This window comes from Rhizophagus irregularis, chromosome 17 (genome assembly GCF_026210795.1).
Source record: "Rhizophagus irregularis chromosome 17, complete sequence".
Classification (NCBI taxonomy): domain Eukaryota; kingdom Fungi; phylum Glomeromycota; class Glomeromycetes; order Glomerales; family Glomeraceae; genus Rhizophagus; species Rhizophagus irregularis.
The window spans coordinates 1,174,076-1,229,057 of record NC_089445.1 but is presented as its reverse complement, the minus strand read 5'-3'; the positions used below and the strand labels follow the sequence as shown (position 1 = coordinate 1,229,057).

The 54,982-nt window shown below is 26.6% G+C and overlaps 16 protein-coding genes across 19 annotated transcripts; 6 read left to right on the top strand and 10 right to left on the bottom strand.

The window, feature by feature from the left end:
* Positions 1 to 1,267: 1,267 nt before the first annotated feature.
* OCT59_009003 (uncharacterized protein) lies at positions 1,268 to 2,894 on the top strand. Its single transcript, XM_025316960.2, has 6 exons — positions 1,268 to 1,823; positions 1,930 to 1,961; positions 2,044 to 2,121; positions 2,198 to 2,333; positions 2,409 to 2,524; positions 2,630 to 2,894. The coding sequence occupies exons 1-6, from the start codon at positions 1,727 to 1,729 to the stop codon at positions 2,867 to 2,869; spliced, it is 699 nt and encodes a 232-aa protein (XP_025179331.1). The 5' UTR covers positions 1,268 to 1,726; the 3' UTR covers positions 2,870 to 2,894.
* Position 2,895: 1 nt separating this feature from the next.
* Positions 2,896 to 5,654, top strand: OCT59_009002 (uncharacterized protein). The gene has a single exon (XM_025323487.2). The coding sequence runs from the start codon at positions 3,178 to 3,180 to the stop codon at positions 5,569 to 5,571; it is 2,394 nt and encodes a 797-aa protein (XP_025179332.2). The 5' UTR covers positions 2,896 to 3,177; the 3' UTR covers positions 5,572 to 5,654.
* OCT59_009001 (uncharacterized protein) lies at positions 5,590 to 7,619 on the bottom strand. Of its 2 annotated transcripts, XM_066133256.1 has the most exons (11): positions 7,462 to 7,619; positions 7,339 to 7,383; positions 7,224 to 7,258; positions 7,055 to 7,126; positions 6,864 to 6,994; positions 6,607 to 6,769; positions 6,453 to 6,527; positions 6,233 to 6,379; positions 6,072 to 6,158; positions 5,829 to 5,998; positions 5,590 to 5,741 (listed from the first exon to the last, which is right to left on the bottom strand). In XM_066133256.1, the coding sequence occupies exons 1-11, from the start codon at positions 7,562 to 7,564 to the stop codon at positions 5,714 to 5,716; spliced, it is 1,056 nt and encodes a 351-aa protein (XP_065999713.1). In that variant the 5' UTR covers positions 7,565 to 7,619; the 3' UTR covers positions 5,590 to 5,713. The 2 variants fall into 2 exon arrangements, with proteins under 2 accessions (XP_065999713.1, XP_025179333.1); XM_025316961.2 differs by having other exon boundaries at positions 5,590 to 5,998.
* A 1,137-nt stretch (positions 7,620 to 8,756) lies between these two features.
* OCT59_009000 (uncharacterized protein) lies at positions 8,757 to 9,420 on the bottom strand. The gene has a single exon (XM_025316962.2). The coding sequence runs from the start codon at positions 9,308 to 9,310 to the stop codon at positions 8,831 to 8,833; it is 480 nt and encodes a 159-aa protein (XP_025179334.2). The 5' UTR covers positions 9,311 to 9,420; the 3' UTR covers positions 8,757 to 8,830.
* Positions 9,421 to 12,166: 2,746 nt separating this feature from the next.
* OCT59_008999 (uncharacterized protein) lies at positions 12,167 to 14,281 on the top strand (the record flags this gene model as incomplete). The annotated part of the gene is made up of 2 exons (XM_066133253.1): positions 12,167 to 12,363; positions 12,460 to 14,281. 2 exons carry the CDS (start codon positions 12,167 to 12,169, stop codon positions 14,279 to 14,281), a joined length of 2,019 nt encoding a protein of 672 aa, XP_065999712.1.
* A 1,582-nt stretch (positions 14,282 to 15,863) lies between these two features.
* On the bottom strand, positions 15,864 to 16,806 carry OCT59_008998 (uncharacterized protein; the record flags this gene model as incomplete). The annotated part of the gene is made up of 5 exons (XM_025316964.2): positions 15,864 to 15,925; positions 15,994 to 16,262; positions 16,342 to 16,459; positions 16,555 to 16,636; positions 16,693 to 16,806. The coding sequence occupies 5 exons, from the start codon at positions 16,804 to 16,806 to the stop codon at positions 15,864 to 15,866; spliced, it is 645 nt and encodes a 214-aa protein (XP_025179336.1).
* A 1,618-nt stretch (positions 16,807 to 18,424) lies between these two features.
* OCT59_008997 (uncharacterized protein) lies at positions 18,425 to 18,905 on the bottom strand (the record flags this gene model as incomplete). The annotated part of the gene is made up of 2 exons (XM_066133252.1): positions 18,425 to 18,759; positions 18,842 to 18,905. 2 exons carry the CDS (start codon positions 18,903 to 18,905, stop codon positions 18,425 to 18,427), a joined length of 399 nt encoding a protein of 132 aa, XP_065999711.1.
* A 1,187-nt stretch (positions 18,906 to 20,092) lies between these two features.
* On the bottom strand, positions 20,093 to 22,500 carry OCT59_008996 (uncharacterized protein; the record flags this gene model as incomplete). The annotated part of the gene is made up of 5 exons (XM_066133251.1): positions 20,093 to 20,143; positions 20,218 to 20,334; positions 20,418 to 21,159; positions 21,242 to 22,331; positions 22,410 to 22,500. The coding sequence occupies 5 exons, from the start codon at positions 22,498 to 22,500 to the stop codon at positions 20,093 to 20,095; spliced, it is 2,091 nt and encodes a 696-aa protein (XP_065999710.1).
* Positions 22,501 to 28,869: 6,369 nt separating this feature from the next.
* On the bottom strand, positions 28,870 to 29,471 carry OCT59_008995 (uncharacterized protein; the record flags this gene model as incomplete). Its single annotated transcript, XM_066133250.1, has 3 exons — positions 28,870 to 28,937; positions 29,012 to 29,377; positions 29,459 to 29,471. 3 exons carry the CDS (start codon positions 29,469 to 29,471, stop codon positions 28,870 to 28,872), a joined length of 447 nt encoding a protein of 148 aa, XP_065999709.1.
* Positions 29,472 to 30,460: 989 nt separating this feature from the next.
* On the bottom strand, positions 30,461 to 30,700 carry OCT59_008994 (uncharacterized protein; the record flags this gene model as incomplete). The annotated part of the gene is made up of 1 exon (XM_066133249.1): positions 30,461 to 30,700. The coding sequence occupies one exon, from the start codon at positions 30,698 to 30,700 to the stop codon at positions 30,461 to 30,463; it is 240 nt and encodes a 79-aa protein (XP_065999708.1).
* Positions 30,701 to 32,056: 1,356 nt separating this feature from the next.
* On the bottom strand, positions 32,057 to 33,215 carry OCT59_008993 (uncharacterized protein). 2 transcript variants are annotated; one of them, XM_066133248.1, is made up of 3 exons: positions 32,952 to 33,215; positions 32,611 to 32,863; positions 32,057 to 32,586 (listed from the first exon to the last, which is right to left on the bottom strand). In XM_066133248.1, the coding sequence occupies exons 1-3, from the start codon at positions 33,093 to 33,095 to the stop codon at positions 32,438 to 32,440; spliced, it is 546 nt and encodes a 181-aa protein (XP_065999707.1). In that variant the 5' UTR covers positions 33,096 to 33,215; the 3' UTR covers positions 32,057 to 32,437. The 2 variants fall into 2 exon arrangements, with proteins under 2 accessions (XP_065999707.1, XP_065999706.1); XM_066133247.1 differs by having other exon boundaries at positions 32,057 to 32,863.
* A 746-nt stretch (positions 33,216 to 33,961) lies between these two features.
* OCT59_008992 (uncharacterized protein) lies at positions 33,962 to 35,230 on the bottom strand. Its single transcript, XM_025316968.2, has 4 exons — positions 35,225 to 35,230; positions 34,695 to 34,909; positions 34,531 to 34,618; positions 33,962 to 34,445 (listed from the first exon to the last, which is right to left on the bottom strand). The coding sequence occupies exons 2-4, from the start codon at positions 34,836 to 34,838 to the stop codon at positions 34,222 to 34,224; spliced, it is 456 nt and encodes a 151-aa protein (XP_025179341.1). The 5' UTR covers positions 34,839 to 34,909; positions 35,225 to 35,230; the 3' UTR covers positions 33,962 to 34,221.
* Positions 35,231 to 36,519: 1,289 nt separating this feature from the next.
* Positions 36,520 to 37,535, top strand: OCT59_008991 (uncharacterized protein). Of its 2 annotated transcripts, XM_066133246.1 has the most exons (4): positions 36,520 to 36,660; positions 36,755 to 36,793; positions 36,886 to 36,960; positions 37,032 to 37,535. In XM_066133246.1, the coding sequence occupies exons 2-4, from the start codon at positions 36,765 to 36,767 to the stop codon at positions 37,384 to 37,386; spliced, it is 459 nt and encodes a 152-aa protein (XP_065999705.1). In that variant the 5' UTR covers positions 36,520 to 36,660; positions 36,755 to 36,764; the 3' UTR covers positions 37,387 to 37,535. The 2 variants fall into 2 exon arrangements, with proteins under 2 accessions (XP_065999705.1, XP_025179342.1); XM_025316969.2 differs by having other exon boundaries at positions 36,755 to 36,960; positions 37,032 to 37,529.
* Positions 37,536 to 40,838: 3,303 nt separating this feature from the next.
* On the top strand, positions 40,839 to 41,851 carry OCT59_008990 (uncharacterized protein; the record flags this gene model as incomplete). The annotated part of the gene is made up of 8 exons (XM_066133244.1): positions 40,839 to 40,841; positions 41,064 to 41,097; positions 41,174 to 41,206; positions 41,283 to 41,317; positions 41,419 to 41,437; positions 41,514 to 41,547; positions 41,611 to 41,644; positions 41,786 to 41,851. 8 exons carry the CDS (start codon positions 40,839 to 40,841, stop codon positions 41,849 to 41,851), a joined length of 258 nt encoding a protein of 85 aa, XP_065999704.1.
* A 3,488-nt stretch (positions 41,852 to 45,339) lies between these two features.
* Positions 45,340 to 46,268, bottom strand: OCT59_008989 (uncharacterized protein; the record flags this gene model as incomplete). Its single annotated transcript, XM_066133243.1, has 2 exons — positions 45,340 to 45,611; positions 45,686 to 46,268. 2 exons carry the CDS (start codon positions 46,266 to 46,268, stop codon positions 45,340 to 45,342), a joined length of 855 nt encoding a protein of 284 aa, XP_065999703.1.
* A 299-nt stretch (positions 46,269 to 46,567) lies between these two features.
* On the top strand, positions 46,568 to 48,716 carry OCT59_008988 (uncharacterized protein; the record flags this gene model as incomplete). Its single annotated transcript, XM_066133242.1, has 8 exons — positions 46,568 to 46,704; positions 46,783 to 46,940; positions 47,046 to 47,289; positions 47,374 to 47,485; positions 47,571 to 47,784; positions 47,984 to 48,120; positions 48,187 to 48,387; positions 48,474 to 48,716. 8 exons carry the CDS (start codon positions 46,568 to 46,570, stop codon positions 48,714 to 48,716), a joined length of 1,446 nt encoding a protein of 481 aa, XP_065999702.1.
* Positions 48,717 to 54,982: the final 6,266 nt, after the last annotated feature.

The following is a 54,982-nucleotide window of genomic DNA, read 5'->3' as shown; positions in this document are numbered from 1 at the left end:
TAAATGGATAATGATAGTTGTAGTGATCTATTTCAAAAGAAGCAAAACCCTGAAAATATATTTGTTATAAGTCTTGCATGCATTTGCATGATTAAATTAATAATCTGAGCGATTGTTAATATTAATGAAATTACAAACAGGAATGTTAGCCTTCACAATTTCACATGCTTTGATGATAAACAAATTATTACGAAAGAAAACTAGGGAAAATATTTTAGATCAAATAATGATGTGATAAATGAATTGATTTTTGTAATAAAAATAATTAGAAAGGATCCATTATATGTACTAAAATTTTTGGCGTCAGTATTACATTTTGATTGGATTTGATTTATTGGTATATATGGAATAATCATCGTTGTTAATCTTTTGACAGCAAATTAATACAGTGGACATCTTCACGTTGGATATTTTTAAGTTGAAAAGCATTACTTCAAAAGAATAACATTCCTGATGTCAAATGTCAATGTGAAACTGATGCAGAGCATCAATTCTTTGGGATTACAAATCCTTAAATATTACGAAACTCTTGATTACTTTTTTAACGAAACGAGATAAATATTGAATTTATTTTTAACTTTAGTTATTATTTTAAAAAGTAAAATCTTGAAACAGCCCATCACAAACATCTAAAACAAATTCATCATGATCAGAAGAAAAAAAAAATACGGGATGTATTAATTTGTCATAATGCAATAATTAACAAAAACATATTAAATTAGCTACAAATACACCTTACTAAAAAGTATATGTCAGTATACCTGATGGAATTAAAGAAAATTCTAGACATTTTGAACGTAAAAAATGGGAAATAGAATAAAAAGTTATTGGAAATTTTTGAATGAAAATTGGAAAAAAAAATTATAATATCTGGAACAAAGAATATTAGATGTAAAAGAATATGTTCTCTGTCATGTTTGGAACTCTCAATATTCTAATATAACTAATACTGGAAAAGAGGTTACGATATGGCGTAATGTAAGTAATGTTAGATTTACTCATCGCATGATTATGTTACATGTAATATATCATATTGTTGATCAATAGTTAGTATAATATTGTAAGTTGATATCAAAAGTTGTACAAATGTCGGCAATTTTTCTGTTTTTAAGTTTTATGTGTTCATATGACCGATATGACCGAAATTTTTATACTAGAATCTTAGATTATTCCGTTCTTGTCAAACAAAAATAAAAAAAGTTTTTTCCAGTCTGATTTGTGCATTCAAAAAATATTATATAAAGTTTGTTATTTTATGCTAGTAGGCGGAGGAACTTAAAAATTAGAGGTGCTGAAACTAAAAGTATGTAAGCAAACGCATTATCACAGAACCACTTATAGTTATCATTTCACATGACTACATGAAATAGGTTTCATTTAAAGCATTTAATTTCTGATTAACACTTCTTCTAAAAGAAAAAATTCTTAATTAAAAAAAAAAAAAATTTTTATACGTAGTTTTGCATTGAATTAACTCAGTTTAATAATTATACAATTGAAATACTGTCTACGCGCGCTTACTTTGCATTACTTCTTTTTGATCATTGTTCTCCTTCAGCCTGGGTCTTTTTCATTTTTTCTATAAATATTCACAAATTAACAGAATAGTAAATATCTTTTCTCTTTTTTACAAATATAATTTTTTTTCAATTTCAAAATTTTTTTTATTTCAAAAAAAAAAAAAAAAATATTTTTTTTTCAAAAAACTATAAAAAAGTTATTAAGGATGGCTGTTGTGTGTAAAATATTAAATAGTAGTATAACTGCTGGTTCTTCTGTAAAATATTTAATTACAAACGGAACATGGGATACTTTATCACAAAGTATGTATTTTTTTTTACTTCTTTCAACGCGATTCATTGTTTATAAATTGAATTTTTTATAAATTTGATAAATTTTTTATAATTTGATAATTTTTTTTTATAATAGAACCCATCGTATATGTAAATCCTAGTTGTAAGGTAATTTTATCAAAATGAATTGTTAAAATTAATATTTTTTTCTTTATATATATATATATATAAAATAATTGTGTTTTATTAGGTGCATATTCCAGGTTGGACTACTAGAATAGAATTATTTGGATTAGGTCAATATGTTTCATATCAAATAGTTTGTAGGGTGAGTAAAAAAAAAAAAAATCCGATAATCAGTATCGAGTAAAACTGATTCTGATTATCTATAAATTTTTTTTTAGTTTTGGACAGATGATGGGAATGTAAATAAAATTATTATTTATAAAAGGTATACAGATTTCTATAAATTACATCAAAAACTTGTAGGAAAATATGGTAGTGAAGTTATACCTCCATTACCTCCAAAACAATCTAAAGGTAAGTACATAATAATATTAAAATGATTTTTAACATTATCTTTCAGATTTTTATAAATAATAAATAAATTATCAGGAAGATTTGAAGAAGATTTTATTGAATTAAGAAGGGTACGATTAGAAATATATCTTGCATGTTTAGCAAAATTTTATTATCCTGAATTAATGGCATTTGTAGATGGTGATAAAAAAGTAAGTTTATTATTTATTATCAAATTTCTTTCTTTCTTTCTATATATATATATATATATATATATTACCTTTTATTAATTTATTTTTTTTTATTTTTTTTTATAGGGAACAAAAGTTCAAACAGATGAAGACCGTAATTTAATTCAAGATAGATTTGCTACGGCATTTAAAAGATATAATAATGAAAAATTATTAAAAAGTTGTTTAACGAGTAGTTCTAGACGGTATAAAAGATTTCAAGTACATTTTTCAACTGATGTTGTAGATAATGAAAAAGCTTCAAAAAATCCAAGTAGTTTACAATTTATGAACCAAAATCCTGATATTACTGTTTATTACATGTAAAATAAAAAAATGTTTATTTTTTTTTTCATTACAATTCCTTTCATATTATTTTTTTATATCATTTACTTAATAATCGTGTCATTATATATTCAGATTATACGAGAAAAAAACTATATTTGTCTTGAATATGCTGTTAGGCTGTTACATTCATCATGTTACAGTAGTTACAGTATACCGTTACCCGTTACGTAGGATGATAATGTAATGTGTGATTTTTGTGTGACATTTTATTCAATGATTATCTTATATATAAATTGTAAAAAAAAAAAAAATTTTCTTTTTAACCGATCTCTTTCTTGAAATAAAACATGATCACGACTAGATTACAAACGATAATAACATCATCAATAATGAATAAATACGTGATAAATAATACAACAAAATTAATTCAAAGAAAAGAAATCAAATGTTTTTTATGTAAAAAACAAAAAAAAAGAAATTTTTTTATTATGAATAATAATAATAATAATGAAAAAAATTTTTATTTTAATAAAAAATATTTTTCATCATCATCATTTATTTCAACATCATCATCATTTATATCAACAACAGCAACTTCAGCAACTTCAATATCATCATCATCAACAACAACATCATCATCATCAATGATTTCAACGAATACTCCTATAATGACGACAACAACTACAACAACTATTTCACCAGAAATTACATCATCATCATCATCATCATCATCTACATCCACAGATAATAATAATAAACAAATTGAAATAACTTTTAAATTATTTAAACAATTAGTTGAAACAAAAATTGATGAATTAAATAATATAGAAAATTTTCCTGAATTTACAAATCTTTTAATTAAAGAATTAATAGGTTCAGGTATTGATAATGAAATGAAATCTATTATGTGGATTTATGATAAATTTGAAGATAATAATAATTTATTAACTTTTGAAACAAAACATTTAATAATTTTAGAATTATTAAAATATAAACAAAAGAAAAAAGCAATAATTATAATGGAAAAATTATTATTTGATAATAATTATTTACCAAATTCCTCAATAATTTATGAAATGTTTGAAAATTTTAAAAATTATGATTATAATAATAATTTAATTATGATTAATTTGATTAGAAATCTTTTTAATATAATAATAAAAAAAGATATACAACAATTAGAATATCATAAATTATATACAAAGATGATTGAATTAGAATGTTCAAATTTTAATATAGATAAAGCTATAATATATTTTAAAGAAATGAAAGAAATAAGAGGAATTGAACCTGATCATATTTGTTATCTTTCTTTAATTAATGGATTCGCTAAAATGGATATGATGGATAAAGCAGAGGAATATTTTAATTTGATGATTCAAGAAAAAATATCACCAACAATTGAAATATTTACAACTTTAATTAATCATCATTTGAGATTATTAAATATTGAAAAATGTGAACAATTATTTCAAATAATGAAATCTTATAATATTAAACCAAATATTATAACTTATAATGTAATAATACATAATTCAGTTATTAAATTAGATATGGAAACGGCAATCAAATTCTTTAATGAAATAATTGAATCAGGAATTAAACCAGATATTGTGACATTTTCAACATTATTAAAAGGATATCTTAATGTAGGAGATACTTTAAAAGCTTTGGAAATTAATAGAATGTTACATGAATTTAAACATTTTGAAATACAACCAAATCGTGCTTATAATGTACTTTTAATGAAGGCTTATATTCAAAACAAGGATTTTTTAAATGCTGAAAAAGTATTTCAATCAATAATCAATTCTAATATTAAAAGTTTAACATTATATTTGAAAATTTTATTACAAAAATCAAAAGATAAAAATTCAATTTATAGTTTATATAAGAATTTCTTACAAGATTTTGATAATTATAAGTTCAAATTCCCTCCTGATAATTATTTTTTTACTATATTTATTTCTTCTTTTGCTCAAAGATTTCAAGATATGAATTTGGCTATTGAATTATTTGAAGAAATGAAAAAACGTGAAATTAATCCTTCAATTGTTACTTATAGTATATTAATTGATGGTTTTGCTTTAAAAGGTCAAGTTGATAAAGCTGTAGAATATTTTGAAAATTTGAAAAAAGATTCTATTGAACCTAATGTTTATACTTATACGAGTTTAATTAAAGCTTGGGTTCAAGTAAATAATAAGGATAATGCGAAAAAGGTTTATGATGAAATGATTAATAAAAATATTCAACCTGTTAGTGCCACTTTAAGAGCTTTACAAAATCTTTCTCCCAATACAAAACAAAGAAATTTAATCAAACGACCTTCAGAATCACAGAGAGAAGCATTTTATTGGGCTGGTAAATTATGGAAATCAAAAGATATTGAAACAGTTGATGGATTATTTCAAAGTTTCAAATCATCCATTTTAAATTCTTCAGATGTTGATGATGAACCAAATGTTAAAACTTTTCGTTATTTTATTACTTGTTATTTATTTAAACATAGAGATTTAGCTCGTGCTTTAGAAGTTTTTAGAGAAATGTTAAAATTAAATATTAAACCTGATTATTTATTATATTGTGATTTTATTAAAGGTTGTTGTATGTTAGGTCAATTTGAAAAATCTATTCAATTTATAGAAATGATGAAAAATCAAAATTTTGTACCAAATGATTATATTTATTTTAATCTAACAAAAGGTTGGAAAAAATTAAGAAATTTAAAGAGAAAGTAAAAAATAGAAATAAAAATATTAAATTGGACAATATCAAATATTTATTTAATGTTATAATAAATAAATATACGACATAAATTAATTACCCATCCTATATATATAAAACAAATACCCATTCTATATATATATAAAACAAATTTTATTACGTCATTGGTTGAATTCGTAAGTATCTGGATTTAATGATTTAATGTTTTAATTTTTTTTTAAAAAAAAAATTTGAATAATTAAAAACAAGGAAAGAAGTTCAAGAAACATACGTTGCATCTAATTGACTTATTTGAGGTAAAAGCGTTTTAACTTTTAATCTATAAATTGCTTGATTTTCTGTTTGCATCGGATTTCCTTCTAGATAGATCGTATTCAATTTTTTAAGATGCCCCATTTGTACAGGTAATTCTTCAAAATCTGAAAATTGATTATTATTTGCCTAACAAAAGGAAACATTTTGGTCAATAAATATTTATTTCCATTTTCCAATGATAGATTAAAAAATAATTTACCCAAAATTCTTCTAATTCTGTCAAATGAGAAATATTCTCAATTTTTGTTAAAAGATTATTGCTGACATCGATTACTCTTAATTTTAACTAAAAAATCCAAAATAATGTTAACTCAAATTCTTATAATATGAAAAAAAGAATTACATATAAAAAGTACAAACATTGTTTTCAAATCCTTCAATCTTTTGAATACCATTATGACTCATATAAATTTCCTCTAAGTTAACCAAACCTTCTAAACCTTTTATTTGAGTCAAGCGGTTACTTTGTATACTAAGAATTTTAAGATTCCTCAAGTTCTCCAAATTCTAGGTAGACATGTAAAAGCTAAATAAATATTATTATTACTTTTTTGAGCTTTACTAAAAAAAAGGTTCATACTTGAAATTCGGTGATCTTATTTTTTCCAAGCCACAATTGTTCCAAATTCACAAGTTTATCTAAATTTTCAATTACCTATTAAAAAAAAAATTAAATTCTAAAAAATTTAACACTATAAATTAATTAAGATTTAAAATATAATTATAATACATACTCTAATTTTATTTGCTCCCAATTCCAAATTGGTTACATTTATCAAATTATCCAAATTTTGAATCTTTGATATTCTATTTTGAACAAAATAAAGATTTACTAATTTTGTTAAATGTTCTAAATTTTCAATAACTCGAATTTTATTAAAGGATAAATCTAAAAATCTATTTAATCGTTAGAAGAAAAAAAATTAGTGAATAATATTAAATAGAATACATCCGAAACAAAGGATATTTATATATCAGATTGAATACTAACTTTAATTCAGGAAAATTGTTCAAGTTTTCAATATATGATATTCGATTATCATAAAGATCAAGTTCTTCAAGGTCCTTTAGACTTTCAATACCATCAATTTTTGTAACAAGATTTTGTCGAACACATAAAGACTTTAAGGTAAAAATAGGAAATTAATATCTTATAAATCGATCCAAAAACGATATTATTACCTTTATTTTTGGAAATCGGTCAAGCATCAAACTTGTGATATCAGTCAAACGTATATTTAACAGTTCGATTTCCTAAAATTAATGAAAATAAAAATGGAACTTTAACGTGTAATTCACGATGAATATCAAAGATCAAATGTTGATCAAAAATATGATAAATCAAATTGACCTCAGTATCTTCTTCAAAATCTTCAAGAAAATCAACTTCATTGATAAATATTATCGTTAATAACTTGATAATTAAATGGAATAATATTATGATCTTTTAATAATTTACACAACACCTTCTTCCTCATTATCCTCATTGATTCTGTCATAATATTTTTTATCTTTTTTTGGTAAATATTATCGTTAATAACTTGATAACCAAACAAAGGAACATAAAGATTTATGATTTTACACAACACCTCTTCCTTGAGTCTCAAATACATCTTCGTTATCATCAATATTTCTTATTTCTTCTATTTCGGGATCAGAAGTATAAGTTTCGGTTTGAATATTTTCTGACATTTTAATAGATTTTTATTACAATTTTTTACTTGAAGCGAGAAAGAAAAATAATCACCTTATATCATCGGAATCGGAATGTTTATCGCGTACCAAATTCGGAAGTTAGTATTAAAATGAACTTGGTTAGTGCGGAAATTCTATTTGTCATATGTTCAAGTTGTCAACAGAACATATCACGTGATTGAAACGTCAAACCCACGAGGATCGACATTTTTTCTATTAGAGTTTGAATATCAGGAATATCATAAATGGTCTCGATCATTTTCAAAATAAGCTATTTATCCACCCATACCAGTAATATAACTGGATAATCACAATTAATTATGGGTTTAATGTTTAACTCCAAATCAAGAAACTTTGAAGATAATCTCTCTAAATTAAAGTTTCTATGATATTATTCTAAAATGAAAGTGTACAAAATGTACAGCAAAATATCTGATTGGATAGTAAAATACTCTTAGTTATTAATCTAAAAGATGCATTGATTTTATTAACGTTTAATTTTGATATAGTTAACATATGCAGCATAAATGTTGTTAATAATCGTAATTGTTTTGATTTGATTTTTTTTTGTTATATTTTATATATGTTGTATAACAATATTGCATTTTAAAAACATGTAAATGATGTAATATTTAATTATAATTTTAAACACCATACGTTATAGCTAAATCCTAAAGTCACGGGACACCTGCCAAAAATTCGTCGGTCTGTCGGGTTGTCGGCTTGTCGGTAGGACATTACATTGAAATAATCAGCATACTCAAAACTTACTTTTGGCTAGAATTACAGCATCAAACTTATCGGTCAATTATTCGCGAATGCTTATTATATTTGATAACGTTATTTCGCAGAATCCCAGTTGTACGTAAAAATAAATATACAGTATCAGAAGCATCACGAGTACCACATAAATCCTACTATTGCAATGCGACAGGCCGACAGAATTTTTGGCAGGTGTCCCGTGACTTTAGGATTTAGCTATAATACTACAAAACTAAATAGCTCGGAGTTACCGGCATCACTGAATAAACGCCTAGTTAAACGCCTACTAGACGTGAGAGGTTGATGGAATATATTTTCACCAATTTAAATTCTCGTTCTCTTAGTGATGAGATATCATATAAACAGGTACTGTTACATCTTTGATAAAACTGTTAAAATAATATAATTATGCCATCATTCATTAGATGTGTGATCATCAGCCTAAGCTGATAAGATGTTACTCGTCTGCGATTGTAAAAAATTTACATCAGAGTAATTATTTTATTCATTATCATCCATTATCCAAAACACTAAATTAGCTCCGATCTCTTTAATACTATCCCTCCCATCTAAAACTATATAATCATTTTTTTCTTCATAAAAATGAATTAAATTATCATAAAAACTTTCTCTTCCGTACCTTCCATCACATCCAATTAAATAAACGTATTTCAATTTAGGATAATAAGCATTTCCATCTATTAAACTCTTAAAAAACATTCGAACAGTATTTGATAATTCAAAATCGATAATGAATAGGGTTTCAATATCCTGTGTATATGTAAATAAGATATTTTCTTCATAATACCATTTATTATTAGATGACATATCTTCTAAGCATAAACCATTAACTTTTAAACGATTTTCAATATCAAACGAAACCAAAATTGAATTTTTTATCGGATCAGTCGAAAAGTTCCGAATAGAAAAATACATTAAAGATTCTCCAACACAATAAGTAACTTCAAAATCCTTCATCATAATGATAACGATGATTATCCGTAATCTATACGTAACTTGTTTTTGAAAATTCACGTTAAAGGTTCAAGGTTGAAAAAAAGAAAAAAGCGCGTGTAAGTTGTTTAAACTATAACAGATAATAAAGGTTAAAAAGCGCGTTCATTTATTACGAAATTTCCTCATCAGAAATCAGGTGACATTAAACACATCACACATCATACACAATATTACACATCACACACATCACACACACCACACATCACACACATCATACATCATAAATTCATACATCATATAATTCAAATTCTCCGAAATGTCAAAAAATGATTAAGTGAGAGACAATGGTATATCAACTTAACCATTATTATCTTATTATCTTTCAAAATCATAAAAAAGAATAATATTATAGAAATTTCTTAGAAATTTATTATAATCAACTTAATACTTATTAATGATCGGATTGTTATTACCGTAATGCAAAAAAATTTATAACATTACCAGTAAATTACCATTGTTTAAAATATATTAAAATTTTTTAAAAAAAAATTACTTAAACTAGTTAAATTAAATATTTAACATAATTAACATTAGTAATATTTATCATTAATCTCTAATACATATTTGTTTAATAGGGTTCTAATTTGGTAATTTATAAAAATTTGTTAGTACTGTTTAATTTTAACTTGCTTACGTTCACTATGATTGGTTGATAATATTAAATATTAATATTAATTATCCATTCGTTCTGGATCTTTTTTTTTTTTTTTTTTTTTTGTGTAATTAAAAAAGAGAAAAATTCGATAAAAAGAAAATTTAAGTTTTCGTAATCGCTATAGTGAATATTTTATATTAAGTAATATTTAATATATAAAAATTAATTTCCGGATACTATATTTATTAATCATTTTTTTTTTTAAAAAAAAAAAATGATCACAAAATAAATTATTTCTAAGTTCAAGAATTAACAATAGAACGAATAACATTTTTCTAGATAATAACTGCAAATGTATTCATTAGTGAAACATTTAACTACAGATATGTGGAACAGTTTCAAATGCAAAGCACGAAATCATACATATGGTCGATAAATATGGATATCAATCGTACATACACAAAGGTCATTGTGATCAAAAAACATGTTAATCTTGATTGGAGTTCCTATTTAATATCAAAGACTTCAATTTTATGGATATTCATAATACATGTGATATACTTATTGCTGCGGTAATAATCCCACGCGTTAAACACAACATTCCATCTTCATATAATAATACACGAATAAATTACATTACAGTTTAGTGCAAGATACAAGAAATTTGCTAATTAATTAATTATACCTAATTAAAAAAAAAATAAAATAAATAAAAAAGAAATATTAAAAGGAAAACATTTAAATTCGGTCTTCTAAAATAATTTAAAAGTTTAATTATAAAAATCATGCAACGGTTTATATGCTCATATGATATGATTCTCAATACATTCTTTAAGGGTCTATAACAATCTTAAATCATTAAGCATTATGTTATCCTTTGATATCTATTTATAGATACAATGTTTGATCGACCTACATAGTACATAAGTCCCTAGTCATCCTAAATTGGCTTAAAAAATATCTCCCACATTGTTAAACTTTTTAATTGAAAGACGAAACGATTTTTGAATGAAAATTTCTCCTCATTGAACTTTCTTTGGTAAAACCTCTATTATTTTTTTGTCAAAAAAAAGAGAACATGAATGATAATTTATAATAACAAATTCAATTTTAATGTAACTTTGAAAATGCACCTAATTAAATCTAAAACTATGTGTAACGTCATTATGTAATGTTTGCTAGTATTTTTATACCGTATGTATGTTGAAGGAATAAAAAAAGTAATTACCTAAAATTTTCTTAAAAATATCTTTTTTTTTTAATTTTAAACGGTATTTGTTTATTGAAAAAAAAAACATAAACCTTTATGTAACACAATCGGTAACAATTTATAAACTCTTAGTAAATTTAATTCATTGGTCTGATAATACGTTATGACCCATACAAGTAATATAACCATGCAAATCCAGTTATTTCGCAATTATTTTAATTTAAATAAAAGAAAATTTTCTGCAATGATATTCATGCTTGTTACTTTTATGATAAACTTCAATAATTTTTGTGCAACTAATCGAAGATTTTATTTATTAAAAGCAAAAAAAAAACAAAAAATTTTTTTTTTTTCTTCTTTGCCCAATTCAACGCGCCAGGTTTCATTTGATGATACTCACGAGGTAAATAAAAAAAAAATATATTAATATATTTCTATGATATTTTTTTTTCTTAAGCCTTACCAAAAAAATTAAATAAATAAAAATTTTTTTTTTTTTCTTCTTCTTTTTCTTATGTAGAAATTCCTCCATCAAATTCCTTGGTAAGACCTTTTAATCCATCCTAATCTCCATCTACTTCTTTTTTGACGTCTTTTTGGCTGGCTCCGTATCCTTTGTTAACCTTAAATAAAATAAAAAAAAAATCATTTATTTCATTTCACGATTTATTTGAAATAAATTTTTTTTTTTTAAATATTTCTTAATTTTTAAAAATAAAGTCGATATTTTTAATATCCTTAACCTGATCTTTTTAATTTTTATAGCAGAAAGATTATCTTACCATAATCCAGGGAGTTTGACAAAAAAATAAAACGTCAAATAACAGCTCCAACTGCTGAAATAAAAGATTCGCATTCCTTTCAAATTCCTGGGTATGTATTACTGAATTTTTTTTTTTTTTTTTTAATGTCTCATTGCATAGCATACATCTTACATCCTTTAACTAAATTACGGTTTATTTATTATCTTTTTTTAGCTTATAGCATTTAAAATTAAAAAATTATTTTATTTGAAATGACACCATCAATAATAAATGAAATACATAAAGAACCTGATCGTATGTCTAGCACAAGGTCCTCTTCATTACCAGAAAATATGCTTAATATAAGGTCATCTTCATTACCAAAAAATTTACCAAACACAATGTCATTACCAGCAAATTTACTTAACACAAATTCAACTCCATTACCGACAAATTTCCCTAATAAAAGGTCTGCTTCTTTACCATCGATTTTACCTAATTCTTCATCTTTATCATCTTTCATTAATAATGAAAGAAGTAATAATAATGATGAAATTATAATTAGTTCTATAAAAGAAAAAAATTCTCGTAGATATGCTACATACGATCTTAATTGGATTAATACGGATGATCATATTGACCTCGAAAATTCTGTAAATCCTATAATAATACCTACTTCATCTACTTCTTTAATACAAGAAGATTTTTTCCCTTCCTCTCCGCCAATAATATCATCACCAATATCACCGATTGTTGAAATAAATAATGATTATGACTATTCTGATAATGAAGAAAAATATTCATTTCCTGGAGGAATTACTGTAACAACTGTTAAAGTGGTTCAAATTGATGAACGTACTTCATTAAATCGTTCTTCTAAAATTCCTTTGCCCAAAAATAAAATTATTTATAAGAATGAAATAAATAATACTTATAATATATTTAAAAATCAAATAACTATAAAAAAACAAAAAAAATCGACAACTGATAATAATAATAATAATAATAATAATATATTATCACAAACTATAAAAGAAAGAAGAAAAACTAGAATATATAATAATGTTGAACAGGATAATATTGCTCAATTTAAGATTTTAAATAATCATAATGAACGAAAATTTAATAATGTAGTAAGAAGATCATCTTCAAGACGTAAATTAGGTGTTCAATATAAGAAATCATATAAAAAACGTCAATTTCAATCACAAGAAAGAATGATACCTGCTCCTACTTCAAATCCTTTCTATACAAATGATCCAACAGATATGGAAGGTGATGACGTTATACTAAGTCCAACAACAAAAGGATTTCCATGGTTACCAGTTCCTAATGGTCCACCAAAATTACTTCATGCGTCACTTGTTCCTTTAAGTCAATTTATTAAAAATATAGAAACTACTACTACATCTGATGTTCCACATTCTAAATCGAAACGAAAGTCTGTTGAATCAATGTCAGCTCCTAAACCTAAAAGACCATCACAATTATTTAGACAAAACTTATTAGAACAAAGTATTGCTTTATCATTTAATGAAATGGCGATGAGAAGTTTTGCTTCTCAACCTACTCAAATTACTCAAATTGCAAAGTCTACTCAATCTGTACAATCTTTACATAAGTCAAAACGAAAGACAGTAGAATCAATTTCAGCTCCTAAACCTAAAAGACCATCACAATTATTTAGAGAAAATTTATTAGAACAAAGTGTTGCCATGTCATTTAATGAAAAAGCAATGGGTAGAAATGTTTTAACTTCTCGATCTACGCAATCTACACAATCTACGCGATCTACACGAAAATTAGACGTAGAACAAATAGAATCAATTTCAGAACCTCAACCTAAAAGACCATCACAATTATTTAGAGAAAATTTATTAGAACAAAGTGTCGCTATGTCACTTGATGAAGTAATAATGGGAAGAAATGTTTTTGCTACAAATAGACAATCTCTTAACTCTAAAATACCCAGACGTAGATTTTCGAGGAGAGGAAGTAATGCTAAATTTAGAAATGAAAAATCTGAGAAAAATAAAAAAGGGAAAAATAAAAAAGATGATGGCAGTAATCAAAGAGAACAGATAAAACAAGAAACGATAAATCCGATGGTGATTTCAAATATATTAGAAGCTGATGAGTTGAAAACAAAGGTTGAAGAGCAACTTCGTAAAAGAGCGGTTCTACAATCTCCTCAACCACCTCCAAGACGTCTTACACCATCAACGTCAACGACTGATTCACGAAGAGAAGTAATTGTACGGAGACGATCAAAAAGTACGAAACTTGAAAAACGTTTAATTAAACCTGAACCATCATCATATAGGGATAGTGTTCAACCATTCCCAAACCATTTAGCTAAACGTAATAAATCTATGCGATGGCATTAACACTTTTTTTATCAAAATAATTCATAAAAAAAGAACAATTGGACAATTAATATATTGTAAATTCTTGTTTATATTATATGTTTTTGTAGTAGTTTTTATTATTTCATTATATTTTATTTCATTTCATAATTTTATCTCTAATATTGAACAATTTTTTTTTTATAAATATTTTCTTTTCTTCCCTATCCTATTTTTTTTCCTTCTTTTTTTAGTTAATATTTTTGGGTATTATTTGTTTCATGTCTTTTTCTGGATGTATATTTTTCGCGTTACTTTCTTTTTTTTGGCCGAATTTCTGTAGAAAAAATTACATGACCTGACGCAGAAGTGAACGATAATGGCTAATAATGCCACCAAAAAAAAAACAATGAAAAAAAAAATCAATTTTATATAAAGTAATATTGCTAAAATGCTTTTATTGATCTTGTCATACTTATTGATTAATTATAATGACTTGCATTTATTTATTCATCCTGACATCTTTTGGATTCATCAGAAACTCGTAATTTAAATAACCTTTTGATTACTAATTTACAGTAAACCAGTAGACCGAAGTCACAGGTTAGGACAAAATTTAAGATTCTTAACCGACATACAATTTATACTTGAGACTAGGGCGAATTATAATTAGGTCATGTCGAAATATTACGCATTAGTATTTACTATTTAGTATGGTGTCACCATTTTAATTTAAATATTTAAATTAAAATCTGTTATTAATATAATATATTTCATCCGGCTACCTACATATACCCGAATTTCGAACGATTTTAACATATCATGTAACTATGCGGGTATGTTAACGAAATTTCAAATGATAAATACACAGTAAAATTCGATATACTGGACTCATCCTTTCCAATAATAAAATTTTTCAAAAATCCGGTATATTGAAAAGTCCAGTATATCGAGAACAAATTTATTATAGATTATAATAATCCGTTCCGTACCTTAATTCCGAAATTTTACTTATGATTCGGTTTATCGAAAATCCGGTTTATCGAATTTCACCGTATAAAATAATGTATGTTTATCGTGACTTTTGATAAACAAATATGAACGAACGAATCAAAAATAATTCTGCAGTTTTTAATTTGTGCAAAAAAAAAAATATATATAATTTTTTTTTGTGAGAAAAACACACTATTTAAAAAATATATAGGGTTATCTCTTTTTATAATTTATTTATTTATTATATGGATTTACAATGTTATGATACTACTATAATTAATATGTTCATAAATTTTTATAATATCGTTGACTTTTCAGTCATTTGTAGGAAATTGTTTTTTTTTGTAATAGGGGAATTAATTAATAAAGCCTTAAGTATTATAAAATAAGCAATGAAATAAAAAAAAATTATATATATAACAAATCTGATTGGTTACATAATTAAGATTTTCCGATTTAGAGAATCAGGAGTTTTCAATAATATTTTGATCATAATTTTTAAAAGGGAAAAAGTAGATTCAAAAAAGGGGGAAAATAAAAAATTTAAATAATAACAACTCCGCAGAGAAATGATCATCATTTCTTTTTTAAAAAAAATCTAATTAAATAAAATACAAAAATGGCTTACCAATTATAATGCTTTATCTTTTTTGATAAGTGTTGGTTTGTTAAATATTGTATGAATAAATGCGCCTAAAATTTTATTATATCTTCGAATTAATAAAAATATTCTTCGCGTCTTAAATAATTTTAAAACTTACCTATATGATAAATTCCTGTACATAAAGCAAAACAAGTGAAATAAAAACCAATACGTTGTTGAGTTTCCAATTTAGATAAAATCGGATAAGGCCAAGTACCATAATTAACAAAATAAAATTGTATCCAAACAGCATAAGAGAAAGCAAATAAAAGTAAATAAAATATATGTGAATGAGATTTTCTAAATTCCTTTGCGAAAAATAAAAAATCTGTCCACAAGCAGACTGCTGGAATTAAATGAAATCCCAAATCAATTAATATTGGTAATCTACATCATCAAGAAAAAAGGAAGAAAAATGGATTAGAAAAAAAAATGATTATAAAGAAAGGTGTAAATATATTAATACCTTGGTTTATCCAATAATAACGTTTCATCGTAAATTATCAAACCCCAATATAAAATAGAAATCAATCCTTCCAATGGTACGGTAACAACCATAAACCAAGTCTTCAAGAAAGATATCACTAAATAATAAATATTTGTATGTATGTATGTGTTTGTATTTTACCTTTAATTGTTTTCTATAAAGACAGTTGCGATAGTTATGATATGTATTTACCTTTAACAGTAGAGAATAGATCATATAGTAGCGCAAAAACAAAAGCAACCAAGGAAAAAAGTAATCCAACTATCGTCAAGTGCTAAAAAAAATATATTGTTAATGTGCGAATAATTCAAGGTTTAATAAAATACATACTGTAAATTGAAAAATCATATTCTCGTATCTGTTTAAGGAGGGTAATATAGCAAAAGAATAAGTGAAAGAAGCGATTCCAAGTGCGTGAAGGATAAGTTGATATATTTTACTCATTTTTTTTTTTTGATGAAAAAAAATAAGTAAGTAAAAAAGTTTCAAAGAAAGGATAAAGGGAAAAACAAGACAAAAGAAATAATCTAGAAGGAAAAATGCAAAATATCATTGTTTAAATAAGGCTCATGATAATTGGCTAATCGCGTGATAAAGCACCAAATATAGATATATAAACATAATCAAATAGATCATGTGTTATCGTAAATCTTTGACAAATTTATTACTTATTGTTAAGCTTACTAAAAATAATAATTACATAGGTCATAAGGGAATTAGGAGAACCATCTTATGTAAAGTTTTGAAAGGGGGATTCGCTATCAAAAATTGGAGAAGGTTTGTCGGTATCTCAGTTTTAAATATATCCTTCAGGATCATTGCAATGATGACATACTCGTTTAGCAGTAAAGATCATACAGCCATACAAGCTATACACAGCTGGTGAAGCTGAAAGGAAATGACCTTTCACGTGTGAATTAACCATCACGTGTAAGTCATTTGATTGCCAAAAATAGATATACTGTAGATTATACATCGATTCTCTATTATAGGCTGTATAATAGATTTGTAGTATTCAATGCCATTATCCTTATCCTACTAATTACCTATCACCTAATCTTTCATCGACACGGAATAAATAATAAAGAACAATAAGTGAGAAATTGATCTAGTTATTTTAGTACCATTATAAAATTGTAAATCAATTTCCAACCAATCATGCTTTGTAATTCTACTAATAAATTTGACCATTGGTTTTACTAAATAAAATTCATTATAATTATATTTAAGGTTTAAAATGTAATCCAATGAAATTTACTTGGGAATAATCAGAAACCATTTTGAGCAAAAAACGTTGCAGGTCCACATATAACGTCAAGAATCGTAGTATTGTTGTTCAATTGAAAACGGGTATTTACAATTTTCTACATTAATACTTCTATGTTGAGTCCTGTCGGTCTGATGATAGCAATATGAAGGAAATTCCTTGCATCACCTTTTATGATACCTACAAGAACTGGTGCTTAGAAAATGGCGAACCTAAAACACTCAGTAAGAACAAGTTTGGCATGAAGATTAAGCAATTCTTCTCCAAAACCCGTGTAAGACGTTCGGGTGCTTTAATATAATTATTATATTTGTACGATAAATTATAAGCGGAGTGTATATGTTAATTATATAACGAAATTGATTTAGTAATAATATGATCTGCGAAACTTTGTTACATTTAAAGTTAGAATCTAGACCCTAAAATCTTAAAATATTGATTTTTGACAAGTTAAAAAAAAAACATTTATCTCATATTGACGTTATACATCTTGATTTTCAAAAAGATCATATATAACTATTTTACGATAATATATTTTAATTACGGTTATACTTTTCCCATTTAGTTTAGCTCAAAAATTAAATTAACCAAAAGTAATTACGTGTTATTTTAAGAGTCGTACTAAGTTTCGCGGAAGATGATCCGATATGAACTTTAAATTTGTAACTCATTAAAATGAGATTTTATACGAAAAAAAAAAAATATGGCTGAAATAAAGCGCCGATCAACAATATCAACTTCAACAAACTATACTTTTCTATAATAATTTCATAAAATCTCTTTTCCTTCTTATATTCATTCCTTTGTATATCCCAACTCTTTTAAAAATCCATCAACTTTCTCAGCAGGGCGAGCAATGATAGCTTTACCTTTGTCCCAATCAACTAAAATAGGTCTTTGCAATCTAATAGGTTGTTCTTTAATGATATTAGTTAACTCTTGAATGGATTTAGGTTGTTCTATTTTAGTTGTTGCATCTCCTTCTTTCACCGTTCCATCTTCATTTCGTAAAATCTTGCTTAAATCATTTTCAATATTAAGGTATTGAACGATATTTCGTAATTGGTCTCGAGTAAGCGGAGTTTTTTGGTAATCCAATAAGTCCAAATTAAATATACCCGGTTGTTGTTCTAATGTTTTATGAAGAATTGATAGTGCTTTATTACATTTATTACATGCTGGATTATAGATCAAGGTTAAAATTGGTTGTACCATATTTAGTCGAAATGACATTTTTGATTAAGAAAAAAAAAAGTACGTGTAAAGAGAGTAACATGAAAATATCTGTCAGAAACCCATTTTATATTATTAATTATTACACAAGAAATAGTGTATAAATTACAACGAATGAGAGTTCATCATTAACTGTATAACGAACGCTAACCAATTTTTTTTAAGAGATAATTCACGTGATTATTTATTGATTATTTAAATTAAATAAAATTCTATTGAAACAACAAAACCTGCTCCCGTAGCAAAGTGGCAATGCGTCGTGCTTATAGGGTAGTAACCTATACTTGAGCAACGCGAAGGTCGCGAGTTCGATCCTCGCCGGGAGCATTTCATTTTTTCATTTTTTTAAATATGGTCAGGATCCACTTTATTGCAGATCTGTGACAGGTTAACACGTCACTTTTCTTAGCCGAGAGGTTGCTTTTTAGCATACATAATCTTTATTATATTTTTTTTACTGATGTAGGTGAAAGAAAACCAGAATTAGTATATATATGTATGTAAATTTATTTTTAACGCGACCTAATATTTGCCTGATATACAACCATTCCGTAAAAAATATTTATGATTTTACCGTTAAAGATGCGTATTTGCAGTAAAAGAGACGTCATTTGTTAAAAATAATTCTACAATAGTTGATTCCAAGCCATTATCAAAGAGAAAGAAGAGAAATTTCTCTTAAAATTTTTTGTTCTACAATAGTTGATTCCAAGCCAAAAATCAAAGAGAAAGAAGAGAAATTTCTAGACTTCTTAATACTTAAAAATTTTAAATTTTAAATGAAACGATAAGAATCTAACATGGCTTTTAATTATAATAAATTTATTACCATTATTGTTTCTGATTATTGCATTCTTGATTACCGTATATGCTAATTGACGTATTCTTGATTGATCTATTCTGGTATTCTAATTTAATTACTGTTGTTCTGTTCCCAATTCTATATTAAAATTTGATTAATTACCATACTAAGTCACTAGCGTATTATTAAACGATAGAAAAGGTTGACAACTCTTAAAGAAAACTAAATATTATTAAATTATCGGGTAGTTTATTATAATTTTAGATTAATAAATTACAAAAAAAAAAAATTCAAGAATCTTTTAATTCTAGGTATGAATACTCATTCTTCTTTTAAATCACATGAAAATCCGAATAATAATAAAAAATAATAATTAAATCTATAAAAGATTCTATTTGATTTTATAAGAATACTTATTACATAATAGATTATCCTAATGACCATTCACTAGATAACTTACTAAATGTAACAAATGCATCCTAAATAAAAAATAAAATAATTTATTTAATTTACAAACATTATACATCGTCCAATAAATATATTAATTCTTTACCTCTTTCGTACAATCTGGAATTTGTTTATCAAAAACAGGATAATCCATTGAAACTGTAGTATGTAATTGTTTAGAATGGAAGGCCGCCAATTTTCCATAACCTCCAGGAGAAATTATCTATAAAAATTAAAAAACAATAAATTAAAAAAAAATTTCAATAATAATAAATCAATGGAATAAATGCAATAATAATTTTATACCCGATAATCTGTTTTGCTTAAAATCCAATTTTCTATTATAGCATTATTTACATCATCTGCGTGATCGTGATGACTATGATTAGATTGAATTGGTAAACCGGAGATAATAACATGTTCCAATTTTTGTACAGCCTCATTTCTTAAAGCTTCCGAGTCAGTAATAAGGAAATAAATGACTTTGTGATCCGGTACGGCATAAGTTTGTGTAAGTTGATCAGCACAATGAAAAAAATGTTTATAATCTTGCAATGCATTCGTATCACCCCTTATTCTAATTTGAATTCCCACCGAAAATATATTATTAAGTGAAAATAATGATGTATACTTTGATATAAATGACATTGTTGAAGTACTTGGACGGAATAGATAATCAAAAATACATCCAAATGCTGTGTGTGGTCTTAATCCAATCTCTTTTAAAGGTTGTGCGTAATATTTTGAATCAAAGGTTCTAATAATCATTCCTCGATTTGTATGAAATTTGATAAAAGGATCCGGATATTTTGTTGACCAATTAGAAAGTAAAAATTGATTGTCTATTTGTTGAGCATCAAAATCAATAACATTAATTTCACTACTTTGCAAATCTTTGATGGTCGGTTCCGGATCTAAAGAATCATAACTCCAATCAATATTAGGAGAATCAAAAATTGCATCAAGAGGAAGAGGAGCTTGCCAATCTGAAAGAAAAGCTCGATTTGTAAGCAAAGAAAATAAAAATGTCGAGGTCATGCCAAGTATGCTTTTAATAAAAAAATCATGTTAATATTTTAATTATAAAATAAAAAGAATCATTACAACAACGAAAATTTCTTGTAACGTACCGGTCACCCAGGTTACCACAATTTGAATTTGCTTCACAAACATAAGCAACATATTTTTGTTCCGTTCTTCCAGTCAAAATGTCTTCGTGTAATTTAGCATAATTTTTTTGCCATGTTCCACATGAAGAATCAAGACTTTCATCCGTATTCATTTCAATTAATTGTATTATAGCGGTTTCATTTCGTTCTTCTTCGGTAAGTGATCCAATAACATCTTCATATGTAAAATGTGGGTTTGGAGCTTGATAAGTATACTTTGCATAATTAACTATATCCTCATTATTATCACTTAATCCCGATGCATCCAACTTGTAATGTCTAAGTTTTTTTTTATCAAGCTTGTTAGGTAAGCCTATTAAATTTGATTTTTCTTCAGTTTCATTACTTTCTAGAATATTTTTATTACTTGTTTCTTCCAACTGATCTTTTATATCACCATTATTAAGAAGAATTTCATCAGAATGTCCAAAATTTGTATTTTTGATTTCATTTTCATCCACATTATTAGTAAGATTAGGTTCAATTTTAATATCTTCAAGAATACTTTCTTCCTGATTTTGTTGCTTTGTTTCATCAGGTAATTCTGGTATAACATCACTTGTGTTATTATCGGACGAATGCTCTTCAGTACTAATTTCTTGCGGTTTAAGTTCATCATCTTCATAAATAACTTCTCCATCTTCAAATATAGTATCATTATAAATTGCATTAATGTGATCATCATCAATTTTATCTTCTATCGGATTTTCTACAAAAGGGTTGAGAACTTCATGAATTTCATTTTCTTCATCATCAGAAAATTTATCAGGATCCTGCACAAAATTAATTGGTTCTTCCACATTGATCGGTTCTTTTTTAATTGCATATTCTAAATCATCAAATGGAGGACCTAATCCGCTTAAACTTCCCAAAAAGAATACAAGAGCACAAAAAAATACTAACATTGATAATATATTTTTTAATTCAAAATTTGAGGAAGTATCAGCTTGCATTTGTTTCTCAAAAGATTTATGTTTTGATGGAGTATGAGGTGGATTTTGTAATGAACTTTTATTACTATTCTCACTTATAGAAGTAAGAAATGATTTCCCTGATTTTTGTGATTCAAGGTAATTATTTTGATTAGAATTATATGTATTATTAAAATTACTTGTATTATTGACTATACGTTGATTCGGTATCGAAAGAAGATTTTCCGAAGAATCATTGCTTCCCGCACTGATACTCATAGTACGACGATGTGGTCTTGAAGAAGACATGACTTTTTTCTTTAAAAAAATATAATTGAAGAAATTTCGTTTATAATGAATAAATTACATTAAAATAAAAATGATTTTATACTTTAAAAAAAAAATTCAATCAATTTTAAAGTTTTTAAATAGATTTATTAACAGAAAAAATCCGTTAACTTTTCAAAGGGGTGGAAATTTTTATATAAAGGAAAGAAATTAAATTTGAAAAAAAAAAAAATTCATGGTTAATATACATTAATGTACTTAATTGGAAATGATCGTTACTAAATAATAATAATTGATTTGTGTAGAAAATTCTATGCACTTGCCTTGTGTTTCATAAATTGACCAAAAAATCATATTCCCTATATGATCGTTGAAATAAACACATTGTGCCAAGATCTGTCGATCCACATTGTATGACGCAGTTTAGCACGAGTCAAAATGTCCACGTGATATTAACTCTAGATTATATATATAGTGATATGTCGTGTTTCATAATGTTTGAAATGTCTAGTTGAGGAATGATTTATATCAAAAATATAGATGATTGTCTCAAAGAAATAGACTATAAACTTAGCCTTAAACCTGAAGACAAACAAGATTTTCTAAATTCTGCAGATAACATTTGTTCTCTAACTCTAATGAATTCTATTAGCTTTCACCTATAAGATAAAGCAACATATGAACTTGATAATTTTCTCATATGTAGAGTATGTCTTAAAGTGTTTTAGTATTTTAACATGAAGTTTTGGATAAGGAAAAAAGATAAAAAGATAAAAAAATATGAATCTTTACCAAATTAGCATTTGAAAGAAAAAAGAACTATGCTGCTGCTAAAGTATATGAAGAGCATCTAGTATATAACATTTTAAGTTGATTTGTACCTGTAAAATACAAAAAATCAGAACAATCCAGAGAATATTTAGCCGTTATTCCTGTAAATAGAAAATTCATTTGCACTTATTACCTCTACATGATCAACTATCCTTTCCTAAAGAACCTTTACACAATCAACCCTCCCAAAAAAAAATCTCAGGAAAAAGAAAATGGAATTCACATATCTAAGACAGGTGAAATTTCTTTTTTAGCATTTCAAACAACTTTATCAATGGATAATTATAATAGTGAAACCAGATCATGCTAGATGTTGGATTTTCCTTCCAATACCTTTTCCTTTTTTATTACATCACCACTTACCTTGATAGCTTAATTCAACAGTAATAAATTCATAGTTCAATACTTGATGCAAGCTGTACAATTTTTGACAATTAGTGCAAACTGTGACTCTTAGTCTATAGAAATAAGCTTTCAACAGCAGTAACCCTGTAAAAAATCTGATCCGTGTTTTATCTTTCCATTTTTTTTCTGTGAATGTATCATTTTCATGGAATTAATAGCCTTAAATCATGGAAATTTTCATCTCGCTAACACGGATATCCGTGAATGTATCATTTTCACGGAATTTTTACAGAAGTCACGGAGAAATAATGGAAATATTTGGATAAAAATTTTTTATAGGGTAATAATGAACTCTTAGTTTGACATTTAGCACAATCTATTTAGATTGGTTTAATTTGTATAATATTAATATACCTTTTCTCTTGCCAAGTAGAACAGATGTTTCAAAAGTATTAGAAGAATACATGGAAACAATTCCAAAAAAAAGAAAAATATTTAAGATTAGTTATTCAAATGATATTTCATGAGAGCAATAACCATTATGATAATTCTGAAATTTTTGTACTTGTTATTCTGTTTATTGTAAAATCCTAGATTTTACTGGTGATAATTTAGAAACTATGTTTATTTTCTTCAGAATACTACTAATCTGTTATGGTTGATAACTTTGAACAAGAAGTGAGACTATCACAAGCAATTACTGTATATCAAGTTGTATATTGTTTCTTTGATAAATTACATGAGTATTTGAAAATAAATTGTAATGTTGCATTTAATGAAAGGAGACTTACTTATTTTATTGCATATGTTATAATAGAAAATCAATAAGCTGTTTCCAAAAGATTGAAAAACAATGCTCAGCATAGAAGAAAAGCATGCTATTTTTGTCTTGAAGTATAGTGAAGAATAGTAAATTATATTCACTTTGATTGATTTTCTTATATTATTTGATGTTAACTAATATCAGTACATGACAATATACTGTTACTACAATTATAAATAAAAGATATAAATTTCAGAGTCATAATTTGCTAGTTCTTTTCCAATATGCTCATGAAAAGGCTTCTTGATCTAAAGAAAGTAAAGAAAGTGAAATTTAACATATAAGTTAGAATATTAAATACATTTGTATAGTTGTATTTTTATACTTTTTTTTCTTCTACAAACCGCATACAATGCAGCTCTAACAAAAAAATTTTTTAAGTGCCCAAATTTTTTATATTATGTAATACTTAACCTTATAATTTTATTGGTCAGATTTATTTAATTTAAGTTATAATTCTTAATTCTAGCCAGAATTATATATAATTTTAGTAAATTTGACCAGATTTACATGTAATTCTGGTCAGAATAAAATGGCCAAATATTTAATTCAATAGTAAAATATTTTGAATTGCTACTACTTTATTAAAAAATACTTTACAGGAAATGTTTTATTAAGCTTAATCTGGTTTATTATTGTACATTTATACTTTATGTTTATCTTTTTTTTTGAATGAATAGTAGTGATTTAAATTTCATCAAATTTAATTGCTGAGACTAAGTTGTACGTACTGTATAACTTTAAGTTTAAGAAAAAAATCTCTTATTTAATGTCAGAAGCCATTCAGGTTAAAGATATGAATTTAATGAAATACTCAAACAAAGTTAGTGTTCTGCACAAATCGATTAATGACATGGTGTGACCTGATTGCTTCTGAATAATAAAAACGTATTTTGCGTATAACTTTTGATCTAGCAGTCTGATTTCGACGATCTATTTTTTATTTTGATCAGGGTAATGAGACCTATCGATTAAAAAAAGATCATTGAAATTGGATCACTAGATCCTGAGGTAATAATTTTTGGAGGTCAAATCGAGTTCGAATTGAGTCTGAATTGAGTTCAAATCGAATCAAATTTTAGAGGAAAAATTTGATTTGTGTGGAACACTAAACAAAGTGTTGGTAATTTTAAGACTATAAATGTGATAAAAATGCAGTACAGTAAAATAATTAGTCTTAGAAATAATATACTTCTAAATGCTTATTAGTAAAAAATTTTAAGGATCATTTTGATTTAGCTGTAGCTATTTGTGAAAACTTAGATGCACTTTTCAAGTTATCTTTGGATAATATTTTACTAATAAAGCTCTAATCAGTCTGGCTTAATCTGGCAATTCAGATTGAAATTAGAATTGGTCCAATTAAGTAAAATTTTTAGGTACAGATAAAAATAGACAAATGGGTAGCATGTAAAAATTATGCTTCTCAATTTGAAATCCAAGAATTTTATGGGCATGTAGAATATTGTTTCAGCCTGGACTGAAATATTCAGTCTGGTTCAGTTCAGTCCTGAATTATAAATTTAACCTGAACTGCTAAATTAAACAAGTTGGAATCAGACTGGATTAAGTAATTGTTTTCACAATAATTTTATATTAAAACTATTGCAATTGTTTAATTATTAAATAAAAAAATATTGCAAAATATTTTTTTTAATATATAATTAATTTAATAATAAAATATTGCAAAATATTTTTTCAAAATAATTTTAATTAAAACATATTTGCCAATCTGTGAATTAACAAAATTCATCTAAATTAAGGAATTTGAAAAATTAAGTAAATTAAGTTTCATAAAAATGATCACACTTGTATTACATGATCATATGACAGATATAAAGAAATTATTTTAACAAAAAGTAGTGTTAAAAAATTTTTTTCTTTCATAAACTTCCTATTAAACTCCCCATCAACTTCTCCATCAACTTTTCAACCAGTTTTTACATCAAGTAAATTGAAAATTTTTGCAAGTATATTAGTAGTAATTATTTTTATATTAGATACAATTCAAAGCTGTTTTTTTATTTTTTTTTTATAGTTTATAGAAAAAATTTATTTAGAAAGTAAAAAAAATCTTTCAATAAATAAATAATTTTAAATATTAATAATGATTATATTTTAGCGAATTTAGATTATATATTAATTAGTTGTTTAATTAAAATCTATTTGATATTTATTATTAATTATTTTTCAGTTACTTTTTTTTTATTAAATCATTAAATATTCTGGATTTTGTAAAGTTTTTTTTCTTTTTTTTTTAATAAACTAACTTTATAATACTTTTTTCCTTTTTTTTTCTAGAAATTCCTTCTACTTGTTTTGAGTTAAAGAGGTAAATATTTTGGAAGGTTTTAAAGTTTTTTTATATATTTTTTAACATTTTTTCTCATGTAGAAACGGGGTTTGATCAATTTTAATCAGTATTGCACCACATAACTAATAATAAGGTTGCTTGTCTAAACCTCTTCAAAATTCTACGATTAGTTTCGTCAAAATTTTACTATAGATTTATTATAGTTTTGGCAGAGTTTCGGCAGTTTCAGCATTTATAATAAGTTTCGGCAGTTTCGCCTTTCTCCAAAGTTTCGCCAGTTTTTTAATATAACTTTAATATAGTTTCAGCAGAATTTTGCTTTTCGGTGAAACGCCATCTTGCCTAAACCCCTAGGTTTCGGCAAGTAACTTTAACTAATAATTAGCAAATTCTGCAAATTGGCAGATATAAAATATTTTTGCAATATTATTTTAATTAATTTAACAAAAAAATGTTGTGAAACATTTTTCAAAGTAATTATAATTAAAAAATATTTTTGCAACATTTTTTATTATAGGATTAGACTGAACTGAATTAAATAACTAGTCTAATCTGATCTGGTTCTAGATTATCTTTTAATATGATTCAAATTAGACTGAAATGAAGTAATTTTTTTGGTTTGATTCTGAATTACTCTTCAACCCAGACTAATCTGAACTATTTAAAGCTTTATATTAGTAGGCAACACACTTATAAGAGTGTTGTTTACTTATATTACAGTATTGCCTATTTATAATTATAGTGTTACCTACTTATGTATATGTTACCTACTTATTCGTTTTTATTATTCTGTTTTCTTGCTATTATTTTCCTGTGTTATTTATTTTTTTTGGTATTTTGCGCTGTATTTATTTTAGGCTTGTTAGTTATTATAATTGCTTTATTAGTCATTTTCATTCTTAGGCTTATTTGATTATTTTATTCATTTCTACTATATTGCAAATTGTCATTATATTACTTGAGGTTTATAGTTGATCAGATGGGTTATGTTTATTCTTGCTATTCTTAAGAGTTTACAGGCTCTTTATATATATTGGATTATTTTTTGTATAGTGGATGATGCTTTAGCTCTTTTTTAATGATATTTTTTTTATGTTTTTTTCAGTATACTTTATGTCTTTGTGAGGCTATTTAGAGCCTGATTTAGCATCTAAGGTAAGGTACATAATGCTGAATTGGTGTTGTTCCTGTTATCACCTTTCTGGGCTGAATTCATTATATCTAACTGGTGTCGCTTCGTTCTATATCTGGCTTTGTAGACCAATTTGAAGGCTGAGGGTAAGACATGTAGTACTAAATTTGGATGTCTGTTTGGTAGTTGACTTGGTATTGTCCTTCTTGATTGCTGATGCTAGGTTAGTCAATGGAGTACCAAAGTCATTTTCTTACTTATTCTTTATATAATTCTACCTTAGCATCCCATCTTTTTTTTCCATTTAATAGTTAAATACCTGAAGTAAATAAAATTTTTGAGACTGCCAGTCTCTGAAAAATGTGAAAAAAATATTAGATATGAGTGTTCTGAAAATATAGAGGTAGGAGCTAGAATGGTAGGATGCCAAAGTAAAATTTCTTATTTCTTTCCTTAATATAATTCTGCCTTAGCATCTTACTCTAGACTAGTTTGTCCAAGCTCGTTAAAGTTGTGCAGATGAAATGACACAGTACCTTTGGGATAATCTAACCGATTATTTTCTGTGATATTTGGCAAAAAGTACAAATTATACTCATTTAAAAAATAAAGCCCAATATAGGCAGATATACATGCTTTAAAATTCATGTGCAAGAAAAACTATTATTTTTTTTGATGGTAGAGTCTTGTCCAGGCTTATCAAAATTGCGCAGAAGAAATGGCACAGTACTCATCAATCAAAGAGTAATCATTTGATAGTGATTGTTAAAAATAAAACCCGATATGTACAAATGTAAAAAAACATGCTAATAGATACTTTATTAATTTTGCTCATCACTGGTAGGTTTCTTTGCTGATAGTGGTTTAATTGATAAAAAAGGCTAAACTATGAGATCACTTACACAAACACCATATGATTATGTAATACTTTGGTTACTAATAGGATTATTTCTTTCTTTTTGGCTTTGAAGTTGATGCTTGAGTAGTATGTACTTTTGGATTTGGATCATTTTCTATTTGTACCATATTGTCAGATGTATATTCAAAGTTGAAAACATTTAAGATAAAATGGACAAAAGTAACTTACTAGCAGAATAAGCAGAATTTTTTTTAATAGATTCTCTGGTAGCTTGTTGACAATTGGCGGTCAGAAGATTATATGCTTTTTTGTCAAATGCATCATTTTTGACCTGGCCAAGCGTAACATCTTTGGGATAATAAAATTCCTTAAGTTTCCATTCTCCATTCTTATTTGAATAATTCGAAATTACCGTGGATTTAGGATCTTTAGGATCTTTATCTGATGTACGTTCAATTAAATATTGACCACCTTTCTCTGTTTTCACTTGGATTGCATGATGTTTGGTAACCTTTCCTAATAAGCGAAGATTCTTTTGGCCACCATGTTCAATTTTACGGGAGAGTTTTGACATATACAAAACCTTATCATTTTCTGGAGAAGTTATTAAAATAAAGGTATTTGTTTCAAAAATTTGGCTGTTATACCCCCTCATGAATTAGTTATAATGCTCACCATCGTATGACATATCTATTATACGAAAGAGATGTTTTTTAAGAAAAATTATTTTGGCTATCGAGTTTGTTAAATATATAAATATACAGTATGTAGGTAGATCTCTCGTCTGTTTGATGCATGATAATGTAATAATGTTTTTTTTTTGATGCGATAAAGATTTCCTTATCGTATACTCGTGATAAACATATAGCCTTATTACATAACGATAATTCCGATTTTGGTCGTTGAAACTTCTCGCTAGATATGGGGCAAATTATTTTTCGTTATATTTGAGAACGTACATACGTTAAGCCTGCCGAGCCCTACCATCTAAGTTATCATTAAGTTTGCTATCTACTTAATAAATTCTGTCTTAGATACAGTGTTGGAGATGAAGGTATAAAACGGGAATCATTTAGTTGATAGATTGTTTACGCTTCATGCATTTCTCTCAAATGAAAGTATAGATCGGGATTCATTTATTTTACTATCATGAGAGTAATAATCACCTGAATAACATGTGTAGATTTATATTTACATTTGCAAAACGCACACATTTTAAAAATCAATCAAACCATTCTTTATTGCAAAATAATACGTGAGAAAGGGCCGATCGGCTAAGTAAAAATGAAGCTAATAAAAGATATTGGAGTAGATCACGTTTAAAGGGAGGAATAAAGCACGAAATGAAATAATAACATGCTTTCCGCCTGCCCCTAGACCGTAAAAGGCGGTTCCTTCTCACTACCCCATATTATTTTCGTTATTATTATTTGCGCTACTCGCATTATTATTATTTAAACTATTAGTAATTTCCTTATCATCTACCATCTCATAATTGAAATTACTGTATTAAATTTTGGGTCCCCTTCACCATAATAAAAACTTTTCACAGTACCCTTCCCAATCTTTTCCCCAGTAAGTTCACGAATTTCACGTCTAACAGTTTCAAACGCATAATCCATAGTATCCCCCACTTTGTTCGAATTAAAAACTCGCTTAAAACGGCTCCTATTTTCTTCAATCAGATAATTGACTAGAAGAACTTTCACTACTAGAGGAATGATGAAGCCTTTGGGTAATTGCATAACGTTGGATCATTTCATTTCGGAGAGACGAAGTGAATTCAGATGAAATGTTGCCAAAATCATTACGGCAAGCTTCAATATTATTGAGTCTTGTGGTCACATTATCGACCAAGGAAAATGGTATATTAATAATTTTAGTAAATTCAAACTGATTTTTGTTTTCTTTGATCATTATATTCTATGTTTTCTTGATTATCTATGTGCTCATCAATCGCGAATAATAATTCATTCGTGAAAATTTTATTAGCTGTCCTTCTTCAAAAGGTTGATTTTCTAAACTTTACTTTTGTGCAAATTATTCCTTGAACGACACATATTGCAAGTGGATCGAATATTCTCTCCAACAATGAATTCTGTTTCATCAATGGTTTTCTTACAACCCGAACATCTTTTCGTTACTGGAATATTTTTGATAAATTGCAATAATATTATCATCATTAATTGTCTGAAAAGCTTCTGTTAAAGGATCCATCTAAATAACCATTAATTTAATATCAATTAGTAAATATAATACTATGCTAAAAAAAATCAAAATAATACAATAAAAAATAATAAACAATACTAGAAAAATTATATTTACGCGTAAAATAAGTATTTTCTTTAAATTTACAATAAGTAGATTAAGTCAAATATAACGTTTTGTGTCGTTAGTGTCGTTATTTGCAAAGTCTCTGTCGTTATTTTTTTTCGCGGTATGTATAAAGTGATCAGTATTACATTTCGGCCAATCATATTTTGTTTATCTTGTGATCACATCAGCCACCAGCCACTTTCGTGACTTTTTTTTTCAGGTTACGCTGGGCCGGCTGGGGAAATCGTATTACAAAGGGAATAAAGGCCATGAAAACAGAGAATAACTTTCATGAACAAATAAAAAATTTCATGATTGAAGCATGAAAATAAGGACATAAATAGAGGGCAACTTTATGTGAGTGATAAACTTTGATTTTAATAAATCCATGGTTTACTATCATACATTATCATTACGGATTTATCCGTATAAGATGCATTATGGCGTATTTATATATCTTATTAAAGAAAATAAGTAAAACTATTTGAAACTATTGATTTTTTTTTTTTCACACGAAATTTTCTTGGCAATTGTTTTTAAGATACATACTTAAAAAATGAATTTACCAAAAGGGATTAATATTGATTATTTTAAGGTAATAAAATTCTAAAAATTCCCAAAAGTGGTTAAGTAAAATTAACAAAAAAAGAATAATGTAATAATAACTAAACCCCCCCTTTTTTTTTCATGATGATAACATACAGTATTTTTGTGATCGGGTTTTAAACATGTTTTTTTTTTGTTTATTTGTAATTTTATTATGCATGCTTTTGCATTAAAAACTCCCCCACGTTTCAGTCGTTTCACTGTATTTTATTGAAATGTCAAGATAATTGATAAACTGCATAAAAAAAATAAAATGGTAAAATGGCTTTCATTTTTTGCTATTGGATGAAAAAAAATTCGCTCAAATATTAGAGTATAATTTTTTGTATTTTGTATTTTGTATTTCGTTTTTTTTTATTAAAAAAAAAATATTACACAGTTTATTTTTTAAGGCAAACACACACATTTAATAAATTTAATTTATTCAAAAAGAATAAAAAAAAAAAGACCAAATAAATTTTTTTTGAGCTAAAAAAAGCTCGAGATATATTTTTTTATTATGATAATTCAATTATCATCTTTATAAAAATACAAAGAAAATATATGAAATATAAAATATCGTGATTTATAATTATCCAATCACGTAATAAAAAAAACCATTGTATCTACATTACTCCATCTAATTTTTTTTTATATATTAATTTATATGATGCAAAAAAGATTATAAATTTGATGAACGTGATAATTAAATTTGTAAGGTATTATAAAGTAAATAATTTATTTTTGTTATGTTTATAAGACATAAGCGGCAGCCATGCACATGCTTGAAAGAACAACTCCGGCAGCGATGGATTGATAGTTTCGGACAGCAGAGCTCTTGGCAGCACCATCAGATGGGGTTGGTGGCATGTTAGCAGTTCCGTTGGCTGGAGCAGCACCACCTCCTGGAGCTGGAGCAGCACCACCAGCATCACCACCACCAATGAGAAGAGTACCAGCCATACCACCAGTTCCGGGAGTACAATGGCCTGGAACTCCACAGTAGAACCATGTTTTTGTATTAGGAGTAGCATCTTTTGGAACGGGCCAGCTCCATGTTTTTGGTGCTAAGAATGCTCCATCGGAACTGGCAGCATTGGGTTTTGCAGATTTGGCACAGGCAACTAATGAATCAGTTTCGATAACACTGTGTTTACCACTAACCCAAGTAAAGACGACCTATGAAAATTTTATAAAATTAATAAATTTAGTTTTCTATTTTTTTTTTTTAACAAAAACCGATTAATTAAATTGCAAAAATACATACATTGTCACCAGGCATGGCCATAACCTTTGCTGGTTCGAAGACATTTTCTCCTTTGGCATTACCAACGTTAACCATAACATCAGCTGCTTGAGCGAAAGAAGCAAGACTAGCGACGAAAAAGATAGCAGCGAAAGAAGTTTTCATTTTGATTGATTAATTTGTTTTTTTAAAAAAAAAGGTGAAAAGAAAAATTTTTTATCAAAAAAAATTTATTTTTATGTATTTATTATATATATGTAAAGAACTTTTTTTTTTTGAATTTTTGAGAGGATGCAGAAGCCTGTATTTATAAGTAAAATTTTCAATAAAATAATTTAAATTTTCTTTGGTTAAAAAATCCTTTGTTTCATACTATATTGTAAAATGCTTAGGACGAAAAGTATATTCTTTGACTGTTGTGGAAATGTAAGAAATGCATAAAGTGAAACAAATATTAATTTCATTTGTACTATATTCCTTAAACGGTATGTTTGCGTTATTAAATTTAAATTACGTATACAAAAAAAAAATAATAATTTGTTTCAAATGGCCGAACACAAAACAATATTTAAAATGAACACAACAGGATTAATTATTATTGTGTAAAAAAAAAAATATTTATTATATTATATTATATATTTTATTATTATTTATTTATTTTCAATTTTTTTTTTAATTTAATTATATATAAATAAAATATAAATAATTATATAAATAAAATTTATTTTATTTTATTTTATTTTCTTTGTTTGTGCTATTTAGGATACAGTGTTACAAAATATTCAAGGCTGTAAATTTCCTAAAAAGTAAAATAAGATTATAACCTACCTTATTAAGGGAAGCTAATGACCAAAATTAATATAATAATATGTTATTAATACAATCAGTTTTCTTGTCGGTCATATGTTCGGACGAGAGAATTCCTAGAATTCCAAGAAAACGTCCGCCCAGAAATAGGCTTAGAAAAAAAGGCTCAGAAAAAGGGGGCTGCCAACTATGACATATTATGACAAAATAATTTTATCTCAAAATAATTTCTCAAATGTATTGTAATTAAAAATATATTTTCTTTTATTATTATTATTTATTAAAAAATCAAAATAATTTCTCAAAAGTTAATCAAAATAATTTCAAAATACTGCAAATTAAAATAAAGAAAAATATCTACAAATCTTACAAACTAAAAACAACGAACAATATTAAATAAATTAATTAATTGTATCCTAATTAAAGGTTAAATGCAAAATTATTAAATAAAGAAATTCCGTTGTAAAATTCCCCCTTTTTTTTTTTACAACCAAGAGATAAAGCTTGAAACCAAAGTACCAAAACTTAAAGCAATAAATGATCTTGGCATTACAATAGCATCCGAGGTTTGATTGCTTGTAACTTTGATAGCTCCTTTCATACCAGATGCACAATGTTGATCAACACTGCAGTGAAACCAGATATTTCCTGATGTTTGAGTTATTGTAACAGTAAATTCTTTTGAAGGAGGATTGACTTCTGATTGAACTAAAGAAAGAAGGAAAATAAAGAAATTTTAATATAAAGAAAGTTATTAACTAATTAGGATTTCTTTTTAAAAAATCTCACTTACAAGCATTAGGGTCATTAGATTTTTCGCAAGAATCAGCTTTATCGGATTGGACGACATTATGATTTCCTGATACAAATTTGAACAGAACCTAAAAAAAGAAGGGAATTATTGATAAGCCCAAATTAAAAGTATATGAAAAGAAGTAAAGTTTCATTTGTAAATACCGAATCACCAGTCACAGCTTTAATATTATTTGGAAAAAATTGTAATTTGTTATCAGAACCAACTTCAACAACTATAGTGGCTGATTGGATGAGAGTAACAAGAGCAGCCAAAATAACAATGAAGGTAAAAATTTCTTTATTCATTTTTTGAAAAAAAAGAAAAAAGAATTGTTTGTTAAATTTTTTTATTTTTTAGGGAGATTTTAGATTTTTTTGTGAAAGGTCTTTAATGTTAGATTCCTCTCTTAAATAATTTATATCATACTAATTTCTTAGGCTTTGAAGACGCGAATTCTTTGGGCGTTTACTTATTTGACTAAGTAGTATAAGCGAAAAACCGAGCCATTTGACAAAAATTTCCAAATTTAGGATATTAATTGCCAAAAAAAGATTATGGTTTGTTGATTTTCAACAATTTTTCATGATTCTTTTTATTTTTTAAAATACAAAAATGTCAATCAAGTTGTAATCCAAAAAGTCATATGCGTAATACGCATTTGATATATTTGGGAATAATAATAAAAAACTATTTGTTATTTGATTTCTAAATTATATAATAAATAATTATATAATAGGGATAAAACTATTATTCTACTATCTGTAAAAGGGTTAGAATAAATTTAAATTTATATCTCGTGGCAAATATTCATGAAACACAACTTAAAACTCCCCCTAACTCCAACCTAAAATCTTAACTCATTTTGGAGAGATTGATAAATTATTTTCGAAATTTAATTGTTTAAAAAAATTTATTCCCAATGGCAATATAACCTTTTGTATTACAAAAAATAATCAAATAATTTTCATTAAAAAACCAATCATTTATAAAGTTACCGATTTACTTAATTAAAATTGTTACTAAAATTTTAAAATTATTTCTTAATCGGTATTTTAATTTTTTATGTATTACTTTTTGTCTCATGTTTTTGACTTAAAACTGTATGTCAAACTAAATCCCTCATTTTCATAACAATGATAAGCAAAAATGTCTCATTAGGATCCTTTGATAGAAGGATTTTTTTTTTTCTCTATATTAAAGTTTACACTTTGTGTAAATTATGGGGGCTGTTTTACAGTTCGAGTATATTAATCAAGTAATTATTGTATATGATTATATTACACAAATTTGTACGTTATTTCACAAAAGACAAAGGTTTATGCAAGATTAGGGTAATAAATAAAAGCTTATGAATTTTAATGAAATTAATAAATTTGTATAAGCTTAAATTTGAATCGACCCAAAATGTATCGGTCAGGTTCATAAATCATTAACACTGAAAATCCGGCTAAACCTTCCAATGTTTTACAACATTGATTTTTATCATATCTTTATATAATCTTGGAAAAATTCTTAAAATTCGGTAATTAACGGAATCCAATCAAACATTTGTTTTGTTCTTTTTTCGAAAAAAAAAATATATTTTTAATTCATAAATTCTTTTAAAAAATCATTTCTTTTTTTTTTATTCCGTCTTGGAATTTCCTTCTCTGCTGTACTTCGAAATAATAATATTATTATTGTTCATTGTATAACGATACTTCTCTTAATTCGATGTTTTTGATTTAACTTTTTTTTAAATAGTGACACAAAATGGGAGTTATTCAATGCTTACACTGCATTGGTGCGAAGATCGTACTATCGATAAAATACGATAAACATATTAAATGCTTTTAATCTACATGTATCCATTCGGTGGACATTGCCGCAATTATTAAAAATTTTCGGAACCAAGTTACCCAAAAAAGTGATTTATCATCCTGTTAGCCTTTTGTGTAACTTTGTTATAATCTATTGATTTTCATCTAAATTTTTTTTTTCCCCACTTTTTCTTTTATCTTCTTAATATCTTTTAATAAAAGATAAACTGAAAGAAAAAAAATGTCAGTTAATGATAATTATGATTTTAATTTCATTCTAGAATCTGTTACATTAACAGGAAAAAGGATTCGCCTTGAACCATTAATTGTATGTACAATTATATTTAATTTTATTTTTTATTTTTTTTGTGTTTTTTGAATAATTAAAAATTACTAATTATGAAATATATATATTATAAAAGCCATCTGTTCATGCAGAAGAATTGTATGAGGTTTCACATGTAAATCCCGAATCGAGGAAAGTTTTTGATTATCTTCCGTATGGTCCATTTAATACTTACCAAGAATTTTTGAATTTTTTAAATGGTCCAAGGATAAAAGGAGATAATCATACGATTTTATTTTGTATTATTGATATCGTTTCTGAGAAGAAGATCGGAATTGTTGGGTAAAACTATAACTATACTAATCATTATAATATCACACAAGTATATTAAATTATATTTTTTTTTTATATAGTTATTTAAATACTCAACCAATTCATAAAAAAATTGAAATTGGTCATATATGGATCATACCATCATTTCAACGAACATATGCTAATACAGAAACAAATTTTCTTTTATTACAATATGCATTTGAATCTCTTAAATATCTTAGAGTTACATGGAAATGTCATTCTAATAATATTAATTCACGTAAATCTGCTGAAAGATTAGGTTATAAATTTGAAGGAACTTTAAGAAATCATTATTTAATTAAAAAAGTTATTAATGGTACTGAAATTATTGATAAAAGAAATTCTGATTTTTTATCAATTATAGATAGTGAATGGGAGGATGTAAAAAAAAATTTATTAGAAAAATTGAAATAATAATACATAATACATAATACATAATAATAATAATAATAATAATAATAATATTAGTTTATAAAAAATAATATTATTAGTTTATATTATAACTTTGTGTAATATGTGTAATATAATAAATAAATAAAAATTTGAGCGAATTTTTTTCGTGTAAAAAAAATGATAAGGTTTGTCGTACTTTCGTACTTTTGAAATTTTTTTAATGAGGTGTACAAGACGAAAATCTTAATAAAGTTTTCTTAAATTCGCGATTTCAAATATTAGAGACCCAACGTAATTAAACAATTAAACGCGCGTGACATCAGAATTTCGAACTTTAAAGAAAATATGATATATAATAAATCGAAGTCGAAATCTATTTACTCTATTACCAAAGTGAAAGAATTCGAATTAATTATATAAAAAGTATAATTACATAAACATCGATAAATTTGAATGATAGAAAAACCCCAAGTGTGAAACCTCTCGGTTCACTTACCTTACTATTACTTAATGTTTACAAAAGCAAACTTGATGTACAAATATTCTTATTCGAAAACGGTAAATTACAATAAAAATTTATATTGCGCCTAATTCGGTTTTCCGTGATTTTTTTCGTAATGCTCCGTGAGTTACCATTAAATTATTGTGTTCTCCTGCAGCTTGAAATCTTCTTCAAAGTTCTCCTATAAGGTTATTCGCTCCGAAAGACCTAAACTCGAATTTTCGATTCGTAATTCGCTTCACAGATTTCTATGTACAACTTACATGGATATATACTTAAAACGTCATTGTCGGTTTAACGGAACCGTTCATAGTAAAAGTCCGGAAATTAACTGTACCTACGGTACACAATCACAATAATCATGTGTTTAAAAAGAGAGTTTCACAAAAATAAGCTTATGCAATGAGGTTTTTTCGTATTTTTCTGATATCTATTAGTAATAACCCAATACAAATTTCATTATAGTAGTGGAATATTTATAATATTATACAACACAATATGAAATCAATTGATGAACACCATTCTCAGATGATATGCTACCAACGAACACACCAATGATGACAGCAAGGACGATTTAAATTTTATCGCTCAAGTCTATTAGATAAATGAAAAAAAATCAAGAAAACGAGAAAACTATAGATAATCTCTGCAACGAATTATAAACAAATCAAATCATACTCCTTTTTTACGATATTTCATTCTATCTGCTCGGATCGATTTTAGATAAGCCATTTTATCTTCATTTCTATTGATATTGTAAGCGATTCTTCGGGCAAACTATTGCGTAGTTCTTCCGATAAATTTGGTGTAGGTGTTTCAGAAGGTATAGAAGATGCATTACTTCTAGAGAATATTGTTAGTAGGTTTTAGTAAATTAAAATAAAAAACTCAACATCCACATTATTATTATCCACATTATTATTATTATTATCGACTATGAAACCTTAATAGTGACACGTGGCACGTGACATAACTGTGTGGGAAAATTCTTGCCGAATGCTGTGTCATTTACCGTTGTAACACCAACAATCTTATAATTAAAATTCTATTCCACGTGACCAAGAGAATGTGAAAAAAAATAATTTTGGGAGGCAAAAAAAACTAGATAAATATAAACAGTGAAAACGTGATGAGGTCATTGCGATGTAGAGTTTAAATAATAGTTATTGGTCAGTTTATTAGATCATGCTGAAGTCAACACCCATTCATCCAAAGAGGAGCAATTCTAGCCTGAACTACCAATCTTCTTCGTTAGTCTCTTTGTTCGTTCCACTGCTGTGGCGACTATGTTTTTACTAGTCAGTCTGATCTAACAAAGGATGGGTCCAGTTGGATTTTGTACATCTAGTATAAATCAATATTCATATATGTTTTTTTTTTAATTCATACTGTTTTCATATCTTACAATGTATAGTAAAAATAAAAATAAAATAAATAAATAAAAATTAGGATCATGCTAATTTTGGCAGATTGATATTTTTTGTTAATGGCTAAATAATTGATATCTTTTTTTATCAGTTAAAAATCAATCCTTTAATTATAAGTTATTGAGCTTTACAACAATTAATATCACAATTATTAACCAATAATAGCAGCCATGTAGTGTTCAAATCCGTCCAATCAGAATGCTAGAATTTTATTTTTAAAAACCATACAAGTTTGTGGGCTGAGCTCTTACAAAGAATCAGATGATATTATCATATAAATTTTTAGCTTAATTATAAACTTAATTATAGCTTAATTATAGCTTATTTTTGATTTTTTAAAAATAACTAATTATATTTAATATACAGATGATAATAAGTTTTATAGTTTAATACTAGTTTAATTATACTTTTTGCGTAACTGACGCAATAACTATTATATAATAAAATGAAGCAAATACAAGAGATAGAAAAAGTTTTTACTTCTATAAAAGCACTATAAATTTCCTAATACAATCCCTGATATCATCCCTAAAATTATTCTGGATCTGGTAAATTCAGTTTATCATTAAATCTCACATTAATTGCAGAAATAGATTATATCATTTATATGCTCATTACCTGAAAGTAATGATCATTTTATTCATCTAATCGATCTGTAAATACGAATATACTTTGATCTTATATATAACCAGTGTTGTTATAGGGACAGGACATATTTATGGACAGGACGGGGTGGGACAGTTCAGGTCCAGGACATTGCACTGGTCGAAATCAAAACTTTCGACCGTTAAGAGCTTTCGGCATGATTTTTGCCGATTGGTCATATGATTCGTCACATTTTTTGACCAATGGCAAAAATCGGTAAAATCAATTACAAATTGACTGATACTAATTGTTAAACAAAAGCTTGTTCAGTCTTTTGGTGGAAAATTAACTTATACTGATTGATATACAAAAAATTGTTCCTTTAAGATCATTCAGTAAAATTATGCTGATTGGTCATATAAATCGACACAATTTTGCCAAATTTGCCAAATTGGTAAAAATTGGCAATAATTCGGCAAATCAGTTGTTGAAATTATCAGATGATTAAGATTGACATTTTACAGAAACTTTTTTAAACTTTTTAAACTTTTCGCATCCTTTCCTCCCTCTCTTTCGTCCTTTTTCCTTTCCTTTTTTACACCTTAGTTCTTCATATAAATGTACACATTGAATTTGGTAACTTTTTATTAAATTAAAAAAGTTTTGAAATTTCTTTAAAAAAACGTTTTTTAATGTTAAAAAACATTTCTTTTTTATACTTTTAGTGAAAAAAATCAGTTCCGGCTTGGATACCGATATTACAGGTAAAGTTTCAAAAAATTTCGAAACTTTCTTTTAAAAAAAAAACGTTTTTAGATAAAAACGTTTCTTTTTTATATTTTTTGCAGGAAATCGGTTCCAGTGTGGATACCGTTTCCCTAGATAAAGTTTTGAAAGATTTTTGAAATTATCTTAAAAAAAACGTTTTCTAACTAAAAAACGTTTTTTTTTCATTTATTATGGTAGGAAATCGGTTCCAGCGTAGATACTAATATTCCAGGTAAAGTTTTGAAAATTTTCAAAACTTTAATATAAAAAACGTTAAATATTAACGTTTTTTTTATTTTTTTGTAGGGAATCAGTTTCGGCGTGAATACCGAATCCTAAAGTTAAGTTTCGAAATTTTTGAAAATTTAATAAAAAAACGTTAAATATTAACGTTTTTTATTATATTTTTTTTGTAGGGAATTAGTTCCAGCGTGAATACCGAATTCCAAAGTAAAGTTTCAAAAATTTTGAAACTTTAATAAAAAAACGTTAAATATTAACGTTTTTTATTATATTTTTTTTGTAGGGAATCAGTTCCGACGTGAATACCGTTTCCTAGGTAAAGTTTTGAAAATTTTCGAAACTTTAATATAAAAAACGTTAAATATTAACGTTTTTTTTTAATTTTTTTGTAGGGATATCGGTTCCGGCGTGGATACCGAATCCCAAGGTTAAGTTTTGAAAAAAAAGTTTCAAAACTTTCTTAAATAACGTTTTTTAACAAAAAAAACGTTTTTTTTTTTATTTATTTTTGTGGGAAATCGGTTCCAGCGTGAATACCGTTTCCTAGGTAAAGTTTTGAAAATTTTCAAAACTTTAATATAAAAAACGTTATATTTAACATTTTTTTTTATTTTTTTTTATAGGAATTCGGCTCCAACGAGGACGCCGATATTCCAGGTAAGTTTCGAAACAAATGTTTTGAAACTTTTTTAAAAACTTTTTTTTTATTTTTTTATATAGGAAATCGGCTCCAACTTGGATGCCGATATTTCAGGTAAGTTTCGTTTTCGAAACTTTGATAAAAAAATGTTAATTTTAATTTCTAATGTTTTTTTTTATTCTTTTCCTTTCTTTCGCCCTTATTCTTCTATTGGGCGAAAAATTTTTTTTTAAATTTATATTTTTATTTTTATAGGTTCAGCTTTCAGTTCTTGACTTCTTGGGCTTTGAATATATACTAGATGAGTTTCGAAAACTTTGAAACTCTAAAAAATATTTTTTTAATTTTTTTTTTCTTCTTTGTAGTAGGTTTCGGCTTGGGGCTTTGGATATATTGGTGAGTTTTGAAGTGAAATAATCGAAACTCAAAAAAAAAAACATTTTTTTTTTAATTATTTTTTTTCTTCTTTGTAAGTTTCAGCTTCCGATTCTTGGGCGTTGGATATATAGATGAGTTTCGAAAACTTTGAAACTCTTTAAAATAATTATTTTTTTTAATTTTTTTTTTTATATTTTGTAGGTTTCGGCCTCCAGTTCTTGGACGTTGGATAGGTGTGTTTCAAAGTTTTGTTTTCTTTTCAAAACTTTTTTAGTAAAAAACTAATCGTTTCTTTCTTACAAATTATTTTATCGAAGAAACTTTAATTGTTTCTTCCTTTTTTTTGTAGATTTCCACTTCAGATTTTTGGTTTGGTAAGTTTCGAAATATTTTGAAACAAATTTTTTTATTAAAGACACGGGTAAAATGATGTTCAATCAGCAATCATGCCGATTTGAGTATATTAGTCAATCCGGCCTTCAATATGTAAAATAAAAAGCAATCGATATTAAAAGCAAATCAGCTGTAAATCAGACAATTTACCGATTAATGTTTATTATTGATATTGAATATTCCGATTGATATTTATTTTTAATTATTTAATAATATTGAAAATTCCAACTGATAATTATTTATGTATTTAGTAATGATTTACTTTATATTACATGTCGAATGTATAATATTGATTCAATAAACATAAAATATATTTTTTTTTTTACCTCAAAGGGCACAGTAATAAACATAAAATAATGCAATTTAAATAAAGCAATGTAAAAAAATTACATGTGAAATCGTCTTCCTATTGGAATTATAGCTATGTATGTAACCGGATTTCTTTTACCTACTTCGAACTTAGCAGATATAAATCGGCTAAATATATTGTGCACTGGTATGATACAGTCTCTGCCGATATTATAAAATTCTTTTTTCCAGATTTCTATATTACAACTATTAACATCATCATCAACCTGGCAATAAAATCTCGTCTTATGAGATGGAGTGAGCAAAAACCACCTTACATACGCTAATCGATGAATTTGTTTCCTTCCAAGCAAACTAACTTCATGTTCAAAGAAATATTGAATTTGACCTGGAAAGAATTCTACTGAATTATTATCTTGCAGGAATTTGGCAAGAATGAACAAATTCTTTGAATATAGTGGCGTATTTGCCAATCCAAATATTTCGGATCCAATTCGGATACGTTTAAATTGATTAATTTGGGGTCGTACAATAATAAATCTGCGGTCAGAATATCTAGCAGTTTCTCGAACAGATTCCGCAATAGATAAAAATTCTAGTTCATAAGCAGCATTGTAATATTCTACTAGAATATTATATATATCGTCCGGTAAACTGATGTTGTTTTTTTTGGGAGATAACATCTCGCCAGGAAAAGGTTCAGTGCCGGTAATTGTATCTTCAATCTCAAGTCGGCAAATCTGTCTGAAATGACAAAGTTCAGCATACTGAAACTTATCATAGATAGCTAGGCTTTCTGAAGTTGCTCGTGGCTGTATCAGCTTTAACGCTTCGGTAAGCTTCGTATTATTTAATTGACTGGATAGGAGGTTGTCAAGCCGCCAATTTTGCATGACTATTCATAATAATTCTGGTTCAATTTGGTGTCTGCTATTTGGAAAGAATCCTAAGTGGGAATGGATAATGATTCTTAGTAAAAGATAAATTTTTATTTTTCACAATCTGCATTTGACTTACCCAAAATACCGTTCATCCTTTCAAACGAATAGCACCAAAAAGAGTATAGCGGGCCGTAGTCCCGACAACATTCAACTATATGAAGAGCCAAGTGAATGTTAGGAGTAATTACCTTCAGACCATAATGCTCTTCAATCAGTTGAGCAACTTGAAGTAATCGAGATTGTGCTTCCTCTAATGCATTATTATCAATAATGCGCGAAACTAATAGGGAACAAGCCCTAACAAAATTTGCCAGGATTTTCTGGTCGGATACTAAAAGTATATCCCACATCAGCGGAATTGCATAAATTAAAATAAATGATTTCCACTGGTCTGCCGTAAAACTGGAAAATTTGTCACCAGTTGCTATTTTATGTGGAATTCTTCCAAGGTCAGCCGGCATCTTAATACTTTTTGCGCGTCTTTCCATCAGCTCAAGATGACATTTCATAATTATTCCATTATCTATCCATAATCTCTTCACAATCCAGTGAGCAATCCCCAAAAATAAATTGTGCATTGGATCAACAATTAGATGTCTCACTGGATTATGGTAAGGAAGGCGTAGTAGTTCAGACCATCTAACATGAATCCTACTGACGTGTTGTTTCCTATCATCTTTTGTCTGCATATGCTTCCAAATAATAGCATTACGCCTATGTTCTGCCGGGTCTCTTGGTCTAAACCAATCGTTCATGTCATCGAAACCACCAAAATTTAGTCTCTGGCCTTCTTCACTACTCGCTCTTTTATAGCACCTGTGACACCCAACTAGTGCCGATATGTGTCCACATAATTTCCTTGCTGCAGGAATGTCATTACTACAGCAAATTACAGCCATTCGCACTTTTCTGCCAGCAGGATACTTATTGGTAACTGGTAAATAAACACCATCCCAAAATTCCAGCAACTGATCTACTATAGGAGTGAGATAATGGTTTATCCGATGTAATTTAACTTCATTTGGACCAGGTAGAAGTCCAAGAGTCAATATATTCTCTTTTTTGAATCGAACTTTCCGTGGGTAAGGTTGCTTGCCGAAACCTAGGGGTTTAGGCAAGATGGCGTTTCGCCGAAAAGCGAAATTCTGCCGAAACTATATTAAAGTTATATTAAAAACTGGCGAAACTTTGGAGAAAGGTGAAACTGCCGAAACTTATTATAAATGCCGAAACTGCCGAAACTCTGCTGAAACTATAATAAATCTATAGTAAAATTTTGACAAAACTAATCGTAGGATTTTAAAGAGGTTTAGACAAGCAACCTTACCCGTGGGAGATTACAAATCACGGCATATATCATGCCGGTGCTATAGGAAGACGACTCGAACGGTTGAAACTAATCTAAGTTTATCATTATACCTAAATGCGAATCAGAAGTTTTAGGCGTAAAAAATCGAGATTGGTCCAAATTATCAGTGTTAGATGGGAAAGTTTTCTATATTTCACCATTGTATATATCGGCCATCAAATCATTTTCGTTATTCCGACTGGCCCATTTTTTCAAAAGTTCCTCGAAACCTGGCCTTTGATACATCGTAGATATTTGAGTCTTTAAACATGGTAACGAATATACCATTTTTGGTCGCCAAATGTATTCGTTGTTCACCGTGATTTTTTCTAGCAATTTCGACTCACAGGGTTTACGTTGATTCTGCATTGGGTGGTTGGGAAATTCAACGTGGGTACATTTAAACTCTGATTGCGCATCATTGCCTGAATTTACCGGAATTATCGCTGCAGTGTCATACAATTTGTTACAATCGGAACATGTCGAGAAGGTTTTTGACTTTTTTTAATTTCTAATAACTTTCTGGCCATGTAAATGGTAGACGGAAACTTTTCAAACCGATTTGAATCTACATCTTTCAAAACAAGCGCAAAGAAGCCAGTCAATGAGTTGATCGCAACATCAGTAAGTTTGAACCTTTCCTGATACTTAAAGATCCAGAGGAGAATCCATGAATCGCTCATGTTTACATTCATATTAGGATGTTCTTGGTCTGAATTGTAATTAAGATCGAGAAAATTGGGCTTGAAAATAGATCAAGATCTTCCTCATCAAAGAATAGTTCACCATTATCTCTAGCCGCATCATCATCATTAAATAGGTGAGAGCCTTCTCCATCACTAGAACTGACTTCTTGCTCAAGTTCATTTTCTGGAATGATGGTAGTATGATCATAATTTTTTTGATAACGATCATACCTTCTTCGCTTTTTTCTAACATTGGTAGGATTTTGATTGTGAAAATCTTCATCAGAACGATCGTTATTATCATCTATCATTACAATATCACCATCATGAAGACTTTGAGAAGATGTAGCAACATTTTGATCGTGATTGTCATTAATCATTACAATATTATCATCACAAGCATTTTGAGAAGAGGCGGCAACGATCGTTTTAATTCCAATCGGAACAGATCTAGAATGTTTCTTTGAATCAGATGGTGCTTTATTGCTTGTCTTTTCTTTATCATCCTTCCTTTTTGATATATAAGCTTGCAGCCGTTTTTCTTCCTGTTCATGTTTCTGTTTTGTTCTTGTATCGACAAGTTTGCTATTACATTTTTTACAATGGCATGGTACTTTTGGCCTAACTTTAGTAGATTTAGTTGCTATTGTTGCCGCTGAACGTATTTCATTAGAATTTTTCATTGTATGTATTATTTGTTTAAGCAGAAAATGCGATAAGGACAATATATAAGCTAAAACTTATTAAGCTTATATAAATTAATGCAACGATTGACTGATCAATGGGTTTAATAGACAATATAGTTTATATAGTTTGTACAAAAAAGTTTATTAAAAATAGACTAGTAGTATTTAAGATCTACTTGTACAGAAAAGCTTATTAAATAGGCTATTAAAAGGTATATAAGATCTTCTAAAGCTTCTTTTTACTTTCATTTTTTTACTTACTGACTTTCTTTTACTTTTTTCGCCCACTATTAATCATGACTCATTATAGTAAAAATCATAAACATACTTCTAAGTACAACAGGGGTAGAAGACATTCAGATAATGAGCGAAGAAATGACAGAAACCGTTCCACACATTACCGATACAAAAAAATCAAATATGATAAGAACCAGTGAGAATAAATTTATAAATTTTATATAAACGATAATATTATTAAAATATATAAAAACTTATTATTATTTTTTTTTAGTAAACATGAACGTTCTTACTACAATCGGCGTCATCGCTCACCATCTTACGATACATCTTATAATACTTCTCAATCTGAGAATTCGGATTCGGATTCAGATGATTCACTATTACATAAAAAACGGTTACAAAATAAACGCGAAGGAAATGATAATCCGAGTAAATTACAGTATAAATATTATCAATTTCAATCGTCAATATGCATCGGGTATACTGATTTGTCTATCTTTTATTTATAACAATTATATTACTAATATTTATAAGGAATTATTAAACGAGGAAGGGAAAGAGAGGAAACTACGGAAAGAAAAAAACAATCGTCATCAATTGAGATTATCATGACTCAAAAACAAGAAAAAACCAGGAAAATTGCGTCAAAATATACCGAAGAAGGAAATTCACAGAGTCCAAATAAAGTTCCTTTTCATCTTCAAATACCTGATTTTATTTCGAATGAAAGACAAACTATGCCAACTACGCCGAGTGCTACGGAAAGGAGTATGGTCAGGTCAGCGTGAGGAGTAGAGTATGGACCCTGTGTGACAGTTTACTCAAGTGATAAATAACACGACGGGCCAAACACGTGATTAAGAGTGGGCCAAGCTGCTATTCATCACCTGAGTATGGTTCACACCCCTTATGCTACACACCACCAAATGTCACCATACGCTACTCAACACCCTGACCCGACCATACTCCTTTCTGTAATACCGAACTACGCCCATCGCATCTTCAAATTCGGCAGTACGAATTCCGAAGGATAATATTCGGTCACCTGTCAACATACAGTATCATTCCAATACCACCGTTAACCAGTCCAGAGCTCGAACGAAATATGAAAGTAGTGAAGAATTTTCTGAATCTGAGGAAGAATCCTCCAGTTCTGAGTTGAAATCGTCTTATTCCAAAAAAGAATTTAGACAAAAATCGGCACATCAGAAGTCATCAAAATACTTACATGTTAGAGACATGCCTAATGACCTTAGAGATGCTTTAAGGGCAAGTAAATTTATTTGTATCGACTTAGTTTAAATTTTACTAAAATAATTAATATGTTTAGAGAGAGGTATTTTGGATAATCGAAAGAATTCCAGCCGAAAGCTGATTGAATTTGGATAATACCTTTGAATCACAACGCAATCTTGTCAACAGTACGATCGTTCCAACCGTAATGAATGCTCTGGATTCTGATACCTTCCCAGTCACGGAGGGTGTCATATATGATATCATTCACATCCGTCATAAACATCAACATGAAGAGCACCTGAAGAAGTCACGAAATGAAAAGTACCAGGATGAGCAAACGCGACAAAAAAATTTGAATAGCCGCAGAAATGCTGTAAGTAGTAAATGAATACAACGTATTAATGTATTTAATCTCAATTTAATTTATCTTTAATTGCAGAAGCTCATTTCCCGGGCTAGAACGATGGAGAATTTACAGGCGGCTAGGGATCCTTTGATTCAGAAATTTAAAGAAAGTGAACTTGCCCAAATTAAAAAGAAATCCGTATTCCACTTACCAGAAGTCTCTGAGACGGATAAGGAAGATTCTGGAGGTAAACGCAAAATTGTTGTTAAAGAACTTGCATGGCGTTTATCAACTGTAAGTTTATTTTATAATTAAATGTTGATACCAAATATAAATCGGTATATACACTAACAATTTAAATATTCTTATAATTCTTACAGCTTCAATTATTTTTAAGAAATTATATTGACCGATTATTTGCAGAAACTTCAAAGGTTCCAAAAAAATGGACTAGGGTTTACAGCTCTGATTTTTATGAAAAAGAAACATCGGCGCCTTTTTGTGCACCAAAATGGACGATTAGGAACTATCAAGGCTCCTTAAAAGATATCGTTGGTAGAGCTTGCAAGAACAGATTATCAAATGTGTTTCCAGATAAACTGGTTGAAGATCAAGAAAATTAATAATAGGCACAGTAGTTCACATAATAAATTTATTTGTATATATACGAATTATATAAAATTGCTTTTTAATATTACATAAAGTAGGCAAATATGACAAATAAATAAAAATTATTTCATTCCGATTGTTAATTAAAATGGCCTAATTTGATTTACTGCAATTTATCATTTGATGTTATATATAAAAGAATCGATACCTATCCACTATAACGATTACTTAATATTTGTTAAAATAATGTGGGCTTATTATAGTCTATTCTAACCCGATTTATGTTGGATTTTGTCCTAATTAATGTATTATTTATTGTTCCGATTGGTATCTGATTATTTGCCGATTTCTGTCATTAATTAACTGCAATCGGCACTTAACAACAAGATCCAATATTCACAAATCGGCATTCTATCAGAGCCTAATAGGAAAGGCTATTAGCATATGATTGGGGCTGATTTGTCATCATTAGACTGGTGAGACTCAGTTTGCTAACCGTTTTTTTAATTTTTTTGTAGATTCTCTCTCCTTCAGATTTTATCGGATGGGTGGGTAAGTTTCGAAATATTTTTGAAACTTCATTTTTTTTATTATAAAAAATGAATTACTAACTGTTTCCTCCTTTTCTGGTAGGTTTTTTTCAGACTTTTATCAGGTTAAGTGAGGATGATGAATGGATGATGGATGGTGGACGGTGGATGGTGTATATAGATAGATGATAGATAGCTATATATTAATTTAATATGTAATTTTTAATAAAATGAATTAATAAAATTTAATTAATAAAATTTAATTAATAAAATTTAATTAATAAAATTTAATTAATAAATTATTATAAAATTAGAATCAGCTAAATGTACAAAAATCGGTAATAATAATTATTAGGTTTATTAACAATCATCAATTTGATTTTACCGATTTGTTGCCAATTTCTACTGATCGATTTGTTGACAATTGGCAGGTGTTACGGTGCAAATCGTCCATAAAATTAGTTGCCAATTTTTTTGGTACTGATCGGCTAAGGTCAGACCAAATTTCGTCCAACATTCGGCAATTTAAAATTTTGCCGAAATGGACTATTCTGACCAGTGTTGGGACATTAAAATCACGTGATCTTAAATATTAATTATGGCCTATTAGGTGTTATCTTGATAAGACAAATTGTAAACTTAGACAATTTTTGGACGGGACGTAGATGGGACATGGACGGGACACTAAAATTTTGGTGGGACATGTCCCATGTACAACACTGTATATAACGTGTAAGTCATATAAATTGTAAATCAGTTCTTTTTTTACTAACAATCTAAAGCTTTAAATATAATGAACATAAACAATAGAGTAATACATAATTACTTCGAGCGAAAGACTACAGATTGGAATATTTAGGAGTTTTAGACGAATGCGAAAAGATTATTTTTTATATTATTTTTTATATTATTTTTTATATTATTATTTTTTTATTTTTCATATTATTTTTTATTCATATTATTTTTTAGAAAATTTCTAAATTTACATAGGATGTTTGTACGCAGGTCATATAAATATAATTTTTAATAGACTAATTTTTTGTTTTTTTAATTTGAAATTGAATGCTACTGACATTATACTCTTTTACTTTTTATTCTTATTATATTACAGATAAATATATGTATTTTCACCTGCTCTGCAACTAAGGTTGCTTGCCGAAACCTAGGGGTTTAGGCAAGATGGCGTTTTGCCAAAAAGCGAAATTCTGCCGAAACTATATTAAAGTTATATTAAAAAACTGGCGAAACTTTGGAGAAAGGCGAAACTGCCGAAACTTATTATAAATGCCGAAACTGCCGAAACTCTGCCAAAACTATAATAAATCTATAGTAAAATTTTGATGAAACTAATCGTAGGATTTTGAGGAGGTTTAGACAAGCAACCTTATTTGCAATACAGGTCGAAAAGTGAAAAATCAGGCATCAATCAGTCACCAATCAGGCAGTTTGCTAACTTTTGATCCAGTTATTAGAAAAGAATGAAATATAGCTCATTGGAATCGTCTCAACAAGACAAATCTAATGGTAGTAAAATCGCATCTCTAGGATTAATAGTTAATAAAAAATTAAATAAAATATAAATGATACATTTTATTTTTATATTTTACTTAATTTCTCATCAAGTATTAATCCTAGAAATGCGATTTTACTACCATTAGATTCGTCTTGTTGAGACGATTCCAATGAGCTATATTTCATCCTTTTCTGATCACTGGATCAAAAGTTAGTGAACTGCCTGATTGGTAACGGTATTTGGCAAAAATGCCAATCAGTCACCAATCAGTCACCAATCAGCTACCTGATTGGTGACCGATTGGTGCCTGATTTTTCACTTTTCGACCTGTGCAAGTTTATTTAAGGCATTAAAGAAGATTTTGAATGCCGTTTTTAATCTACTAATATAACCCGTGTTTAAACACCTCGTGTATAAATAGAAATTGCCTATTTTTTATATTATTTTCAGAATATTTTTGTAAAATACCAGAAACTATAAATATAAGTAAAAATTAAATAATTTTCAACAGCAATTTTACTTAATAAAAATTAATGTTAAATAAATTTATTGTTAAATATAAACTTTTGATTGTTTAGCCTTTTTTTATAATAAAAAGCACAAAGTAATTTATAAAATAATAAAATAGGAGAAGTTTGTAAATAGAATTTATAAGTATTAAAATTTTTGAAATTGAAATTTTTGAAATTTGAAAAATAAAGTTAAGTTAAAAACAAGCAAAATATATTAATGCTTTATTGAGAATATTTATGAGAATAGATTATCTTGTTTATTTATAAATGGTAAATGTGAATGACAATATTAAACTAATAATTCATTATTATATATACTAAGCTCTTAAATTATATTTATTTTACTATAAAAAAAATAAGGAATTATATTTCTTTTGAATCTTATAATTTACAATTATATACTTAGACCAGGATTCCAGACATTACATATATAACTCACATTTAAGTTTTAGCAAATTCAATCAAAATTAAGTTAAACTCATAATTTTAGATAGAGCAAATTAATTGAAAATTAATTAATAGTTATAATTATAGGTTTTAGTAAATTGTGTTGTTTTTACAAAGTCATATTTTATATTTGAGCAAATTGGTACTTTTTTTTAAATTTAACTTATCCTTTTTTTTCAACTTTTATAGATAATATTTTTAAAAATATTAATTTCAAGGCTTGGATTATATTTTGGCTAAAATCAAGTATAATTTTGGCCAAAATTAAGCATAATAATGCAGGTCAAAAATTGTCTGATTAGTTTCGCAACAATAATTATTTATATTTAATTTATTATTTTTATTAATTATTATTTTTAATTTTTAGCAAATTAGATCTATTTTAGTGAGAACAAAAAGTGCTAAATTCATGTAAATCAATTATAAATTATATATATGATGTTTGAGATCATCTTAGATCTAATATAATAATTTTTAAATAAAACAATTTAAGCATATAATTCATAATATAGTTGTATATATTTAATATGATATAAATAAATATTTTTTTTTTTACATTAAATATTAATTTACCTGTTTTTTATTTTTTTATATATTTTATTTTTTAAAACTTTGGAAACTTATATTATGTAAATACTATATTTTTTTATTATTTATTTCTTTTTATTATTTTTATCATATATATTATAAATAATAAATATTAATATTTTATATTTTTTTAAATTTTTATAACAAATTTATATATATTAATTTTATATATTTTGCCATTTTTTGTATAAATAATATAAACTTGTTATTTTTAGTTAGGTATATATTACTTTATTTATCAGTTTATATACAAAGAATTTTAAAAACAAAAAAAAAATTTTTTTTTTATTTTAAGCTAAAGAAATAAAATTATTTGTTTCTTATGAAAAAAAAATTGCTAAATTTGATCCAGTTACCCAGAAAAAAAATTTATTTTTCAAAAAAAATTTAGCTAATTCCTAGAAGATGATTATAATTTATAAATTTTTTATCTAGGTCACAAGGTGAAAAAAAAATTATTTTTTTATGATTATGATTGGTCAAAACTAAAATCACATGATTAAATAAAATAAATTTTTTATTTTTTTGTAACATTTACATGATCCGTCCAGTCATGAAAAACAAACAATTTTATTTACTTGGCTTTATAAATAAATATAATGTAAAAATATAATAAAACTATTTAAAATTTAATTATTTCTATTGATTATAAATATTTAAATATTAAAATCTTTAAATTTTTTATAAATATTTTATTTTTTCAAAATTAAATATTATATAAAATTAATCAATCAAAATTTAAATATCATATTTTAGATTATACAATCGACCTCCTATATAGTCACCCTGTATAATCACAATATATAAAATTCCCCTTTATAAGCACACCATATTTTGGCCTAATATACTAATAAATATATTAGAAAAACCTCCTCTATAGTCATAACAAATGACTTTTTTTATAATCACACCCTTTTTTTTCAGTCCTAAAGGGTGTGACTATAAAGGGGGCTAACTGTATATCTGAACTTTTTTTGTTAGATATATTAGAAGAATTTGATATATTATTAAAAAATTTGTATATTATTTATATTATTGTAATTTTATATTTATTTTATTAAAATAAGAATTGTATAATTAATAAATCATATATAGTTGGATTATATATATAATAATTATTAATTGCATCCTTTTATTATTATTCAAAAAGCATATATGCCAATTTTTGGAATTAGTCTAAATTAAGATTTTTAATTTAAATTAAATATGTAATATAACTTAGATTTAATAAAAAATAAAAAAAAATTTTTTAATTAATATTTAAAAATAATGGTAATAACCACTTCTTTTTTCCCATCACTGCTCATCACTTTTCCATCATTTTTCTATTCACTTTTATTAAATATGACAAAAAAGTTTATAAGCATATATAGCAGTTATTTTTAAATGATAAGTAAAAGAAAAAACTTAATATTTTATATATATAGAAAAGACATATTTTTTCATAATTTTTAGCTTTAATTTATTGTTTTTTCTTTGTAAAAAATACATACAAATAAAAAATAATTATAATGTAAAATAGTTGTAAAATAAATAATAAGATATTTTTTTTAAAAAAAATAACTAATTATATATTTGTTTTTTATCTTTTAAAATTATTTTATTAGATTTATTCTACTAAAATCCTTAAATGGCAAATAAAATCTTTTAAATAAAGTAAAAGAATTTGGGATTCTCTTATGAAAGCATTTTTTGGTAAAAAATAAAATTTTCAGATCAGACTTTATGCAAGTGATAAAATCATGCATTATTATTCCTGGAGATATGCTAATATCATCATTTTATATTAATTTGAAAGCTGAGAATTTGCTCTATTGTAGGAATTAAAGATTAGGAAAATTGGATCACTGGATGAGGTGAAATTAACGATTAAATTTAAATCAAATTTAAAAATTAAAAATAAATATATTGGACGTAATTATTTATAATCCAGTAATTCAATTCATTTGATTTTAGGCTTATTAGATAAACCTCAATTTTCTCTTTCAAATAAATATAATTTCATTTATGTAGCTTACACTTCCCGGTAAAAAGTATCTGACCACTTTAACTTTGCAAAATTAAAACACATATTTTGACGGTTAATTTTTCAACAATTTATTTATAAACATTATAAAAAATTTATATCATTTTATTCAGAAAAACTCAAATTTTTTATTAATATCTAGTTGGGTTACCACAGCTATCTAAAATAGCTTAAATCCTTCTTGGCATGCTATCAACCAAATTAATTAAAATTTTGGACTCAATGTTATTCCATTTCTCTTTAAAAACTACCATTAATTCTTTAATATTTTTTGGATGAGGTTTATGCGCCTAAACTCTTCTTTCCAAAACATCCCATAAATGTTCAATCGGATTAAGATTCAGGCTCTGTGCAGGCCACAGAATAGTTGATATTGAATTATCCTCTTTCCATTGTGAAACTGTTCTTGCTCTAAAGATGTAATATGTAATTATTTTTAGAAGGTTATAAAGTTGCAACTATTACAACATACATACAACACTTTTGTTGTAATTACAACACAATATTATAATTATTATATAGTATTATAATTACTACTAGTATTGTAATTATTATATAGTGTTGTAATTATTTCCAATTATATAAATATGTATTATTATATATTAATTATTTCTTTTATGCTGATATTTGTTCTATAAAAACTTATTTTTGTAATTTTTATTTT

Excerpts from the sequence above, each read along its gene's own strand:
- OCT59_009000 (XM_025316962.2), bottom strand. The coding sequence starts at position 9,310 with ATGATGAAGGATTTTGAAGTTACTTATTGTGTTGGAGAATCTTTAATG.
- OCT59_009002 (XM_025323487.2), top strand. The coding sequence starts at position 3,178 with ATGATCACGACTAGATTACAAACGATAATAACATCATCAATAATGAAT.
- OCT59_009003 (XM_025316960.2), top strand. The coding sequence starts at position 1,727 with ATGGCTGTTGTGTGTAAAATATTAAATAGTAGTATAACTGCTGGTTCT. Across the intron at positions 1,824-1,929 it reads ATGGGATACTTTATCACAAA|AACCCATCGTATATGTAAAT; the intron begins GTATGTATTTTT and ends TTTTTATAATAG. Across the intron at positions 2,334-2,408 it reads ACCTCCAAAACAATCTAAAG|GAAGATTTGAAGAAGATTTT; the intron begins GTAAGTACATAA and ends ATAAATTATCAG.
- OCT59_008993 (XM_066133247.1), bottom strand. The coding sequence starts at position 33,095 with ATGAAAACTTCTTTCGCTGCTATCTTTTTCGTCGCTAGTCTTGCTTCT. Across the intron at positions 32,864-32,951 it reads TGGCCATGCCTGGTGACAAT|GTCGTCTTTACTTGGGTTAG; the intron begins GTATGTATTTTT and ends AAATTTTCATAG.
- OCT59_008992 (XM_025316968.2), bottom strand. The coding sequence starts at position 34,838 with ATGAATAAAGAAATTTTTACCTTCATTGTTATTTTGGCTGCTCTTGTT. Across the intron at positions 34,619-34,694 it reads AAGCTGTGACTGGTGATTCG|GTTCTGTTCAAATTTGTATC; the intron begins GTATTTACAAAT and ends TTCTTTTTTTAG. Across the intron at positions 34,446-34,530 it reads ATCTAATGACCCTAATGCTT|TTCAATCAGAAGTCAATCCT; the intron begins GTAAGTGAGATT and ends TTCTTTCTTTAG.
- OCT59_008991 (XM_025316969.2), top strand. The coding sequence starts at position 36,574 with ATGTCAGTTAATGATAATTATGATTTTAATTTCATTCTAGAATCTGTT. Across the intron at positions 36,661-36,754 it reads TTCGCCTTGAACCATTAATT|CCATCTGTTCATGCAGAAGA; the intron begins GTATGTACAATT and ends ATATTATAAAAG. Across the intron at positions 36,961-37,031 it reads AAGAAGATCGGAATTGTTGG|TTATTTAAATACTCAACCAA; the intron begins GTAAAACTATAA and ends TTTTTTATATAG.
- OCT59_009001 (XM_066133256.1), bottom strand. The coding sequence starts at position 7,564 with ATGTCAGAAAATATTCAAACCGAAACTTATACTTCTGATCCCGAAATA. Across the intron at positions 6,770-6,863 it reads AACAATTTTCCTGAATTAAA|ATTTTTAGATTTATCCTTTA; the intron begins GTTAGTATTCAA and ends ACGATTAAATAG. Across the intron at positions 5,742-5,828 it reads ATAAGTCAATTAGATGCAAC|ATACTTACGAATTCAACCAA; the intron begins GTATGTTTCTTG and ends CATTAAATCCAG.